A 72,089-nucleotide genomic window follows, 5' to 3' on the forward strand; every position below is an offset into this window, starting at 1 on the left:
TAAAAACGAGATTCTCTAATAGAATGGAATGGAGGATCTATGGGACCACACATGCTGTTAGTAGCTTAACTAAGATTTACTGAGCAATGAAAAACTACTCAAGTTTCTGTGACTTAAGATGTATAAATTATCCCATAAATGGTTATCTTCTTTTGCAGACATTGGGATTTGGATGGGCTGGCATATTTCGAAGGTATTTGGTAGAGCCATCTACAATGTGGTGGCCTGCAAATCTGGTCCAAGTCTCTCTATTCAGGCATGCTCTTTTTTACCATGTTAGGAGCTCAAGGCTTAAGCTCGGTTGCATTTGCGATCATTTTCTGTAATGAAGTTTCTGTTGCTGGCTCTTGTTGCCTCTTTCTGTACCAAAGGATTTCTTTAACATCACCCTCCTGTTGTAGTAGATAGATTATAGCACTTGCTTTCCAAATTGGGCAGTGCAATCAATTTGTTTTCTAGCAGATCATCAGAAAGGGCTTCTAATTCCTCCTTTGTTTTAGTCTCTTGTGCTTTCTTACTATTATGCCATTGAAAACTGTTAAGAAATCTTTTTATGCCATTTATTGGATGTTTTTTTTTAAATCACGGATTCTGTTGCAGAACACTTCATGAGGAGGAAGAGAAACAAAAAGGAGGCGTAACGCGTATCCAGTTCTTTCTAATAGCTTTAACATGCAGCTTTGCTTATTACCTGCTTCCTGGGTATCTTTTCCCCTTGCTGACATCTTTTTCATGGCTGTGCTGGATGTTTCCTCGATCTGTTATTGCACAGCAGGTTGGTTCAGGCCTTCATGGGCTAGGTCTGGGTGCTGTTGGATTTGATTGGTCAACTATCTGTTCATATCTGGGAAGTCCACTGGCCACACCCTGGTTTGCCGTAGCCAATGTGGCCGTTGGCTTTGTGCTCATAATGTATGTGATTACACCACTGACATATTGGTTTGGTGTTTATGATGCTAGAATCTTCCCCATATTTTCCAATGACCTGTTCACATCTACAGGACAGATTTACAATGTTTCTGCCATAGTGGATTCCAACTTTCGTTTGGACGAACAGGCCTATGAGAAGTATGGCCAGTTACATCTTAGTACATTTTTTGTTTTTTATTATGGCGTAGCCTTCGCAGCATTGGCCGGCACGGTCATGCATGCAGTCATCTTCTATGGAAAGTAATAATTTCTCTCTTCCCTCCACTCTAATATAATTCAGACATCATTGTTTTAGGTTAAAAATCACAGTCTTAACGTTTCATAATTTGTAATAGCAGAGACATATGGAATCTCAGGACGCATACCTTCAAAGACAGGAAAATGGATGTGCACTCTAGGCTCATGAGAAAATACAGAGCAATACCAGAGTGGTTGTTTTTCACAATTCTTGCCTTGACTTTAACAGTCACCATTACAGTCTGTGAATGGTTTAAGGATCAACTTCAATTGCGGTGGTGGGGAGTGCTCCTTTCACGTGGCCTTGCCATATTCTTCACTCTACCAATTGGCATTATAAAGGCTACTACTGATAAGGTATCAAAGACTCGCATTTTGAAAAAGAGATCAGTGATCGTGCCTCAAATTCTTGCATAAATGTACTTTTTCTTACTTTTTCCTTTGGTCAATGCAGAGCCTGGGCTTGCATGTCACTTCTGAATACATTTTTGGCTACATCTTCCCAGGCAGACCGGTGGCCAATATCTGCTTCAAGTTTTTGAGTTGTATCACCATCAGTCAAGCCCTAAATTTTCTGCAAGACTTCAAACTTGGTCAGTACATGAAGATTCCTCCACGCTCCATGTTCATGGCCCAAGTAAAGCTCTTGGCATCCCAAGCAACTTCTGTGATTCAATTAAGTACTCTCGCTGTAATTATTGAGGATTTTCTCCTTCGCATTGCACTCATATATATTTATTTATGCAGATGGTAGGGACAAGTGTTGCTGCACTGGTATCCATGGGAACAACATGGTGGATGATTGACAACGTTCCCAATCTGTGCAACACAGCCGTGTTACCAGATAACAGTCCATGGGTTTGTCCAGCGGACCGAGTGACATATGATACATCTGTGGTTTGGGGATTGATCGGTCCAAGGCGAATTTTTGGAAGCCTTGGCCCATATGGTGCTGTTAACTGGGATTTCCTAATAGGAGGCATAGCCCCAATCTTGGCATGGCTTTTGCAAAAGTTGTGGCCTGAGAAAACTTTGATAAAATATATAAATATTCCTGTGGTTTTTTGGAGCGGCATCACAAATGCCTCCTGCTACTGCAGTGAATTTCACTAGCTGGTTGATTATGGGATTTATTTTCAACTTTGTGATATACAGATATCACAAACAATGGTGGCAGAGACATAACTATCTTCTTTCAGCAGGACTGGATGCAGGTTTGGCATTCATGGCTGTGCTTCTCTATGTTTGTTTGGGCCTAGAGAATGTATCTTTGAAGTGGTGGGGATCAAATTTAGATGGTTGTCCATTAGCTTCCTGCCCAACTGCTAAGAACATATCAGTTGTCCAATCTTTGTTTAACAAAAATAGAATTAAAATTTTTTTTTTTTTTTTGGGAAAGGAAAGAGTGATTTTATCAACAATCTTCTTTGTAGAGTCTATATTTTTTTATAGATGTATCAGCAAAATTACCTGGGGTCAACACTACTGAGTGGCTTCAGGGGGTCCATATGAAATGAAATATAATATATCATTGTTGCTTGGTTTTAGTTGGCGGACCATTTTTTAAAGTTGGAAGTTGTTTGATTTCTTCTTACAATAGTTATATTCCTTTCTCAAAATAATATACAATTTTTTTTTTTTTGGTTTCTTTAATTTTGTACTGTGTTGATTTTTAGATTATTGTTTTTAACTATTTTTTAATAGATTGAACAGTTTTAGTTATATTTTCAATACTGTAATATTCAAGTCTATTTGTAATTTGTCTCATTTTTGATGACCCTTTTAAGAGATAGGTATTGTTTGTCCATCTTTTATACCCATGCATGAACCATGCATTTAGTACATCAATCATAGAGGGGGAAGCGAGAGAGAGAAAATGAACCACTTTCATAGCTTGTCTAGAAGTATAGATGTTTAGCAGTATAATTAAGGGGATTGTTAAAGAATATGTAGGAAATACATAATGGTTCCACTGTGTTGTATTTTGGGAAACAATTTTTTTAATAAATGACTAAGAATCTAACATTTCATAGCAAGAAAAAGTATTTTGAAATTGACATCATTATATCAAAAAAATAGTTCAACAAGGATTGTTTGGGATTATATATTGTCCTATAGAGGTTTAGATATCCAATATATTCAATAAACTCCTTGCTAGTGGCAAATTTAAACAAGTTTTTGATTTGCTTTGAATTTTTCTTAATAATCATTATGAAAATGAGTGAAAGAACAATGAAACATTATTGTTTCATTTTGATTAGATGATAATTTTTTGTTAGATTGGAAGTTAGATAACATTTAGTTTTCATTTAATTTTTATTCTTTTATTATAAATGTTAGTTGCTAATGTGTACCTTAAAAATTGCCACATCCTCCACAATAGGTACTTTTGCAATGGATAATTGTGAGGAAAAAAATAAAATAAGTACGGGTGCCTTAGGACATAGTACTCACATCCATCATTTCATAAATTGATGTTACAAAAGAGTGTGGATATCCATCAAAGTATAATAGATGGAGGGATTTTGTTAAAAGGATGTTGTAGATGTGCATAGAGAGGAGGAGGAAAGAAGATGTAGAGGGGGGTTCAATCCCTCCCCTAGAAGAATGTTACGTTTAGGAAACTTGTATTCCATGAAACCTTTTGTGTACCGATGGAAGGGAATGAGATGTGAGAGCATCACAAACAAGATATTAACATGACCAAGGAGGAAGGATAATAGACCAAAGGCTGAGGAAGGTTTGTAGACTAGTAGCATTTCACTTTTTATAGTTGAGAGGAAGAATTTATTCATCTCTCGACCAATATAAACCTTAATCTAATCCCCATTATGGTGGAAATTGTTAGTTTAAATATGGATGCTTATTTGGGGTTTCCCCCATCAAATGAAGTTGTAATATCTAAGGAGGCTATAATCTTGACTAGATGGTTGAAGACTCATAGACTAGGATGTAGATGACATTGATAGGATTCAAATTTATAGCTGTAAATTATATTTCCTTAAAATATTATATTGATTCAAGGCAAATAGATAACATCTAAAGTTGTATGTAGGCATGATTCTCATTCAAATCTTTACCTAAGCCTTGACCATTTCCAGTTTTATTGTTAGCATTATTCTCTCTTCATGTGTTGGCTAATTGGGGACAAAATTGTGAGACATGGACCAGCTCTGATACCATGTGAAATTTTGCCAAGATCAAGAGGCAATGGAAAGCACAAATAAGAGAGAACAAAATAGATGATAGAAATAAACTGTATTCTATCAAGATGAAAAATATGATCAACTGGATCATTAAGCATTACATACAATGAATATAAGCCTGCTTATATAGGCAAGGCTATATGGATATGTGAGCACACAAATATGACATGTGGCTCAATAAGAAACAAGGGTAGGTAGGAAATAGGTGTGGGTAGGTAGGAGAAACAATATAATAGTCCACATGAGGTGGATCACCCACTGAATGTGGAGTGTAACAACAAGATCAACACCATAAAAGGTGGAAATTCTCCTACACACACTATCCCAATGTGGCACAAACACCCAAGTGTCTCATACCCAAACTACTATGAAATGCATGTACCTAAGTAAACTTAAGTAAGGTGTAATAATATCCAAGATGAATAATTATTTACACCAACAAAAATAAAGTAATAAAAGTGTTATCAACGTACATAGCTATTTTACCATCTTTAGTTTGAGGTTGTCTTAGCTTGTAAAAAAATATTTGAAATTGGATATAGAAATGTTTTGGGTGTTGTTGTTGTTGGCCATACCAAACACCTATTGTCGTTAGTGGGGATGCTCTCATCATGAAAGAGGTGCACTCAACCACTTCATACAATAGTCGTTGTGATCCATAAATGACCTATTGGTTGTGTGCAAGTGTCTTAAATTATATGTTCAAGTAAAAAGGAAGGACCTCACATTCATGTTTGTAAGGAAGAATATTTGTCACTGAGATAATTGGATTTAGAAAGAGTAACACATATTACCAAATGGTTTGTTTCTAACTACTACATGTGACCTATAGTAATGCCTTGCGTTAGTAAGATCTCCTTGGACATGGATTAAATTTTGTTATGATATGACAATTCTTTTACAATGATAACAATTATTCATAATAATGTCAATGATTAATTTTTTGGGTGTAGAGGATAATGCATCAATATTTCTTTTATATGGCTAGATGTGGCATAACAATGTAAATCTTGAGTTTCTTAGTGGTCATAGTACGTTTTGCTAAGATGATATGTTGGGTTGGATGGTACTACCCTATACTAGATGGTGGTATGGATTCATATTAACACACCTTGTAAGTTTATATATTTATACTCTATATCTTTAAAGGGTAACATGCTATTATTAGTTTGGGTTAATTATGTTGTTGATGGTGTTTCTATATCAATGGTAAACTTTTTAGGGTATGGTTAATTAAGGACAATATTATTGAGAAAACACTAGTTGACCATAGTTGTATGAACAACATTTGAAGGAATTTCATTGGAGTTATGAGTAGAGACTTGTTACGATAGCATTTGTCTAAATTTACAATCACTGTATATCATTATTGATCTTCATGATTAAATATTTAATGGAAGGATGAATTTAATATCACATAACTCTCTTCTAATGAGTCTTTTTAATCGGGATACAATCATTTATTGGTAATAAGTAATCAATGTAGCGTAGGAACTGTTATTGAGATGAACTTGCAAGGGGGGTAACATGTCCATTAAATTACAAATTGTAAGGGTGGAGAGGTCTAAAATTTGAGATCATGGTGTCCTTGAAGTTTCATATCATAAATTTGTTGTTGGTTAAAAGTTATTGGCTTTTCACTGCCTATTGTTTGGCTTTATTAATTGATGAAAGAATTAGTCACGATATGGCTATTTCTTGGTGATAAGTAATCAACCTATCCTATGAGTTAATCAAATAAACCTATAAGGGGGATAGTATGTCTATGTTGAATTGCAAATCATAAGGTTGGAGATGTGTAAAATTGATATCTCGATATCCTTGAAGTTGAAATTAATTGGGTTTTTTTACATGCCTATTTCATGTAGGGCCACTCCAACCAACACTCACACATGGCACACCAACAAAGATTCACATAGAAAATGTCAAGAAGGAAAACATACAATTTCTATTCCTTCAATGAAATGGAATAAAATATTAAGAGATTATAAAGCTACATCCACATGGGATTATTTCATTACAAAGAAATTCAACTTTAATAGAAAAACCCGCAAGTCGGTGCCACCATCTACACTACTAAAGCTGTCCTTTGTAGCCTTCACCTTTTTATATAGCACCAATAATTCTTACACCGTTTCCCCCACCTTATTTTGAATGTTTTGGAAAGTTCAAATGCCCTTTTTGGGCACCCATAAGTCCAACCATTCATTTTCCCACCCAAGAAGATATTTTATATGAAATTTGAAATTTGAAATTTGGTAGCACAACTTTTGAGAGCCATAACTTTTGACTTGAACATTCGATTGACATTATTATTATAATAGATTCCCACATTCTTGGTAACATTTGGCTCCTGATATTTTTTATTAACAGATTGATAGAATTAATCATATTTATAATAGAAAGATATCAATTTTGGTTCAAAATAATTTTCATTACTCCCAATAGAAGGTGTTAACGAACAAAGGGAATTATTTCATCATGAGTTTGGCTTATTGGTAGCTAGAAAGGATGATTAAAATTCCTTCATTTTTTATTTATTTTATCATTAAGAGAAGATGGATTCCCTAGTGTAGCTTAAGGACAAGAAAAAATAGATTGCATTAATGGGATAGGTGATATAGATCATAGGTTTAAAAATGCCTTTAAAATAAATTCGATGGTAGTGTTGTATGTGGTAAGAATGGTTTTTGGTAACACTTTTTTTTGTCTTTGAGTCATTGATATATAGTTAGTATAGATTTGTGTCTTCTATGTTCTTGGTGATTCTCCTAGATATTGAGGAACGGAAGGAGGTGATAAGGAAGGTTGGTAAATCATTAAAAAGTGAATGTGGCCCTATGGAATGAAACAAACTTTGGATGCTATAGTTTTTAGGGTTGGGGTTTCATCTTGGGCCTAGTGCCAAATCAATGATCAATCTGTCATACACAGGTTCATGGATGTCGTTTATTATCAAAGTTATTGGGGAAGATGACAATATCCACAAGGTTCATTCCATTTGGTAATTGAGTTCTTGAAAGAAATAACTTGTGTTGATCCTAGGACAAGTGTGGATTAGTCCTTTATATGGGAGATAGGGTGATCGAATGTAGAAGAAGATAAGGGAATCACTAGTAACTAGGAAAGATTAAAAATTTAAAATATTAGAACAAATTTTAATAGTTCTACTAATTGGTGACAACATTTTAAGAAATATTCTAATATTGGCCCTCCCTTGGAGAAGCATATAAATTAACTTGTTTGGACTATAATATATTGGTTTGCATATAAGGAAAGCTTAGATACCATGAAATCTATTGAATAAGCTATCAAGAATAGGCACAAAAATCATCAAAAAATAAAATCCAATTGTTGCATTAATGACAACATAGTAATCTTCATCCTCCATCACTAAAAGTACATTTGAATCCATGCACTTGAGATGAGCCATTTTTGACAAGAAAACATCTTTGGACTAGTTGTGGTGTCAAATATGGTCATCAGTGTCATCGTGGGTCATGTAGAGAGGTAGGTGGCAGAAAATAATACAAAATAAAGTCAAGTTATATAGTTTTGAGGTTATTAGTGATCAAGAATGCCTTATGATGCGACTTTTTAGGGATCAAGGAGCAAGAGTACAATGTACCTCATGCATAAAGAAAACAAATAAAGTTATCTCTATATCACTAAATCTATAAAGATACATAAAAGAAATGTCAATAATCAGGGAGTATTTATACTAAGGAATACAACCTACAAGACATGCAAGGAAGGAAAGGTCCAAACTTGTGAACTCAATAAGTTCCAAATTTGCAATAATCATAATTTGTATTGATGCCAACTTGTCTCTATTTCTTCCCTACACCTTGTTTCCCAAATTATTACATTACACACAAGCGTGACTACAAGAAATAAATCTATCTTGAGAGTACAAGATCTATGAAGACAAAAGGTAAGGTGTACGATAAATTAATATTAATATAGTTTACACGTTCTTGGGACAGTAAAATAATAGAAGAGTCTTAACTTGGTAGCAAATAACTTGTTATACATAATGGGTTTTCATTTACAAATAAATTGTGTTTTGAAGGGGCAATGCACCCCATATCTTTGTTAATTTCTGTCCTATTATGCTTATTTCCTCTATCATATAGAGTAGAAGTTGTTTATTTGTTGGATTTGAGGATTATTTGCATCAGTGACTAGCATGATGTATTATTGAATAATGTTTAGTGGTCTTTGGCCTTCTTTCTAACCTCATTAGAAATTTCCTTCTATCACGGGCAAAATGAGCTTCATGTCTTTAATATCAATGATAATTAATGTAAAATCCTTTCTTGACATTAATGAAAAATATAATGTTTCCAACATTCCCAAGCACTCATAGATAGAACTATATTTTTACATGTCACCTTTGCCACTATCAATGGACCCCTCCTTTATTATGAATGCATTACAAATAATAAGTGGGATTAAACATTACAAAATAATTTCTAATAACACCTTAAGTACCTACAAACACTTTCCAAGGATGTTGAAAACATGTAAAATGACATAAGATTTACAAGATAGATAACTAAATCCTAACAAGTATACTATGGAGGTATGTAGAATCTGAAGAAATTTTCTTGATTGCACCTTGTTTAAGTTTATGCAAAAAAATGAATTCATCTACTCAAATCTCAAATTACAATATTTGATTTTATTGAACGACCTACAAAAAAACTACATACAAGAAATGGTTTTAAAAACCAACCATTGTGATAGCTCTAAAAATTGATTGTATGAAATTCTAAACTTTTGAGCTCAAAACATTGATCTTCAGGTTTTACTTGTATCCTCTGTTAACGATTCAAGGTCTAAGGTTTAGGGTTTATCAAAACTTCTTGTATTTTGTGAAGAAAACCCTAGCAATAATATATTCTGCTGTTACCTTTTTTCTCACTTAAAGCCAAGGGTACCCTTTCCATGAGCAGGGCCATCTTATTCCCTAAAGAAAGATGTTGATTAACCAGTTTGTGAAATAATAATTTCCCTAAGTCAAGCTTATGACATTCTTATTACCAGTCCCCTTTAAAAATATTTTATGCCCGTGCTTGTATTTTACTAAGTCAAAAGGTCCTAAATACTCTGACCGTTTGTTAAAGACAGGATGGATCCAACGGCTAGCGTTTCCCTGTGATCAAAGATGCGAGGAGTTTAGCGACCGCGACATCACGAGATTGTGCCGCGTGTTATCGGCGGAAACTAGCATGGTTAGCGGCATAACCGATCGCAAACATTGTGATACTAGTTCACAAGCGGTAAAGGTCAAGTTACTTAAGTCCCATCAATTTGCACGTACTCAGAATGAACGAAGATGTTTTATCCTGAGATAAAAGGTGCTCAATTTTTAAGTCCTAGAAGAGTTGAATGGCAGTACGCAAAGCGATAAAAATTGAATAGATTGGACGATCCTTGTATTTCCACGATGAGAGTTGCAGGGAGATTATGGACTGCGACATCATGAGATGATGCCATGTGTTCTGGGTTGATCAGAAAGGCTTACAAAGAGGTTGCTGACAAAGTTTGGTCGAAGGATGATATGGCTCTTTTTCAGTCAGGATTTTGTGGGTCCACAGATAAAGATGGAAAGTCAAAGTGCTAAGTTGGCAAGAAATGACCATTAGATTTGCCAAGTTGGATGAGATTTGCGACTGAGTTTCAAATGAGAAGTTTGGAGGGATTTTGGAGGCATCGGTCATAGCTCACGGGAAAAGGCAAAATGAATGGGATTCAGACTTGTCGATTCAAGATTGATTTGATAGTCAAAGATGATAGCTCAGAGATGTGAAAGGATTTGGATAAGCTTCCAGTTCAAGTGTGATGAATCACGAGTTCTCTGATAAATTCAAAGATTTTCTTGTTGATAGAGATCCTAAAGCAAGAGATTGTACACTGAAAAAAGGAACAAGATCAGGATAAAATCACTCGCATCAGATGAACCTTGATAGAAGAATATAGTAGATGTCATATGCATGAATTCTAGTGTCCATAGCTGGCAGAGTAAATTGAGAACACCAAAGTGATGATGTTTCAAGAACAAACATTACTTGATGAAGTGTTGTTCAACTATAAATACAACAAGTTGGTGATCGAATTGGTAGAAGAGTATGAAGCCTTTTCATTTTGTAAATGCAGTTTTTCTATCTGCAGAAGAAATGATGTTTGAGCAAGCTTGTATATGGAGTTGCAATATACTTTGTGATACCGGATGTATTTTTTCTCTCACGTGAGTATGCCAATTGCCATGGGGGATGTAAAAGTAGGGAGGATTGCCAGAGGGGGCGTGAAAGCCTTTTCTTGTGAAGAAAGGCCACGCATGGCATAGCCTCTATGACGACTCTGTCATTGGATGGCAGATGGTTCTGAGAGAGAGCCCACAAAGAAATGAAAAAGGAACATGTCTGGGTAGGGAGTGGCAACAATCCATCCATGTAGCTGCATGGAAGCTGCGGCCCCTCCCCAACATATTATGTTTACCCTCTAACTCCCCCTCCTACTACCTCTAATCTTGGGCATGAAGGTTGAGTTCCTCCTCTAGTTTAATGTGTGACTTTACCTCTTGTCGGGATCCTGTTTCCCTTTCTAAGGAAGGGAAATGCTCTATTGGTAAAAAATGCAACATCTCACACTCCATCTGAAGGTGTCAGGGCGATAATGGCGTGGCTCAAACGGTTTTGCTCCTACCAATTTTTCAGTTAGAGAATGATGATTCACAAGTACCAGTGCATGGACATACGAACATTTTTGGAACAAAATTGTATACAGCCTTTAGGGCTAATTATCAAAGAATAAATCTGTTGTTGACAAGTGTCTCATGGCCTGAAGCTTGTCGCTCCCTTGTTTTTTATAAAAGGGAATTCAAGGCCATTAGTTAGGGTCTGAATTTTTCTGAGAAAGATCTCTGTAAAATATACATTTTCTGCAAGGTTAGGTCCAAAGTAGTTCTAGAGAGTCGTAGGAAATTGCAGGGATTGTAATGTTATTTTGCAGAGCAAAACAAAAAGTAATAGAACAGTTGCAGGTTCCATTTTTCAAGTGGATCATTTTGTATTTGAATTTTTTGGCGGTTATCTGATAAAAGATGGCTTATGATATTAATGCAAATATATTTTCCTAATTTTACTCTCCTGTGTGCAATTTTATCTTCTTTTAAACAAATGGGATCAAAAGTTTCATTTGTTTGTTGCATTGTTATGATGTATGTATTTTCCATTCAATTCTTTAGTCCAAGGGGTTAATTAAAATGCTTGAATGAGATTACAGAGGAAATAAGGCTTGCCATAGGATTCAATAAGCAGTTCAGATGAAGGATTATAAGCAGAGCAATATTGTAAGGCAGTATTGTTTCAGGCTAGACTAGAGATGACATTTTATCAGATTTTTAATAACACTTTTCATAGACTCCATAACCCAAATGAATAAGGCACTGGTATTCACTGGCAAATCTCATTAGGTTTTCAGTTTCCGGTTTTATCTTCTCTATGATCTCTCAGAACGAATTTTATACATTTCAAAACAATCATTTGCTAAGATTTATTTATTTTCTGAAATTTATCTCACCCTTTCTCATACTCCAGCTTAAGGTTGAGGATCACTGAAGGATTTGCCATCCTTGAACATTCTCCCTTTCTATTGAGTCTTATTATGAGATAATCTGCTTTGTTTCAGTAAGTTCCTGGGTATTGTTGTAGAGAGTAGGATATCTTACTGAAGGGATCACCCTCCCTGGTTCTGCAGAGACTAAACTGCAGAAGGACTTTTTGTCCTTGTTATTGTTGGTCCAAGCCTGATAGATATTGATAAGTTGGAGGTGGCTCTCCATAGATATTTGAAGGAAATCAGCTTGGTCTCTACCTTGTAAGCAGTGTAAACCCATCATCCATTTTGGGAACCAACACATTGCTTTTGTAAGAAAACAACATTTATATAATCATATTAGTAGTCCTAAAACTCCTAAGATCATGACATGTTACAAATCTAAAGGCATTCATAATACAAAACATCAACTTAGACAATAAATATTTAATAGTACCCCACAACACAAAATCATATTTGATTTAATGTTTCAAGCATGCAAATCTTTCTTGGATTAAATATTGTACAAGAATATGGAAGAAAAACACATCAATCATGTGCCTAGCCACTTATAGCACCTAAGACTGTTAAACCTTGAAGCCAAAATTTAAAGTAGGTAAGTAGGTTATGCCTTATAAATCTAATTATGCATTTATTCCCACAATTGATAATAGCTCTATCAACTCAATTGAATTTCATTTTGATCCCAACACTATATGTATCTCTTCATCTATTCAATCCTATTGTACCATTAAAACTTTAACTACTCACATACAAGATTCCAATTTATCTCTTGTAAATTAAAAAATCATGACTTTATCATGTTGGTGGATACTAATAGTATTGCAAATATCATCATAATGCCTTAGATGATATTATCTTATACTACAAGAATATTATGATACATATACAAGAGTTTGGAATCCTTAAAAACACATAAGAAATACAACATTACACACTACACTTAAGACCTTAAGGTAGTGCTTATGAGCATTGGACATTAAGTAGAGATATGTACCTCTTCACATATAGTTAGCCATCAGAATTCAGTATTATCATGCCTGAAAACAACTTTCGTTTGTCGTGCCTGGAATCTCATGCCTGTAAACATTGAAAAGATGTTAGACAAAATTTAATTTCTCCCACCGGTTAGTGCAACCGACATACTCCACGACAACAATCGCCAAACTTCGTGAGGCCATAATAATCACCATATATTTCCAAGAATTTATATTTGCAATTATTATTTTGTAAGTTTGAATCGTTCACTTCTTTTACTACTATTGGTTCTTCATTTTTCTTGAAACTTGTGGACACTAAAGCTCAAAGCCTCAAAATCTTTTGAAATTTTATAGAGAAAATAATAATTTGTATGCAGATATGTTTAAGAGTGGATATCATTTTTAGAAGCCCAAAATACATAGGGTTTTCTAAAATATTGAAACTGGCAAGTACTTTTTCTCCACCTTTTTAAGTTTTCCTCTATGATCTTGGTGCAAAAGGAGTTCTAAATTGACAAGGAAAGGGAGAACTGATGGACTCAACATGAAACATATCCACACAGTATTTTCTTGACTGCTCAGCACATTAAATGAAGACCTTTTCGATGTGGTTGTCTATTTTTAAAATCTCAATTATGTGTATATTCATGATTATGTTTATAAATAATTATATTAAAACTGTGTGAGGTGAAAAATGATGACGATAAATTATTGTACAAAATCACAAAAGATCCCAACCACAAGAAAACCTCAGTTCTACAATAAAGCATTCACCATACACTAACGAAGAAACCTAAGAACATGTAAATCAATACATGAAACAATAATAGCATTCACATGGCAAGTAGGGTTTGATCCATTGTCTCCTATCTCTATTAATCTTGTTTGATATATTTGCTCTTAGATTTTGTATGTGCACAAGAGCTTGAAACAAAGAATGGATTGTGGTTGTGAAGTCGCTTGATTGCTTGAAGACTTGATAGATGCATTAGGATTAGGATTAAAATAATAAAATAATCCTTTTATATAGAAGACACTTTAGAAAATTGAGGGATAAGATTAAGAGGTGAAAGGACAAATGGTTGGCTAGGATTAAAGGGTAGGTAGGAAAAACAATAAAATATGAAGGAGGTAGATAGAATAATAAAGAGACAAATGGCATGTGTCATGGAGGGAAAAAAATAATGAATTAATTAATTAAATAAAGATTTATTTAATTAATAGAGGAAGTGGGATCAATTAAATAAATAAAATATTTATTTAATTTAGAAAAAAGATAATTTAAATAAATAAAAACATTTATTTAAATATGGAAGGGCTAAAAAATGATTAATGAATTAATTAAATAAATAAAAATCTATTTAATTAATAGAAGGCTTAGGATAAAATAATTCATTAAATAAAAATATTTATTTAATTAAGATAGGATGATTTTAGATGTTACAAAAATAAATGTAGAAATTTGAGGAAAAGGTTATTAAATTCATCCTACATTATTTATCCATTATTCGTGTTCGTAATTGAACTTATTCTGTAACAATTTTGTAGACAAAATTAAAATTCTAGATCAAATCTTGAAAATTTGACAAAGGCTATTACTTAAATATTAATTAAAGTTCTAATTTTTAATTGGTTGTTTTAAATGTATTATTCCGGAAGAAAATAATAACTAGAGAATCTTAAAGTAGATTTAAAAAATAAATTCTAACACTAGTTAAATGGACTAATAATTTGTATGGTTTAGGTAAAGGCATTTGTCATTTTTAAATATACAATGAGTAATTTGGAAGGCTATTATGTAAATGTTAAATTTTAGTAATAATTCATTGTCTTTTGAAAAACTATAGTCTTAAAAATAAATAATATCTATTTGAAAATAAAAAATAATTTAATATTTATTATTAAAACTAACTAAATAGTTAATTATTCATTTTCGTTTTCCTTGCGATGGGCTTGGTAGAGGAGGAACATGTCAAGTATCTTCCTGGGATCATGTCTTCCTTGGATTATTCTGGTTGTACAATGAAATCTCGGTAGTAATATTTCATTTTAGTTGGAAAATGTAGTCTGATGTTTGGGGTAGTATAAGTGATTAGGGAGTGGTAACTCATATTACAGGAGGAAACTTTGCACAAAGTTTCATTACAATTAACGGGTGGCTTCGTTTCTTTCTATGGACACAACCTTCTCAAGTAATCCAATCTTACGGTTCTTCATTATTTGCACATGGCTTTTTATTCTTAGGTGCTCATTTCATTTGGGCCTTTAGTTTAATGTTCCTATTTAGTGGTTGTGGATATTGACAAGAACTTATTGAATCTATTGTTTGCGCTCATAATAAATTAAAAGTTGCTCCTACTATCTAGCCCGAAGCCTTGAGTATTGTCCAAGGACGTGTTGTAGGAGTAGCTCATTACCTTATGGGTGGAATCGTTACAACATAGGCATTCTTCCTAGCAAGAATTATTGCAGTAGGATAATGGCTAGGAGGATTTGAAAAGCATTATGGCATCAAGATTTCCAAAGTTCAGCAAGGCTTGGCCCAGGACCCAACTACTCATTGTATTTGGTTTGGTATTGCTACTGCACATGAATTTGAGAGTCATTATGATATTACTGAAGAGTGTCTTTATCAAAAGATTTTTGCTTCTCACTTTGGCCAGTTATCTATAATCTTTCTGTGGACCTTTGGTAATTTATTCCACGTAGCTTGGCAAGGAAATTTCGAAGCCTGGGTCTGCGATCCCTTACATGTAAGACCTATTGCTCATGTAATTTGGGATCCTCATTTTGGTCAACCGGCCGTAGAAGCCTTTACCTGAGGAGGTGCCACATTATTTTATAGCTGACACACCATTTCAACTACTGCTTCCAGTCCTTAGCAGTCAACTCGCGAGGATCGTTACAATTCAATAGTCCTTGCGAATCCAAAAAGTCCTTGACATTTTTGTTTGATGAAAGGAGACGATGCTTTGGATTTTAATAAATCCTTTGCATAGGAGCCTCTCATGCTTATTATTTGTTGTCATATCTTGTGAAATACATATGCTTGATATATTTTTGGGGTTTCCTTCTTTTTGATAGAAGGGTTTATATTTCTATTTGGAGTGAATCTTTTTTGAATTGCCTCAATATTTGTACTCAATTGGATATAAAATTGTCCATTTGACTCGATGAGAGTCAAAATACTTATTTTGAGATCGATAAGCGCTAATTTTTCCCTTAAATGAAAAAAATTCATAAAGTAAGGCATTTTCTTCCTAATGAATGGAACGCTCTTGTTTTAGAAAATAGAACCAAATTTTTTGATTTGAATAACCCTTTTTTCAATCTGGATTTTATGTCAGGAGAAGGTTGATTCATTTGATTTTCGAAGTCAGCTCGTAATTTATTATGAATATCTTGATTAAACAAATATTATTCATTCATCTGCTTGATTCACTCATTCATTGTAATTGTCCAATTATTTGGATCTGTGAGATTTGGATCTGTTTTGATCTGCATTGAAAATTGTTCTAATGGATCTTCCATGATTTCCAAAGAAAATTGAATATTCGATGTTGGAATTTGCATGAAGATTACATTAATAAAATTTTATGTTGTCATTGATGTCAATTGACCGGTAATGATTTTGTTGTAACGCTATTTTGTAACCGGTAGGAAGAGCTAGTGAAAGGAAACTGTAATCGGTAGGTAAGTTTGTGGAGTGAATTGGTATTGCTAAGTATTGGAGAGTTGAACCAGTAAACCCAACCTCTTGATTTGATAAACCCTAACCGATTGAGTTTGGTGAATTGGCTATATTGGTTTATGATATGATGATGAGCAGTAATGATTATGACACACATGTATATTGTATGAAGAGAGTTTCAGAGTGTTTCTGGCACGTTGAGGTAACAGCTTTTGTCTTGGGAATGAGAAAGTATATTGCATGTAATGCAAAGCGCGTGATGAGTTACTAAGTTCGATGAAGTGGTGATCAAGAAGCGGCCAAGGCTTTCTTGAATGATGTGTAGAGATTGTTATGTAATCCAACGATCATACTTGAACCAAATTGTTTGTAATCTCTATGAGAATTAGGTTTTTGTTGTGTTACCGACCTAGTTGATTTGTTTATAAGGTCGATGAGTTGTTTAGTTTCAGAGTTGGAAAAGTTTTAGTTGAGTGTGTAGTTGCCGAGTCGGATGAGGTATTTGCAGTTTGAGTAAAGACAGATAGGAGCATGAAAAGGATCTGAACAAGTAAGTGTAGTGCTATTCAAACATATCAACAAACTCCTGTTGTTTTCTAACAATTACAGCAGATTGAAATCCCCTAACCGGGTGAGATCTACCAAGCTTAGTGTTATTCAAATCTTCTAACCAGGTGGTCCATTAGCTTGGATTTCAAATCCTCTACCGAGGTTACTCCTCACAGGGTATTGCTTCTAACAAGGCATTATAGTCAATCCCTTAACCAGGTGGTCCCTAACATGATCTGTTCTTAACAGGACTTTTTGTAAAGCTTTAATAGGCTTGGCTCCTAACAGGGCGGACTTTGGAAGAGTTCAAATAGTTATCTTGTGAGTCTCATCTCACCGTGGTTTTTCCCATTTGGGTTTCCACGTCAAACATATTGTGTCAAGTGGTGTATGTTTTTGTGGTTATGTTTTATTATGGTTAATTTTCTTAACTACTTAATCCACTTTGATAAGTCATGATAACCGACAACAATATGAAATGAAGTTTTACTTATGTCAGTAAAAGTATTTGGATGTTTGTAAGTTTCAAGTTGTTTACTGTTAATCTGTTGTAACAGTCAACCGATTTAACTTGACAATTTAATCTTGACAGGGATATTGCATTTATAGTTCTAAGTTTACTTTGAGAGGCCGATTTTGAGATTGGTGAAGTTATTATCAGTTTTTCTATCTACTGATTCAACCCCCCCTCTCAGTAGTTGACCGGATCCTTGTTCTTTCATCATACCATCATTCAATGTAGGGGTGGTCCGAATCATTATAGGAGACTTGTCATTCGTTTGAATATTTTCTGTCCCAGTATCTGGTCGAATGTTGATCTTTATCTTTACTCTTTCTAAGAAAAGGAGTTCTATCCATTGGCGGATAGGTTTCATCCATTCGATAATAGGATGGATCCTTTCAATAATAGCTTTTGCTCGATCAGATGTAGAATTCAAAATCTATTTTCTGTTCCATACATGGATAAAAAAATAGTTGTTTTGTTACCAGTGTTGGTAGATTGGGGGGGTAGATTCATACCAAGGTCTAAAGCAAAAAAGATATACAATCTTGATTTGAATAGCTTCTTTTATGTAGTCTTTCATCCATTTTTTTTGTAAACAAGTCACTTTGTATGGTTTAGGTAATTCTACTTGTCACTTTAAAATATATAACAATTTAATTGAAAGATTACTAGATATTATACTAACTTATTGTCTCCTTTAAATTTATCACCTAAAAACAAGTAATATCCATTTGAAAATTGAAGTAGTTCTTTAAAAAATAGAATTTTGACACTGATTTTTAAAACTCGTTAAACAATTAATTATTTCACAACAAATGATTTTGTTCAAATAGTAATTATGTAAAACTTAAAGTAGTTTAAAAAAAAAAATCCAATATTAATTAATAATTTGTACTTTTAAATATATAATAATTTATTTCAAAACAACTATGTAAATTAAAAAAAAAAAAAGTTTAACAAATTCTATAGATTTAAATTGGAAATTTTAGATCCAATTTTTGTGTCTTAGTTTTCCCATTGACAAAAAGAGTTAAAACACAAAAATTGTCATCATCTTGGAAAACAAATTTTTTGTGATAAAGTAGATAAAATTATGGCTTAGGTGTATGATTTCTGAGTTAAAATCATTGTCATTCATATAACACATGCCAATTTTTTCAAGTTGTTCACATTACATCTCCCCAACATGCAACCGATCACACAAGTGGAATTCTGCATGGAAATTTTAGATTGTAGAATACACTAAGAATTTAGTGTATTTTAAAAAAAAAATAGAAAATTATATAGGTACGATTGATTATAAGAAACTAATATAATATTTTTACAATCATTTTAAATAAAAATTAAATATAGATTATAGGTTTTTCATTCAAAATTTTTAATTCTCTTTAGTGATTGGATCAATTAATTAAATAATAAAATTGAATGATTGCAATTGTATTCCATGAACTAAAAAAGTAGGCAAACATAATTGTTAGCTTCTTTAACACACTTAATATAATTTTTTTTGTTGGTTGGTAACAATCCAAAATACTACTAGCTCATAAATCATGCTCCTAAAAAATGTCTACCCTAGCAACCCTTACAAATCAAAATCTCTGTTGTTCAAACCAGAGAAGGCAACCCTGAATCATAGAAGAATACATACAGTCCAACCGCCTACAGACACTACATTACATAAGCCATTACAAATAAAGAGGAAAGACAAAAAACCCTTTAAGCTTTATTGCAGTCCTGACAACCACCTTAAACCATGCACTTTTAATTAAGCATAAAAGTCTACTTCACATTTCAAAATTGTAAATTGTGACAAAAACCTCCACCGCCCTGCATTATCTTGTGATTATCACAAGTTCTTTCTCTCTCTAAAATCCTTCAACACACGAGCTCCACCAACATTCCTTGCACATTACCACACCCTGCCCATATTTCTGGTTCAATCTCTCCTCGATATCACTCTTGGCCATGCATGAGTCAAATCATTCTCCTCCCGCTCATGATGGCTGATGATTTCTTTAAGCTCCTCCCAAGCCCCTGCAATTTCCAAAACATAGGCCTCTTTATCAACCTTACCCATCCCCCTGTCAAATCCCCTTCCTTGATTCAAAGAATCCCCGCGGACTTCCATTTACAAGGACAGAAAAGCGTGGAATACTAATGCAACTTTTCACCCAGGATATCCAATCATTTGAAAAACCAAATCTTGACAACACCTGTAGAAGAAAGTCCCTTTTTACCTCGTCATACGCTTTCTTGATATCAACTTTTACCATCATTTTTTCTATTTTTTCCATCCTAATGGAGTGGACAGCCTCATGAGCAAGGATTATGCCTTCATAAATGGATCTCCCAGTGGCGAATCCGCTCTGTTAATTGGAGATCATTGAATCAAGAACCAGTTTGAGCCTATTTGATATGACCTTTGATATTATCTTGTAATTTGTATTACATAAGGATATTGGTTTGAAGTCGTCAAAGGAATTGATTGCCATCTTCTTGGGGATCAAGGCAATGAAAGTATTATTAAAATATTTAAGAATAATCTCCCCTCTTCTTGATTCCTCCAAAACATCCAATATATCCATAGCCAAAAGATTCGATAACTTTTGATTGAAAAGAGATGGAAAACGATCCAGTCCTGGAGATTTATCCACACCTAGACTAAACACCGCGTGCCTCACCTCCTCTAATGAAACAAGATGCATTATCATTTTATTGTGATCTTCCTTTACACAAGGAGGAATAACATCCAGAATAGGATGTGGAGCATCAACTTGTCCCCCCTCACCATTATAGATATGTGAGAAAAACCTCACTGCCTCTGAATTAATTCGATCAATCTCTAAGAGCAAATCACTATTCTCGTTCTTAATAGAGAAAATCTTATTATGGGTCCTCCTGACTTTGACTGAGGTGTGGAAGAATTTTGTATTTCTATCACCATCTTTGAGCCATGCCTCCTTAGATTTCTGCCGCCAAAACAACTCTTCCCTTGCAAGAGTTTCAACATATAACTTTTTTAAGTCCTCCTTTCCATAGGTTGCTTCATCCATGTCCTATAAAATGATCTTCTCATGCAACTCTTTTAACTCACCTTCTAATCTTAACTTTTCACAAAAAATGTTCCTAAAGGACTCTCTATTCCATCTTTTAATTAGTTCCTTTAAAAATTGAAACTTTTTAAAGAATATGAATGCTTTATTACCCATTACCTCTGGAGATTGACACCACCAAATTTCTACAAAGGATATGAAGTTGTTATCTCTCAACCACATTGCCTCAAAATTAAATGAACATCTATCCAGAGCAGATTCATCTTGTATTATGTGACAAATCGAGTAATGATCCAACCCTATTATAGGTAGAATCTCTGCTATACAAGTCCATTATCTTTTAGACTAGTCATCGGCAATGAAAAAATGGTCAAGCCGTTTAACAATATTTAAAAAGCCACTCCTTCTATTGGTCTAGGTGAATTCTCCTGATCTAAAGGGGAGCTTAATCAGACCGTTGTCCAATACAAAGGCACTGAAGTCTTTGTGACTTCGACCATACCACCCTACACACCCCATTTTATCTGATGAGAAAAGAAAAGCATTGAAATCTCAACCAATGATATACAATTTTTCCTCATCCTGTTTCAGTAAAATAGAAAGGTCATTCCATAACTGTTTCTTGAGATTAGAATTATTGGAACCATAAACATTGAAGACAAAGATGCTTGTATGAAGTTGTTTCGAGAAGATTTTCAATAGCTTCCACCATCTATCTTGTTTGACCACTTCAACCACTACCACCAAGTACCTCCGCAAGATAACTAGAACCCCTGAGGCTCCCCAGGCTTCAACTAAATGACATTTCCATCTTGAGAAGTTTCTTGCAAAAGAATGAAAATCCTCCCCTTTTATTTTAGTTTCTTGTAACAAAACTAAATCCGGCCTCGCTTGATCAAGACATCTCTTGATCAAGAGAATCTTTTCAGGGGATATGGTCCTCATTGCTTTCGCAAAAGGGCATAGCCTCTTCCTGATCTTAATTTACCATGACCAACAACATTGCCCACCATTTCTAGCTTAACCCTATTAGATTTAGCTCCCCGCTTTCCCTTCGTTCCAATTTTGACTTTGGTTTGGAGGGGGGGGTGTCTGTTCCAAAGTTCTTTTCTCCCTTACCCTTGCGAAATCTTAAAATCCCATTTCATCCTCCTCCTCTCGAGCAAAAATAGATGCTTCATCCATGTTTGAACTTGTGGAGTTGTCGTGATTGTCCCGCATTCCATCGAACGAAATTTCCATGTTTCTGATAGGAGAAATCTGTATATCCTTGAAAATTAGTTCTTCCTCTCCCATGACATGAACATCATCCTGTGGATTATGATCTAAGCTTCTAAATGTCCGATCCTAATTTATGTCTTGAGTCTGTTTACTTGTGACCATCATTAATGCTAGAATCTGGATTGCTTCTTTAGCAGAACCAATATTAGCCTCCTTATATTCCCTTTCTGAATCTACATGCTCCGGTCTCTTGCTTTCCATATTTACCAGGGTTGCAGGGAAACACACCCTAAACCCTTGGAGACCCGAACCGGATACTGGTTCGCGTATCCCATGTGGGAGTCGCCATTGGAGGCGTTTCCGGTTATAGGAGACGTGGGCGGGAGTCGGCAAGGCGTCTCCAGGCCGAAAATAATAAAAAAAATTAAAAAACGCAAAAAAAAACTAAAAAAAAACCCTAAACGTCGCGCATCATAACACATACGACAACGAAAAAGTCAAAGACAACGCGAACAAATTTTCGTCGGTTTGCAGCGTCGCGCGAACATATTTCCGATTTCCGGATTTCATCGGTTTGCAGCCACGGGTTTCATCGATTTGCAGGCAGGGTTTAGTGTTTACCACAAAAACAACAGGTTTTTTTCATTTTGCCTTCCATTTCGGTGTTAAAACATTTAATTTTTTACCGTTTTTTGTGGGTTTCGTCTGCATTTTTGGCATTTTGCTGGGTTTCGTCGATTTTATATTTTTCACAGTATTGTCTAAAAAATTTCGAATTTTATTTTTCTGGTTTCAGTCTGTGTTTTTGCCATTTTTAAACTTTATATTTTTATTTTATAATATAATATTAATATATTTAATATTTATTATTTATTATTAAATTATTAATATATTATTAATTATATCAATTACATTTATATTTATAATATTAAATTATTAATAATTAAATTATTAAATTATTAATGTATTATAAATTTATAATTTTATATGCTGTGAATGTGAGTGTATTTGTATCTGTATCGAACATTCACAGTTAATATTATTAATTTATTAACTATGAATGTCCAATCTTAATATACTGTGAGTGCAATTTTGTTTTCAATTTTACTGAATGTGAATGTGAGTCGCCATTGGATGCAGTATATTTTATTATTTTATTATTTTTCATTTTTTATTTTCAAGTATATACTGTGAGTGCAATTTTGTTTTCATTTTTTAGTGCAATAATAATATTTTTCATTTTTTATTTTCAAGTATATTAAGTATGAACATTGAGCAGTAAGAAAAAAAATTATAATCATATTATTCTTTTGTTTTAATTTTAAACTTTAATTTTCTATTCAGATTGAGCATTCAAAATGTCGGGTGGAGGAAGACAAGGGTTGTACCCACTATGGAAGTATGTTGATCGTGTTCCGGGGCCGAAAGGATCAGGTGGAACAGCCACTATCAAATGCAAACTTTGTAATTTGGGATGGAAAGGTACCTACACGAGGGTGAAGGCTCATTTCCTCCACTTGCCATGTAATGGTGTTGAAGGTTGTCCAAATGAGTGTGAAAGATATGATGCTGTGAGAGAACCGGAAAGGGCTGATGGGAAAGTTGTTATGCGAAGCTCTCATGCTTCAACAACAGGGGCAGCTACTACAACTTACAGTCATGATATAGAGTCAGAGGTGGATGTGACTTCTAGAGGTTTAGCAATTGAACCGGCTCCCAAAAGACCACACATTGGCAGCGCAAACCCCATTGGAAGATTGTTTGATGTGCAAGGATGAGAAGCAGTTGATGCAGCCATTGGACGATTCTTTTATGCAAATGGAATATCATTCAATGTGGCTCGCTCTCCATTCTATGAAGAGATGGTTCGTGCTATCAATAATGCACCAGCAGGCTATAAACCACCTGGGTATGAGAAGCTTCGCACTACTCTTGTTGATAAAGAAAAAAGTCGATTAGAGGAACAAACTGCACCATTGAAAAGAGTGTGGGCTCAAGAAGGATGTAGTATTGTGATGGATGGGTGGACAGATGCTAGGAATTGTCCACTACTTAATATCATGGTAACATGTAGCAAAGGGCCTTATTTTTTGAAGGCAATAGATTGTTCAGGGCAAGAAAAAAATGCAGAATTTCTTCATAGCCAGCTATGTGATAGCATTGAGGAGGTGGGGGCATCACATGTAGTCCAAGTTGTTACTGATGCTGCCCCTGTTTGTAAAGCAGCAGGCATGTTGGTGCAAAAGAGGTACAGGCAGATATTTTGGACACCATGTTGTGTGCATTCATTAAATAATGCTCTCAAGGATATTGGCAAGTTCTAATGGATTTCAGATCTCATAGAGAAGGGCAGAAAGATACAAATGTTCATATGTAACCATCACCACACACAAGCCATTTATCGTAAATTTGCCAAGGTGGAACTTCTCAAACCTGCTGACACACGTTTTGCTTCTTACTTCATTCTTCTTGACTGCCTTTGTGAAGTCAAAGGAGCTTTGTGTTCCATGGTTGTTAGTGATGCATGGGTAGCTTGGAAACAATCTACATCAGATATTGCAGTTGAGGTGAGAGCTATGGTCCTTGATGAGCATTTTTGGGCTGATGTTAAGTTTGTTGTGGACTTTATTAAGCCCATATGTGAGGTGATCAAATTTGCAGATTCAGATAAGGCATGTTTGGGAGAGGTTTATGAAGCAATAGATTCCATGTGTGAAAGAGTAAAGAAGATAACTGATGCAAAAGATATTTCTCTATATCCTTTGATAGAAGCAAAGTTACATGGAAGGTGGAACAAACTTAACACACCTCTTCATTGTGCTGCCTATGCCCTTAATCCTAAATGGTATGATATAGAAGTGACCAAAAAGAGAGCTCCACATCAGGATAGAGAGGTAATGAAGGGCTTTTGGGCTGCGGTTAAAAAGATTTATGGCCGAGGTGAGGAAGCTTCAGTTATGAGGACTCAATGGAATAAGTTTTCACGTGGGCAAGGTGATTTTGCTTCTGTGGAAGCTATATATGATATGAAAGTAAAGAAAGACCCTATAGAGTGGTGGTGGAATCATGGAAGTGAAGCCCCTGAATTGCAATCATTTGCAATACGATTACTCTCACAAGTGGCTAGCTCTTCATCTTGTGAGAGAAATTGGAGCACTTATGGGTTCATTCATTCACTGAAGAGGAACCGATTAGGATCAAAGAAAGCAGAGAACCTGGTGTACATTCATAGCTCACTTCGTCTTCTCTCTCGTGTAGATCCTGGATACAATGAGGGTCCTTCGGCAAAATGGGATCAAATTTCACCTGATGGAGATGTTGCAGCCATTGTAGATGAAGTGGCTAAAGTAGATGGACTAGCTGATTTACCCCCTGTTATTCTACCATCAGAAGAACCTGAATTCGAGAGTGATGACTATTTGGAGAGCCTCATAGCTGATGACCTTGATATGGATGATCATGGCGAAGAAGAGTAGATTATAAATATAAAATTTCTGATTTTTGCTTTCAGTTTTTGGTTTGCGTATCAGCTTGCTGTTTATCAAGCTATCTTCAATATGTAATCAGTATCACTAATCAGTTTGAAACTATGACACAATGATTGTATGACATTTTGATCCTAAACTTCATAGTTAATAGTTAATACTTAATGTTATTTCTTGTTTTGAAAGTCCAATGTCATTAGATTTTCAGATTTTCTATAAATTATTAAATTATATTAAAAAAAAAAAATTGGCATCTCCAAGTACCCACGTCTCCTATTTTGAAAAAATAGTCGTACAAGTACCAGTACCAGTACCCGACGTCTCCAAGAACCCCCGTACCCATGCAACCTTGATATTTACTGTGTTATTCTTCACTTTTGGGAGCTCATTATCCATAGACTCTCTTTCCATATTCCTGCCATCTTCCAGAATTTTTGGATCTAAGATCTTCTCCCAACCTTGAAGTTGTGACCCATATTTTGACATTTTCTTGACCATGTCAGGATCCATAGTTATATTATTGTCTTCCCCAGTTTCTGAGCTTGACGGGTTGGTGTCACTATTAAAAATTTCATCTATGATAACCTTTTGAACACAACTCCCAGAATCAGTTAAGCCATTGCTATCCCTACTAGCCTTCCCTTTAAAAGATTGTAGCACTTCCCAATCCACCTTGTTCCATTTCTTTTCCTATTGATTACCTTGTGAGATTCTTATAATCTCTTCTACTAAATGGTTTTATTCTGATTGTTTGCCTTTGTCCCCATATTTGTACATCCCACTTGGGTGAGCTGAACCCTTACATTTCAAACATGATTCCATGTCCTCTTCATACATTATCTTATGTTTCTAGACTCGTGATCCTGAATTAATTTCTATAATATCAAGGAGTATGTGTATCATTTGCCAGTTGACACATACTCTTGTAAACATGTTGAAGTTATTTTTGTCAATGGCTTCTTCCGCCATCACAAATTCCCCAAGTCTGTTACCTATTCTCCTCAGGGTTTCCAGATCCTTATATTCTTGAGGAAGATCAAGGAGTTTTAGCTAGATTGGAACTATGCTAGTGGATTCATCTTGTGGGTTGAAATTAGGTTTCCATGGTTTGAATAAAAAACCCTTTCCTTCCATGAGGAAAGATCCACCATCGAGAATTCAGTCTCTATCATGCGTTGATGGACAAATTACAAGATAGAAACCATTTGCTATTGTTTTGAGTTCTATATTCTCACCCCACTACTCATTACACCAAGAGAGGATTTTGGAGAAGGCAGGCCAAGTTCCCCCACTTCATAAATAGAGCCTTGTCTTGAAGGAAAACAGACTCACTCCATTCTATATTGTCGATCTTAAGAGAAACAACCCAACTATATTCAGAGTGAGGGATTACCTCCAGAGCCTTAACAGATTTAGATGACGGTTTAGGGCACAAATTTTTTTCCTGCACCGTTTTGAAATCCACTCTTGGCCCATTCTGTAAAGATCGATAACCTTCAAACCTATTTCCCTATCGCGCCCAAGATCGTCTAAAATCTGGTTTGCCGTTGTTTTTCCGATGATTAGGGTTCACCGGAGCCTTCCATGACCATTCCTTATGATTGTTGCTATTTATGATGTTGCTAGGTTGAATTTTTTTGAGTCTTCTAATCAACGACCATCCATAATCTGCTCCTCCTCTGTAACGAAACCCTTCATACTGCCTGAAACCAGGCCACGAGCGTTTCTCCGCCATTTTCATATGGGATAGGAATTCACACACTTAATATAAATAAAAATATTCATAAATACTTATATTAAAATTCAATACAATTTAAAATATTTAAAAATACTTCTACAATTAAAAATAACATCTTTACAAATAAAGTAAAATCTAATATAAAGAAAACAAACAAACAAACATTTTAAAAACAAAAAAAAACACAAGTGCATATTTCAAAAATAACATGCACACGTGTTTTGCATTAATCAAACAATTGATACAAAAAATAAATAAATATTAGAATATAATAATTTAAAATATACTATTTAAATTGAAATGTTTTTGCAAAAATAATAAATAAATTTAGATTTTTTAAAAATGAAAAATAAAAATTGACACTTATAAATCATTATTTGTGAATTATAAAAATTAAATTGATTTGAACTGAAACATTTAAGATAAATTAATATATAGTTTATTGTTTTAACCATATATATAGTTTTTTTTCTAAATTTATTGTATTTAATAAATATAAAAAATGATAATTTAAAAAAAATAATTTAAAGATCGAAAGGTAATTAAGAAAACCCTCAGAAAAATTTCATATAAAAGTATGTCTTTGCATATATTAAGCTTGACTCATCACATTTCAAAAGTCAAACATATTACTCTTATTTGTTTCAGTATTACACTCAGGCCACAAAGGTGTGCAAAATGTGAATTAGAAGGGATCGACAATTACATTGGGTCACCGTGGAATCAAGATGACCCAAAAAGTATACCAATCATACCTGTATCATTGGGCAATTGAAGGTAGATACCACTCACAATGGCATGACTATTATCATACACAAATATTAAGGTCTCACACTACAAAAACAAAAATAGATATTGGGAAAATAGAAAGACATGGACTAACATTTACAGCTATATCTAGAGTCAAGTCATTAAACGAGCTTAACATTCAACCTACATTCTCTTTTGACCAATACTATAAAATGCAAAACAATCCATAAAGAAAAAAGTGGAATCTCAGCTATAGGAACTATCTCTATAAAACATTTAAAGCTATGCAAATATCACCACTATATCCCTCACGATTTCCCTAGTTATTTATTAATTATCGATTTTTAGTTTTACAAATTTCTCCTTTATAGGAATCTATGAGGCAATATCAAGACTATATGCTACAAAGAACACATCTAACCAACCAACAACAAATACATTTAGTATAATCAATTTCCCAATGTAATTGTGTTCATCCACTGGGAAAAACATTTTGCAACAATGATACTAATATAAATGTAATACTCATAAGTTATATCACTTAACATTAGCTTGCATTACTTATAGATTACACCATGTTACAATAACACTAACTTCATACTAAATTTACTACTTAACAACCCTTTAGAGTTTCTTTTTGGTTTTTTTACCAATTTTATAAGTAACATACAACATAAAGATTAAAATTTAACATTAGTGCTCAAAATATATCAAATTTCTTTCTTTTAGAATTTTCCTTTTTACCTACTTAGGTAAATGATGCACTCCTCAAAAAACATCACACCTACTGTAGGCATTAATTATTTTGGTTTTTACATTGGTGTAGAAGGTAACCAAATTTTTATTTTTATAGGTAGTTTTCAGTAATAATATCCTAACTCAAATATTGGTCTATGCAGAATGCTAACAATCATAGGTGCTCAAAATCAAGATGTATCAGGAGATGATACTTTTGGCTCTTACTAATAAGTCATATCATTGTGGCTAGACAATAATGTTCAATGAACATAGCTTGCTAGAAAACATACTTAGATTTCAATTGATACATGGACATATCAAAGATATACAAAGCAATTAATCAAATTGATCTTACTTTTTTGGTCACACTGTTGCACAAAGATGGTCTTCTATTGCACATATACTGCAAAGTTTTTGGGGACATCAATCACTGTCATTCTGGATGACCATGTTCTTGAATTTTCTACAGAAGGGCTACCTACCAATAGACTTGTTTTCAATTATAGTGAAACATTTGTTTGATCTCTTGGAACAAAAAAAAAGAAAAAGATTTTGGAGGACAAGACAAAAGATGAACAAATATCTACATGATCCTTGAGTTAGCGTTCACAAAAAAATTGTATGTCTTTTTTGCAATTTTACAAGTTGTACATAAAAAATCTCAACGATGAACAATGTATTGTATATAGTCAAATTCTTAAGCTAATCATTCTCATACACTTAAAAAATCTTGAATCATCATTACATTACATTAATTCAAATTGAGTCACTATTAATTCAAATTGAGTTCCATTAATTCAAATTGAGTCATCATTACATTACATTTCCATCCTCAATGATTATTTGACCTTTTGAATCAAATTACCCAAATTATATATCTGACTATCAGCATAACCAGCATAACCATTACACCTAATTGAATACTAATAATAAATATCATAAAGGAAAGACAAATTGATGGAAATAAGATAGAAATATATAAGAAGAAAGACATCATGAAAAAACATTAAAAGACTAGATAGTGGAGGGAAAAGAGGGTTAAAAGAACATAAAAACATGGATGTGCCGTCATATCAATTTTGTTTCTTTATTCCAATATTTTTGGATGTGAAAGTTTTCTTGCATCATGAAAGGGGAGCTTTATGGTATAGTTCATAATGGCCTGATCACTCTAGATCGGACTGCTTTTTTTGGTTATGGGGCGCCATTATCAAGCAGGGTCTTCCCACGAGAAATAATAAGTTACGGATAGTGGGGATTCATTCCCAAATGCTTAGAACGAATCTTAACTGTTCTGTAAGCTGGGTATATGCCTCGTGATGGGATTTCTTTACTGCTTAGATTCCAGGGAAGGAATAATGGTAGGCACGTTAGTTTGTTGAAAACGGATCATCAATCACGCAACTAACGGAAGTTCATTCTGGTTCAGAAATAATGGAGGACGCCTGCGGCTCAGCTTCTTTAGCACCACGTAAGAAGTTAATTTTGTTTGGCATTACAGAAAACAACGACTTGTATAATTTACAGTCGTGTTCGTGCCCATTTATACTTCTAACATGATGAATTGTTACTCTGTTATATTGCAGTGCTTGAACATGATAGAAAAATTTCAGAGAGCAACAGTGAGGCGAATATTGAAACTGAATCAGATAACGATGAAAAAGAAGAACTAAGTGGTTTTTACACTGAGGAGATGGCTAATGAGGAAGATGTATCCCCAATTGAGCAAGTAGCTCTTACAGTCTCCACAACTGATGATCCATCTCTTCCTGTGCTCACTTTCAGGATGTGGCTGTTGGGATTGCTTTCATGTATGGGTATTTCTTTCCTCAATCAGTTTTTCTCCTACAGAATAGAACCTCTTACTATCACCGCAGTATCTGCACAGATTGCTATGCTCCCACTAGGGCGTTTAATGGCTGCGACACTGCCTGAAACTAAGTTTAAGGTCCCTGGCACCAAATGGAAGTTTTGCTTGAATCCAGGACCTTTTAATGTGAAAGAGCATGTCCTAATTACCATCTTTGCTGGTGCTGGAGCCAACCCTGTTAGTGCAATCAAGATTGTCAACATCATAAAGATCTTCTACAAAAGAAACCTGGATCTATATGTAGCCCTATTGTTAGTTCTCGCGTCACAGGTAAAAGTATAGTTTACAATTTTATCCCATGCTCATTAGCTCAATGAATTAGTAACTGTCGATTTCTGTATTGGCACATGTGCTGTTGTGAAATCAAAACCAGGTTACAATTTTATCCCATGCTTATTGGCTCGATGAGTTAATAGAATGGAATGGAGGATCTTTGGGGTCACAAATGTTATAACTAAGATTTACTGAGCAATGCAAAAACTACTCCAATTTTTGTGACATAAGATGTATAAGTTATCCCATAAATGGTTATCTTGTTTAGCAGACATTGGGCTTTGGATGGGCTGGCATATTTCGAAGGTATTTGGTAGAGCCATCTACAATGTGGTGGCCTGCAAATCTGGTCCAAGTCTCTCTATTCAGGCATGATCTTTTTTACCATCTTAGGAGCTAAAGGCTTAAGCTCGGCTGCATTTGTGATCATGTTCTGTAATTAGGTTTCTGTTGCTGGTTCTTGTTTCCTCTTTCTCTGCCAAATGATTTCTTTAACATCACCCTTCTGTTGTAGTAGATAGATTATAGCCCTTGCTTTCCAAATTGGGCAGTGCAATCCTTTTGTTTACTGACAGCTTATCAGAAAGGGCTTCTAATTCCTCCCTTGTTTTTATCTCTTGTGCCTCTTACTATTATGCCATTCAAAACTGTTGAGAAAACTTTTTATGCCAATTATTGGGTTTTTTTTTTTAAATCACGGATTCTGTTGCAGAACACTTCATGAGGAGGAAAAGCAACAAAAAGGAGGCGTAACGCGTATCCAGTTCTTTCTAATAGCTTTAACATGCAGCTTTGCTTATTACCTGCTTCCTGGGTATCTTTTCCCCGTGCTGACATCTTTTTCATGGCTGTGCTGGATGTTCCCTCGATCCGTTATTGCACAGCAGGTTGGTTCAGGCCTTCATGGGCTAGGTCTGGGTACTCTTGGATTGGATTGGTCAACTATCTGTTCATATCTGGGAAGTCCACTGGCAACACCCTGGTTTGCTGTAGCCAATGTGGCCGTTGGCTTTGTGCTCATAATGTATGTCATTACGCCACTGTCATATTGGTTTGGTGTTTATGATGCTAGAGTCTTCCCCATATTTTCTAAGGATCTCTTCACATCTACAGGACAGATTTACAATATTTCTGCTATAGTGGATTCCAACTTTCATTTGGACGAAAAGGCCTATGAGAAGTATGGCCAGTTACATTTTAGCACATTTTTTGTCTTTTATTATGGCGTAGCCTTCGCAGCATTGGCTGCCACGGCCATGCATGCAGTCATCTTCCATGGAAAGTAATAATTTCTCTCTTCCTCCACTCTAATATAATTCAGACATCATTGGTTTAGATTGGAAATCATTGTCTTAACGTTTCATAATTTGTAATAGCAGAGACATATGGAATCTCAGGATGCATACCTTCAAAGACAGGAAAATGGACGTGCACTCTAGGCTCATGAGAAAATACAAAGCAGTACCAGAGTGGTGGTTTTTCATAATTCTTGCCTTGACTTTAACAGTCACCATTACAGTCTGTGAATGGTTTAAGGATCAGCTTCAATTGCGGTGGTGGGGAGTGCTCCTTTCATGTGGCCTTGCCATATTCTTCACTCTACCAATTGGCATTATAAAGGCTACTACTGATAAGGTATTAAAGACTTGCATTTTGAAAAAGAGGACAGATCATGCTACAAATTCTTGCATACATGTACTTTCTCTTACATTTTCCTTGGCTCAATGCAGAGCCTGGGCTTGAATGTCGTTTCCGAATACATTTTTGGCTACATCTCCCCAGGCAGACCAGTGGCCAATATCTGCTTCAAGATGTTGAGTTTTATCACCATCGATCAAGGCCTAACTTTTCTCCAAGACTTCAAACTTGGTCAGTATATGAAGATCCCTCCACGCTCCATGTTCATGGCACAAGTAAAGCTCTTAACATCCTGTTCAAATTCTGTGATTTAGTTAATTATTCTCACTTTAATTATTGAGGATTCTCCTTCACATTGCACTCATATATATTTATTTATGCAGATGGTAGGGACAAGTGTTGCTGCTCTGGTACACATGGGAACAGCATGGTGGATGATTGACAACGTTCCCAATCTGTGCAACACAGCTGCCTTACCAGATAACAGTCCATGGGTTTGTCCAGTGGACCAACTGGTATATGATGCATCTGTGGTTTGGGGATTAATCGGTCCAAGGCGAATTTTCGGAAGCCTTGGCCCATATGGTGCTGTTAACTGGTGTTTCCTAATAGGAGCCATAACCCCAATCCTGGCATGGCTTTTGCAAAAGTTGTGGCCTGAGAAAACTTGGATAAAGTATATCAATATGCCTGCTTATTGGAACGGTATCACACATGCCTCCTGCCACTGCAGTGAATTTCACTAGCTGGTTGATTATAGGATTTATTTTTAGCTTTGTGATATACAGATATCACAAACAATGGTGGCAGAGACACAACTATTTGCTTTCAGCAGGACTGGATGCAGGTTTGGCATGCATGGCTGTGCTTCTCTATGTTTGTTTGGGCCTCGAGAGTGTATCTTTGAAGTGGTGGGGAACAAGTTTAAATGGTTGTCCATTAGCTTCCTGTCCAACTGCTAAGAACATATCAGTTGATGGTTGTCCAATCTTTGTTTAACAAAAATAGAATTTAATGTGTTTTTTTTTGTTTTTTTGGGGGCAAGGAAAGAGTGAATTTATAAAGAGTCTTCTTTCTTTGTACAGTCTAGACCCCAGAATTACCTGGGGTCAACACTAATGAGTGGCTTCAGGGGTCCATATGAAATGACAATATAATATATTTTAAGTTGGAAGTTGTTTGATTTATTCTTACAATTGTTATTTTGCTTTCCCAAAGTAATATTTGAGTTTTTTAATTTTGTAGTGTGTTGATTTTAAGATTATTATTTTTTATTAAATTGGACAGTTTCTATTGATATTTTTAGTTATGTTTTCATTTTAATTCTGTAATATTTCAAGTCTAATTGTAATTTGTCTCATCTTTAGTCATCGTTTTAAGAGATAGGTATTGTCTATTTTATGTACTCATGCATTTATTACATCCATCATAGAGTCCCTTAGGAGGGAGAGAGCCACTTTCATAGCTTGTCTAGATGTATAGATGTCTAGTAGTATAATTGAGAGGATTGTTAAAGAATATGTAGCAAATACATAATGGTTCCATCGAATTGTATTTTGAGAAACAAGTTACTATATAAATGAGTATGAATCTAGTATTTCATAGCAATAATAAGTGTGTTTAAAATTGAACATTATTATATCAAAAAATTAGTTCAACAAGGATTGGTTGGGATTATATATTGTCATACAAAGGTTTATATATCCATTATATTCATTAAACCGTTTGCTAGTGGCCAATTTAAACAAGTTTGGGATTTGCTTTGAGTTTTTCTTAATAATCATTATGAAAATGAATGAAAGAACAATGAAACATTATTGTTTCATTTTGATTAGATGATTTTTTTAAAAAAAAATAAAATTAGAATTTAGATAACATATAGTTTTCATTTAATTTGTTCTTTTATTATAAATGCTAGTTGTTAATGTATACCTTAAAAATTGCCACATTCCCCACAATAGGTACAACCACAATGGACAATTATGAGGAAAAAATAAACAAAATAAATTAAATAAGTATGGGTGCCCTTGCACATGTTATGTACATCCATCATTTCATAAGTTGATGTTAAAATAGAGCGTGGATATCTATCAAAGCATAATAGATGGAGGGATTTTGTTAAAGGGATGGGTTAGGTGCATAGAGAGGAGAGGGAGGAAAGAAGATGCAGAGGGGGGTTCAATCCCTCCTTGGAAGAATGTTACGTTTAGGAAACTTGTATTCCACGACACCTTTTGTGTACCAGTGGAAGGGAATGAGATGTGAGAGCATCAAATACAAGATATTAGCATGACCAAGGAGGAAGGAGACTAGATCAAAAGGCAAGGAAGGTTTGTATACTAGCAACGTGTCACTTTTTATAGTTGAGAGGATAATTTTATTCATCTCTTGGCCAACATATACTTTAATCTAATCCCCATTACAGTGGAAAGTGTTATCTTAAATACCATGGCCTGTTTATCTAGGGTTTCCCACATCAAATGAAGTTGTAATATCTAAGGAGGCTACAATGTTGACTAGATGGGTGGAGACTCATAGACTAGGATGTAGATGAGATTTAGAAGGGTTCAAATTTATATTTGCAAGTTACATTTTCTTAAAAGATTATATTGATTCAAGGAAAATGTATAACATCTAAAGTTTTATGTAGGCACGATTCTCATCCAAATCTTTACCCAAGCCAAGTGGCCATTTTTGATTTTATCGTTAGTATTATTCTCTCTTCATGTGTTGGCCAATTAGGAGAAAAATAAAGTAATAAAAGTGTTGTTAATGTACATGACTATTTTACCATATTTAGTTTGAGGTTGTCTTAGCTTGTAAATATTTATTGAAAATCGACATAGAAATGTTTTGAGTGGAGGTGTTGTTGGCCATACCAAACAAATATTGTTGCTAGTGGGTATGCCCTCATCATGAAAGAACTGCACTCAACCACTTCAAACAATAGTCGTTGTGATCCATATATGATATATTGGTTGTGTGCATGTGTATTAAATTTTATTCTCAAGTAATAAGGAAGGATCTCACATTCATGTTAGTAAGGAAATATATCTATGTAGTTGAGATAATTGGTTAAGAAAGAGGAACATAAAAGTGCCAAATGGTTTGATTTTTACTACTACATGTGACCTATAGTATTGCCGTGTGTTAGTAAGATCTCCTTGGACATGAATTAAGTTTTGTTATGATATTTCAATTCCTTTATAATGATAACAATTATGCCTAATAATGTCAATGATTATTTTTTTGGGTGTAGAGGATAACACATCAATATTTCTTTTATATGGCTAGATGTGCCATAACCATGTAAATATTGAGTTTCATGGTAGCATAACCATGTAAATATTGAGTTTCATAGAGGCATAACTATGTTAGTAAGATGTTGTGTTGGGCTTGATGGTACTACCCTATACTAGATGGTAGTATGGATTCATATTAACACACCTTGTAAATTTATATATTTATACTCTATATCCATGTAGGGTAACATATTTTATTAGTTTGGGTTAAGTATGTTGTTCTAGTCTTTCTACATCAATGGTAAAGAATTTAGGGTATGATTAATTGTGGACAATATTATTAAGATAACACTAGTTGACCATAGTTGTTTGAACTACATTTGAAGAAATTTCATTGGGGTTACAAGTTTAGAAGTTGATGACAACAATAGTAGCCAAGAATCATTTGCAAGCAAAACATTAGGCACACGAAAGAGATCAGGAAAAGATAATATGCTCTGATACCATATAGAAGGTGATGATACAACCACATGAGCCAAGAATCATCTGCAAGAAAAATACCTGTCACACAAAAGAGATCAAGCAAGCATTATATTCTCAATAACAACCCGATAATTATGTTTTATTGTACATATTAATGACTGGAGATACAATTACAATGAATGAATGAATACTTATAAAAGGATGAATGAAACCCTAGATGTAAAACCCTAAAGGCTAGATTAAATCAGCATACACCAAGTGTCACAATCATAATGTATGAGACAACTCAAGCTATTATTAGCCTAATTTAATAAAAGGAAAAAGCACCTAAGTTTAGCTTAAGTGAAAAAGTAATTAAAGAACCTAATTAATAAATAATTAGACAAATCTATTAATTACTCCAACAAACAAGTAGAGACTTGCTACAATTGCATTTTCCTAAATTTAAATTTATTGTATGTAATTATTGATCTTGATGATTAAATATTCAATGGAAGGATGCATCTAATATCATATAACTCACTTCTAGTGAGTTTTATTACTTAGGATATGGTCTTTTCTTGGTGATAAGTAATCATTGTATCCTATGGACTGTTAATGAGATGAACTTGCAAGGGGGGTGGTATGTCTATTGAATTACAAATCATAAGGGTGGATTTATCTAAAATTTGAGATCTTGGTGTCCTTGAAGTTTAATATCATAGATTTGTTGTGGGTTAACTTGTTCAGCTTTCGTTGCCTATTGTTTGGTTTTATTAATTGATGTGGGAATTAATCATGCATGGTCATATCTCGGTGATAAGTAATCAACCTAGCCTATGAGATAATAAAATAAACCTATAAGGGGGATAGTTTGTCTATGTTGAATTACAAATCATAAGGGCAGAGAGGTCTAACATTTGATATCTCAATATCCTTGAAGTTCCTTAGTACAATTTAACTAAGGGTAAAATTAATTGGGTTTTTCATATGTCTATTTGATATAGGGCTACTCCACCCAACATTCACACATGACACAACAATAGAGATTCACATAGAAAATGTCAAGAAGGAAAACAAACAATTTATATTCCTTCAATGAAATGAAACAAACTATTAAGAGATTCTATTGCATCAACCCAATGGGATTATTTCATCACAAAAAAATCAACTTTAACAAAAAAATTTGCAAGTAAGAGATACCATCTACACTATTAGAACCATCCTTCGTAGTCTTCATTCACCTTTGTATTTGGCACTAATAACTCTTACACCATTTTCCCCACCTTATTTTGAATGTTTTGAAAAGTTTAATTGCCCTTTTTGAGTACCCATAAGTCCAACCATTCATTTTCCCACCCAAGAAGATATTTTATTTGAAATTTGAAATCTACAATTTGGTAACACAACTTTTAAGAGCCATAGCTTTTGACTTGAGTATTTGCTTGACATGGACCATAATATTATTATATATAGGTTCAAAATGATTTTAATTACTCCCAATAGAAAGTGTTGATGAAATTTTTTTTTTATTTCTCCGTGAATTTAACTTGTTGACAGCTAAAAAGGATTATTAAAATTCCTTAATTTTTTAAAATTTTCATCATTAAAGAGAAGATGGATTCCCTAGTTTACCTTAAGGACAAGAAAAAGTAGATTGCATTCATGGAAGAGGTGATATAGATCATAGGTTAAAGGAGGCCTTTAAAATAAATTTGATGGTAGTGTTATATGTGGTAAGAATGGTTTTAGGTGACACTTTTATATCTTCAACTCATTGATATAGAGTTAAAATAGATGTTAACTCTATATTCTTGGTGATTCTCCTAGATATCGAGGAACCTAAGGAGGTGATAAGGAATGTTGGTAAATCATTAATCAAGTGAAGGTGGCTCTATGAAATGAAACAAACTTTGGATGCTATAGTTTTTAGGGTTGGGGTTTAATCCTAGATCTAGTGCTAGATCATCAATGATTGAAGAGAATTTGGAAAATAGGAATAGAAAGAGGCTTAGGGAGGTGAAGTTGTAATTATGCAACAAAAGAATGAGAATTAAGGTGATGATCTATTTTGGGTTTAAAAAAAGATATCAATTTGCTGCACGCATTTAAGAAAAAATTAAAAAAATTGGAAATCATTTTCTGGACCATCAATTATGATGTTTAAGTCTCATAAAAGAAAACATAAGAAATCAACAAGGTTGCAAAGAGATAAAAGAGGAAGGCATGGAAGAGTGGGGTTGCCATTATGGCTCGTATGTAACAACTTGTGAAATATAATAAAAATTGAAATAAATAGAACAACACAAGATAACGTGAGAAGGAGACTTTAGAGAGTGAGGTGTCAAATTTGGAGTGTGGCTGCCAACTAAATTTGGAAAGAAGTAACACCTCCTGAAGGCAGTTTTCAATTTGCTTTTGAAATTGGAATTTGGAGGAGTTTTTCTATGCCAAGCGGTGAAGATGAGGCAATTTCTAAAATGCAAAGGTTGTGTACTAAGAAAGGAGGACCTTGAAGGAATTAAGGGATAAACCAAATGGGTAAGGGGTGTGGGTTGTGAGCATGTAATAGGGAGAGGGAGTCAATATACAAAAGTGTAGTGGGACTACATAAGGAGAATTGGGAGCTGCTAGTAAAGGATGAGCAACATACAAAGTAAATAGGGCAGAGGTGAAGAAGAAAGTATAAAGGAAGAGAAAATAAGAAAAGAGGAGAGACTGAGATATGTGAGGCCATGAAGGCCATTCTTGTAATGTGATTATCTAGATGTTTTACTTAAAAAATTTATAGATGTATTTTATTTATGTTGCTTTATGATTTTGTTAGTAGCAGAGAGTCTCTTTTGTTAACAATGTTTGGGTGATAATTTATAAGTGAAGTTTGAGGGTAAGGTTGTTTGTTGCCATGCATCAATCAATCAATTTGCAATACATAGGTTCATGGGTGCCCTTTATTATCAAAGTTGTTGGGGAATATGATAATACCCACAAGGTTCATGCCAAATAATAATTGAGTTCTTGAAAGAAATAACTACCAGTGATCCTATGACAAGTGTGGATTGGTCCTTTCTCCTTTGTGTGAGAGGTAGGGTGATCAAATGTAGAAGAAGATAAGATAATCACTAGTAACTACGAATGCTTAAGAATTCAAAATATTAGAATAATTTCTAATAGTTCCACAAGTTGGTGACAATATTTTAAAAAATATTGATTATGATGTAATATTAACCCTCTCTTGGAGGAGCATTTAAATTAACATGTTTGGACTATTATATATTGGTATCTATATAAGGAAAACTTAGATACCATGAAAACTATTGAATGAGCTATCAAGAATAGGCACAAGAATCATTAAAAACTAAAATTCAATTGTTGCATTAATGACAACATAGTAATCTGCATCCTCCATCACTTAAAGTACATTTGAATCCATGCCATTGAGATGAAATATTTTTGAACAAGAAAATCTCATTGAACTAGTGATGGTGTTAAATATGGTCACTAATACCATCATGGATCATGTAGAGAGGTAGGTGGGAGAAAATAATGCAAAATAAAATCTAAGTTATATAATTTTGAAGTTATCAGTGATCAAGAATGCCTCATGATGCCACTTTTTAAGAATCAAAGAGCAAGAGTACATCATACCTTACGCATAAAGAAAACAAATAAAGTAATCTCTACATCACTAAATCTAAATATATAGATAAAAGAAATGTCCGAGAATCATGAAACATAGATACTAAGAAATACAACCCACAAGACATGCAAAGAAAGAAAGGTCCAAACTTGCAATAATTTGTATTGATGTCGACCTGTCTCTCTTTCCTCCCTACACCATGTTTCTCAAATTATTACATTACACACACAAGCGTGACATTACACACCTTGTTTCTCGAGAGTACAAGAACTATGAAGACCAAAATGTAAGGTGTATGATAAATTAATATTATTTTAGTTTCCACGTTCTTAGGACAGTAAAATAATAGAAGAGTCTTAACTTGGTAGCAAATAACTTGTTATGGTCGTTATGCACAGTGGATTTTCATTTGTAAATGCTTAGAACGAGTCTTGGACCGTTCTGCGAGCTGCGCATATGCGTTATTTTTTATCGTTATATAATATGTGGGAAGGTGCCGTGGGTCTGTTCCTTTACTGCCGAGTATCAGTGTTTTCATAATTGTAAAAACATTCCACAAAACAGACCATCAATCACACATACAGACCTAATTGTGGTTTGATTGTCACAAAGTGTTTGTGTTTTTTCATTGAGAATCACAGAAACAAGGTTCAATCTGGTTCAGAAGTTATGGAGTACTCCTGCGGCTCATCTTCTCTAGCATCACATAAAAAGTTGATTTAATTTGGCATCAAAGAAAACAAAGACAGAGAATTTAAAGTTATGTTTATGTATTTTTTAACTTCTAGTACTAACATGATGAATTGTTACTCTGTTATATTGCCGTTCTTGAACATGACACAAAAAATTCAGATAAAAATGGTGAGACGACTACTGAAACTGAGTCAGATAATGAAGAAACGGAAGACCCAAATGGTTGTTACAATGAGGAGATGGCTAATGAGGAAGATGTCTCCCCAGTTGAGCAAGTAGCTTTTACAGTCCCCACAACTGATGATCCATCTCTTCCTGTGCTCACTTTCAGGATGTGGGTGTTGCGATTGCTTTCATGTATGGGTCTTTCTTTTCTCAATCATTTTTATCCTACAAAATAAGTCGAAGGTCCCTGGTACCAAATGGAAGTTTTGCTTGAATCCAGGACCTTTCAATGTGAAAGAGAATGTTCTTATTACAATCTTTGCTGGTGCTGGAGCCAGCTCTGCCAATGCAATCCATATTGTCAACATCATAAAGATCTTCTACAAAAGGAATCTGGACCTATATGTAGCCCTATTGATAATTCTCATGTCACAGGTAAAAGTGAAAATCATAATTTTATCCAATACTCAATTAGTTAATAGCTGTTGATTTATATAATGGCAGATGTACTGTTGTCAAATCAAAATCAGGTTATAAAATAGAATGGAATGTAGGATCTATGGGATAAAAAATGTTGTTAATTTGTTTGAAGGTTTAAAAATGTTGTTAATTTGTTTGAAGGTTTCTAGATTTAATTTTGTTTATTTTTTTAATCAATGTTTCAGATCATATTTCATGATTCATTTTTTTCCTCTTCTGCTGATGATGGATCATAGAATATGATCTGAAACATTGATTAAAAAAACATAATTAAATATAGAAACTTTCAAGTGATATCACCATAAATAAAGCCCTAACTTTTTTGCAAGACTTCAAACTTGGTCAGTATATGAAGATTCCTCCATGATCCATGTTCACGGCACAAGTGAAGCTCTTAGCATCCCATGCCATTCTTGTGATTTAGTTAATTAATCTCACAGTAATTATTTTGGCTTCTCCTTCATATTTCTCTCATATATCTTTGGTCAATGTTTATGCAGATGGTGGGGATTAGTGTTGGTGCACTGGTATACATGGGAACATCATGGTGAATGATTGACAATGTTCCCAATCTGTGCAACACATTTGTCTTACCAGATAATAGTCCATGGGTTTGTCCAGTGGACCAAGTAATATATGATACATATTGTTGGGATTAAGGTGCCTCAACCTTAGGAGTCTCAAGGAAATTATTTAATTAATTTTAATGGTCTTTTGTTACTGTCTAGTTTTTAATAGATTAATTCTATATTTAATATTTCCCAAGTGCACAACTAATTGTGGGGCCCAATGGAAATTTGATGCAATTGAGGAGAAAGAGAGAGACGCGTGTCATGTGTCACAAGGAAGGAAATTTTGAGAGGAAGCTCTCAAAAGTTTCTTCTTCGCGACAAATGGCTACATAGTTTACTTTTTTTTTTCTTGTACATGATTCGGGGAAGGCAATTTGGTGGGACCAAATCTTTCATGTAGGAAGACTTGGAGAAAATATTAGAAAGTTTCAAATTAGCAAATGGCTTGTTTATCTCATCTTGGATGCTTTGTATTGTGGAATAAATAATATTTGTATTAAATATTATTTATGCAAGAGCTATGCAAAAGGAAGTTTCTATTTACATTCATATATACATTCAATGTGGACACTTTTGGGAAGATATTTGTTTTTGCATTGTAAGCTCTATAAATATAAGAATTGCTAGAGGAGCTGTAGAAGAGAGGAGTTCATTATTACAGGGGTTAGGCTACTGGATTTTCTCTAGGATGGAGAAGGATGTAAATCTCCATGTAAAGGCTTAGAACCTAAAGATTGTATTGTAACTGTATTTTGTTGTTGAATAATACGATGACTGTCTAGTTTTGGAGTGTGGGGTTTTTTACTTGAAAGGGTTTTCCCTATGGTAAATTTGTGTTCTATTCTTCTATCTTTTTCTTCTATTTTATGATTTTGTGTTGTTGAATCTAAATGTATGCACGCTGCTGAAACTGTTGTTTGATTTGACAAGATCTTAAATTGCAATCACTTTCCTCTAAGGGTTAATGTGGGAAATAAATTGTGCCTGATTTCGCTTTATGGCATAGTAGTGTGCATTTGTAATTGATGTTGAATTCACATACTGATCTCTGATGTCTTTTCTAGGATGCTCATTTTCCCTTTTATTTTGTATGAGAGCTATATTCTAGGATTTGCAGGTTGCTTGGATGTGCATTTTGTGAGTTGCATGCTTTCATGTACTTGCATGGACTCACATGTTGCTTGCATGTTAATGCATGTGAAGATCCTTGGTGTTTCGGGTTCTAGGTATTCCTTATGTAAAGATTTCTTGGCTTGGCAAGCTTGAGGGAATATGAAGGAATCAACTAAATATTGATCCTTTGGTTAGTTGAATTTTTGCAGTTGTTTTAGTCTTAGGAGACAACACACATTTTGAAGGGTGGTTAAGATGGAGAAAATGAAGTTGGTCAAGTTGAAATGATGTTGATCTGGAGCTCCTGTTTGGTAGCAAAATAATTCCTAATGCATGGGGTGTTTATGCTTCATGGTTGCATGCAACAAAGTTTTCATATTGGATGCTTGTGAGTGGCTCCTAGGTGATATGGAGAATCTTGGGTTGTTTCAACTATGGAGTGATGTGCTTATGCTAGGTGCTTGGATTTCCTAATATTGGAAGGTGCTACTTTTATTGCCCTAAATGCATGGAAGTTATGGAGTTGATCATTTGATGATCTGGAAGCTTTTGGAATAGCTTGTCTCCCTCGGATGCATGTACTAATGGTGGTTATGGAGTTGGCCTACAAACGGTCCTAGAGTTATTGATATTATTTTTCTTTATATGGATGGTTGTACTTGCATGACTTGAATTCATGTTCCTTGGATCTGAGGGGTTTATAGATTTTCCTTCAAAATCTATGGTGATGCTTAGATCTATGATAGTCCATTGTTCTGGGTTAAGCTGTTTGGTTCTTTTTTAGAATTTAAGTCTTCCATATGTGAAGTGGGTATGGATGTGCATGGGTGTTCTCAAACACAGTGATGTTGTAGGTTTCACACGCTAAAAAAAAACTTGTGGTTTTGTGGAGGTGCAAAGGAGCTATTTTCTAGACCCTGTTTTCTTTGGGGTGTTACTAGATGAGATAGTTGTAGTTGTACATGCATGATTTGTGCATGGTGAGAGGAGATGTGATGCTTTGTCTACATGGGAATGTTGGTACGTGATTAGTCACTCAACATTTTTGTGGTGATGCTTGGTGGATTCCTAGACTCTGGTGCTCAATGTGGACATGATTGTCAAATCGGATATGTGCTTGATTTGATATTTGAGTCATGCTGTCTACATGATTGTTCTATATTTGCATGTTGCAATGATTGGATCTATGGGTTATGCATTTGTGTGGGCTAATCACCTATTTAGTTGTAGAGGGATAACTCAGATGTGAATTATCTATATCCACGAGGTTTGATTCGATGTTTATGTAGACTTGTTAGTTGGCCTTGTTCGTGGTCACTTGTGCATTGGTGTGTTTTCTCTGGGATGAGAGGATGGATGATAAGCGAGTACCTGGATAATTAGTTATGGGGTCTTGTAGCATGGTACATTTCCTTGGTTTGGATATCTTGGTTTCATTTGGTGTGATTAGCTTTACACTTGCATGTGTCTGGACCTGGATGATTTTTAGATTTGGGAGAAGGTGTGTCATGTGCTTGGAGAGATCGGTATCAATTTTAGTGGGAGATTTAGTAGTGACTATGTATTCATCACTTGGTGATGGATGATCTTCTTTAGTGATGTAGATGGTTTGCATAGACTCTTAGATCTTGTTGCTATAGAAGGGTTCTTTAATATTTTGCAAGTACACTATTTGAGGATGTGTAACATTATGCGGCCATGGAGGCCTCTTAGAGTCTTTGGTGTGAGGTGTTGGTTGTTCTTGACAAGTGATGTTGGTTTATAGTATGTCGGTGTTATGTCATGGTATACTCTTGATTGTGCATTACAGTTTGGTATGATAGATTGCTCTTAAGACCATGGTATGCTCACTTGGAGCATGTGATCTCCTAAGAGGGAATGGTAAGATTACAATGTCATGATGGGTTCCTAATTCAGCTCATTGGAGCTTTGATAGTGGTTTGGTAAGTTCTCTTTGTATTGGGTGCATTGGTCATATGCTCAAGAACTTCATGGGAGTGTAGAGATGCATTTGGAGTTTGGCATGTATTGATCATTTTCTGTACTCATGGATATATGGAGACTTAGGTGAGGCTATAATTCTCTTGAAATGAGAGACATGTGCTGAGATGGTTACTCTTGATGATATTTTAGCTGGAAGTCTGAGGAGCCTAAACCTTGATTGGACATGAGTTCAATAGAGACCTATGAGGAGATTTCTCTTGGATGAGTCCAATTGGAGGAGCATTCTCATTCCCCACTCTTGGTCTACTAGGCGGTTTATAACTTGAGAGATATTTCCCATTGTTTCTCTTAGGTGGGTTATGCCTTTCTTTCATATTCATGGATCTTGAGCTAAACTTAGATAGTTCTGGAGGATTCATTGTGAGAGATGGATAACATGAATATCTCCTTGGAATATGTTTTCTTTTATAATGATAATAGGGGATGGTAGTGGGCTAATTTCTTGGAATGGGAAATGGAGTAGTTTGATCTTCTTTGAGAGGCTTACATCCATGTAGATTCATGATGCATATGCTATGTTTGATTCTGGAAAAATAGAAATAATATAGGTATTAAAAACTAGAAAAAAGTTTCCTATTTAGACCATCAATATCAGTCTAATTCTAAACAATTGTTTTCTAAATTTACTTCATTTTTTATTCCCAGTTAGTGTCAACATGTAATGTCCCCTTTTGGGATGATCCTAAATCTTTCTTTAAAATCAAAGGTTCAATTATAAATAAGAAATATAGAATATTAATTATCAATTTCCTTTCCAATATAAACTTTGGTACTAACCCTACAATAATAATAGTCAACATTTGAAAAGCCATTCATCAGAACATTTATTTTTATAATGGGTAGGGATCCAACAACATATAAGTGCATATATCTTAATAATCATCTCAATCTATTTAGGTAAATCATGTAATGGTCCTTTGAACTTTAGAAACCAAAAGCATCTATAGAACTCAATTTCCCATAATCAACCATAATAGGGGTTGGAGAAGAAGCACAATAAGACACCTGGAACAGTCACCACAACTAAGCCCAAGAGTGTGGAGCATCCAACAAAGACAACTTGACACGTTGGCCCCAAGTGGCAGGAACTCTTCTACATCGAACATGAGGTAAGATACTTAAAAGGAGAACTTGTATCAACTCTCCAAACTATGGTTGCACAATAGGGCTCTTGGAATGTTTGCCACAATTAAGCCTAAGGGCATGTAGCTCTATTCTTGGGTGTGAGAAAGTTACAATCACGGGGCAATATTTTCTTGTTGAACACACCTTGTATGTCTTCTTAAAAAATAATACACAAGTGTGGGACATCTATGATAGGAGAGGAATCACTCTATTCTTCATAATTATGAAAGGTAGTGATGATGACCTCTTGTCCTATTTTATGAATAGCATGAAAAGTGGGAGAGCTGTTGTGGGAAATATCAAAATCGAGGTTTCAGAAGAGCTAATTGTCCAAGTGATTGGGTTGAAGTGTGATGGAAAAAAAGTCTCTTGAATAAGTGAAAAAATTCTTATGAGGACTGCATTTCAATGTTTCTAGAGGATGGTGAGGGAATAAAGAGACACTAGAATTGATTTAGCAAAGAAAATCTTTCATTATTGTGAGGATCCATTACCTACCGCATGATAAAGTACTTCAAATTGGAGGGACAATTTGTAACAATCCACAGGTACCATTTTCCCATTCTTAATCACTTAAAGACATAATAAGCTTGTTAGTTATCTATTATTTTTATTTTCTTCCATGGACAAGTGTTCTTTTGAATATTTTTACCCACCTTTATATAAGGGCTTGATTCATGCCATTTACAATTACTACTTGGATAAAACCTCACTCTCAACCCCACTCCACCCTATAATTCTCCTAATTATCATAACCAGAAGCCTCCTCATCCTAGTAGTTCCAAAAGGAAAATTGCTTCTAAAGATGAAAGACACATCTTCCTCCCATGCCATTTCTTTATGCAATGCTCTCCTCTATTCTCCAAAGGTTGTTGAGGCTATAAATAAAAATCCACCTAAAGAAAATTGGAGAACGGCTAGAAGATTCCACTTTTAATGATGAAGAAATAGAGAGTAGTGATGAAACTCATGATGAGCCCCTTAACTTGGTTACTAAAGAATCCCTTTCTCATTCCACTGAGGCTAAGACCCACCTTAATGATGTACTTGAAGGGCTAAACAGTCTTAAGGATTATGGGGATGATGAAGCTAAGGAATAGAATGTTGGCCATGGTACTAAGTTGAGTCCCAAGATTGGCATGTGTTGGCTGCGGAGTTGGAGGATTTGAATGTTAGGGTTGATATCTTAGAGACCCCATAGAACTGCCTTAAATATGAAATAAACAGAGATTGGATTGTGTTCCTCAAGAATGGTATGGAGAACCTAGTAAGAATCAATAAAAACCTAATACAAAAAGCACTTGTCAAGTTGGCGATAGTAGGTAAAAAGATTGAGAGAAAGAGAAAGAAGAAAGATCTAGTGAGGGGGGATGAAACTAAAGCTAAAGGAAACAATAGTTGTGCCTCATCCACTTGGGATACATAGAACTAGAGGAGATGTTAGATGGATGGGGCTACAACTCTTAGTGTCCCCTTTGTTCTTTCTATGTATTGTTCTACTATAAGTTGTTTCTAGGTTATTGTTTCTGAACTTTGGAAGTGAGTTGTTTTATGAACAATTTATCAACTCTTCCTTTGTATGGTTGGTGGGCTTGATCTCCAAACTCTTGTTTTGATTTTTGTTGATGAATTTTTATTTGGATGTCTAATGGATTGGGGCTATTCCTTGCTTAATCTAATAAAAAATAACTAGAAACCATAGAAAATAGAGGAAACCAACATGCGACCACAAGAGAAACTAAGATTCATTTAACAATATTAGGTCTTATATAGCCTACAACTCGTTATTGAGAAACTTTTATTTTTCTTCAAATGACTTCTCATTATGGAAGAGGCTTGAACCAGCCACTACAAGCAAATGAGGATACGAGTAGGGAGTGTCTTCTAAATGGCTTTTCTTTTTTTGAACTAGAGTGGTGAGAACTATGACGAGGCTAAAGACCAGCTTATTGCAACTTTCATTTCTCTTTTCTCTTATGCAACTCCTATTGAAAATATTGAATGATAGTGACTATGTTATTGATAGATACCTTACAATAAACAATTAACTTCTAATTACATTTTTTAGCATATTAAAACATATTGCAAACCAAAAATATTTTTCCAATATATAATACAATAAGTACTTACTACACGTATGCATTCTATATTAAAGTATTAATATAATTTTAACAAGAGTATTATATCTTAAATCAAACTACAAACTTTAACCTGCCTTAAGCCTGTAATTATAATATTTTTCTCCCTTACTAGTCATCAACGAACGATGATAATAACTAACGGTAGCATTGCGGTGCAGACGGAAAATAATACAAAACAAAACAAAAGCTAAAACTTATAATTCTTATGAATAAGAACAAATCAAAATTGAAGGTAAAACGTATATATCTTGTGAAACGTATAATTCTTGTGAACAACAATCGAAGGAAAGACACATGATATAAGGCATCAACCTGCTTTCACGTATTTATCGTTTATTTTGTGGTGTCTCATGCTCTAAATCTTGCAGTCCCATGCATTACTCAGCAACAGAAACTCATACACAGTCCTCCTGATAAATTTAGCGCACAATTCTAAATTGCATATCAAAGAAAGCAGAGGACCCATATGGCCAAGGCAATGGAAGCGCTTTTGGCAGTGGTCTTGTTGCTGTTTTGTGGTGAGTGGCAGCTGGTTCGTGGAGAATTCGATTACAGAGATGCTCTATCTAAGTCTATCCTCTTTCTAGAGGCCCAACGATCCGGTAAACTCCCACAATCTCAGCGAGTAAAGTGGAGAGGAGATTCTGGCCTCACAGATGGGAACTTGCAAAACGTAAGTAGAAGCAGAAATAGATCCTTATTCAATTTGTTTAGAAATAAAAATAGAAGTGGATCATACTATCATTCTACATTGACTCCATACAAAATTTTGTGTGCAACTGAACTGTAGGTTGATTTAGCCGGGGGTTACTACGATGCAGGCGATAATGTGAAATATGGGCTTCCCATGGCATTCACTATCACCACACTCGCTTGGGGCACACTGGATTATGGGAAAGAGTTGAAAGCTGCAGGAGAGATTCAGAATGCAAGGGACGCTATTAGATGGGGAACTGACTACTTTCTCCAGGCTAGTGCAACTCCAAATCAATTATGGGTTCAGGTAAAGAAATCTAAGCTAAAATATTCAGCATTCATTCTTCAAGATTATAAAAAACTAACGAGGTTGATCTTGATGCATAAAATAGGTGGGTGATCCCCAGGCAGACCATAATTGTTGGGAGCGTCCAGAAGATATGGACACTCCTCGAACTCTTTACAAGATTGATAAAGACACCCCTGGATCAGAAATTGCTTCAGAAACGGCCGCAGCCTTGGCTGCCTCCTCCATTGTTTTCAGATTCAGAAACCCTCGTTACTCACACCTTCTCCTCCAACGTTCTCAATCAGTATGTTTGGGTGCTCAAGTAAAATAGAAAACCTAACTGTCAACTAACACAGCAAAATCAACTAGTTTCATCCATCCATTTTGAGGAAATCTTGTGAATCCATCTTCTTTCTAACCGGCCATTTATGTTTCCCTTCAGCTCTTCAGTTTTGCCGATCGATACAAGGGCACCTACGGAGGAGAGTGTCCATTTTATTGCTCTGTTTCAGGCTACAATGTAAGCAGAATTTGGTTTTTTATCTAGAATATGCACTTGTAAGCAGAATTTGGTTTTCTTTAACATATGCACTTGTAAATATGATCTCAGGATGAGCTTCTCTGGGCTGCATCTTGGCTATACAGAGCTACGAAATCCCCATATTATTCGAACTATATTATCCAGCACGACGATCTAAAGGCATATGTTAATGAATTCAACTGGGGCCTCAAATATGCTGGAATTCAAGTGCTTCTAACAGACGTAAGCATAGACTGATTGGTGCAATTTTTCAAATAAAATGTAATATAAACATACTCTAGCTTAAAGCTAACTTATGCACTTCACCAACCAGTTATATTTCCAAGGGGAAGCTCAATTCTCAGCCTATAGAAGTCATGCAGAACGCTTTGTGTGTTCACTTCTTCCAGGCAGTGCCATTCGTTCTGTTAAAACCACCCCAGGTGAGCTCTCTTTTTCTTCACCAGTACCACGAACAATCATTCCTTTTCTAGTCACAGCCATGTAAATCTTTTATTACTCCTTTTCTAATCATAGCCTGCAAAATTCTCTTAGTGATATCTATAATTCAATTCTTTTGTCACAGGAGGTTTGATGTATGTTAGAGATGGCGCCAACACTCAATATGTTACCAGTGCTGCTTTTTTGCTGGCAAGATACAGTGATTTACTGTCAACTAAGAAGCAAACATTGTCATGCGGCAACACTCTCTTTAAACCCAGCGACATTATGGGCTTCGTAAAGCTACAAGTAAGCACACTGCATGTATTTGTATTTGTATTTTGGAGCATACAATATAATGAATCCTAATCATATCCTTTGCACATTGATTATTTATTAGGAAGGAATCCTCTGGGCATTTCATATATGGTAGGATACGGTTCCAAATATCCAAGGCAACCACATCACAGAGGAGCATCTGTACTTTCCATTCATCAACAACCAAGGAAGATCAAATGCGTTGAAGGTTTCATGAACTGGTTTCACAAAGATTCTTCCAATCCAAATACATTAACTGGGGCAATAGTGGGGGGACCAGATAAATATGACCGTTTTGTAGACCTCAGGACCAAATCTAGCATGCTTGAACCTACAACATACATAAATTCTCCTCTCGTGGGTGTTCTTGCAAAATTGTATAGAATGACATGCAAAACTAATAGGGGGTTTTGATTTCCTCGGACATCAAATAATTACGAGAAATCTTTCCATCGATCATTGGAAATGATAAGACTAGAGTAGTTACAATTATGGGAGGCTATATGAGAAAAGGTCCCCAAGAAGAATCATGTCAATTTTCACACAATAAAAATTATTATTTCCAAGTTAGTAGCTTTAATGGTGAACAAGGCTCTAAGTTAAAAATATATAAATCTAAATATGTTAGAAATTAAATCTTTAGGTAAAAATTTATTCTATACATTTTGAGCTAATTAAAATAAATCAACTCAAAAATTAATTAACAGTGTATAGCTCAAAACTTGTTTGTTAGAATTAGATTTGAGGTATTACACAATTTTAATAGGGATGGTGAAAATCTATATACATACAAATCTCTCTTTAAATCATATGGATTAACATTTGCAATGGTCATTAATTAATTATAAAAATATCAAATAAAATAATTTTAAATTGATATCTCTAGGCAGATTTTAAATAGATGTATTCAAGATATCTATACTAGATTACTTTTTAATATTGTTACAAGTATTAATATGAAATTTGTATTATGGTGAGAGGTGCTATATAATTATAGTAGGGGTGGTGATAACTTATGGACATACAAAAATTTCCTTAAACTACATTATCATACGTATGCCAAATTTACATGTTGGATTTTACATTGCCTCTCACACTATTTAGCACAAATTCATAGGTGCTCAATGATGCAATACTTATATACTCTACAACATATTTTCTTCAAATTAATTCATTCCTTGCACTTTTACTTTTAAATACAAGTAATAATAACTCAATGTGACAAAAATTCTCACAATAATTATGTATCTTACACATTTATCTTGGGCCCACATACCTTTGAAAGAAGTGATAAATGAATTAATATAATGCATCATCCACATTATAGCAATCAATGAATTTTTAAAGAGACAAGAAACCATTCATGAAGATGTGTAACTGGTTATGTAGCTTTTGAATGCCACATTATTTTATTTTTCTTTTAAAAAAAAATTAATTTGTATTTTCATTTTATATTTTCTTGCCCTTCGAATTTCCATTCATGCATTTAGTAATATAGTGATTTTAATTCTTATGATTTTGATTTTTTAAAAATAATTGTTTATAATTTTATATTTATAAGTAATTTTTTTATGGACAATTTGTGAAAAGAGGGTCCACTCACATATAAAATGACATATGGAATAGAGATGACAGGTACTTGAAGAATGAGGAGAAAAGAAGAAGAAGAGAAAGGAAGTGCACAAAGATGAAGCTCACTAGAGGTAACATATTAACAAACCATCCCTCCAAAAATGTCAAGAAAAAGTAACTTTGCATAGATGTCAAAGGCCTAAAAGACTTCACTTTTTCCCTTTAATTTTCTCTTGGTAAGGAGTGCATCAAGAGATCTATTCAGAGGACTTTCCAATAGAGCCTTGGGCTTCCATTTTATATTTTTTAACCCCGGATTTCATACTTGGTCACTTGTCAAGTTTACTAATGTTTAATAAAAATATTACTCTTAGTCTAGGTTATATTGGTGATGTTCGAGAAAATAAATTCATCTTAATGAATCAAAGACTAAAAATATCCTACTGATATTAAACATGAAGGATATCCTCATCTTTAGAAAGATGGAAATCATCCAGATGAGAAATTTCAATACTTATAGAGGTTTGATGATTGCCTTGGAAAACCACTAGAGAACACAAGTCCACAACACAAGACAAAATAATTCAATCATAAAAAAAAGCCCAACAACCATAGTAATAAAGGAAGTTTGCAAGAAATGATTAAACAAAATCTCCTGATTTTGTCCAAACAAAGTTGGGATTAGAGATGTCATTTTGTAAACCCCTTTTTGGATTTTAGCAAAACAAATATTTGATATACATTCTATATTGAACCCCATAATTTTTTACCCCACTTAGTTAAATCTAAAACAATTCTCTAAAAGGCCCTTAGAATTTATATATTGTAACCATGAACCATATGAAAAGTTAATTGTAACCATGTATGATAAAGGATCAAAGAAGTTAACCATCATGCATTTTATTGAATATCTTTTTGCACTATTGAGAAATCCCTCTTTCGTTTCCATAAAAAAACACACTTTATTAAGAAGGGCTTAAATGAGCAAAGAATTCATCATAATTAAAATAAAATTTTGAAATTGTAACCAAATTAAGATATTGGTGATTCTCACAATACCAAGATCAAACAAGGGACAACATAGAACCATAAGTAAACTTTATTTTGCATATAACCAATGACTATTATCCGAAACTGTTGGCATTTGGCATTATAACAGACAAGGAGAGATTGTTGGCATTTCAATAAGGATATTGAGAAGGTTGTTGATGATTATGGATATAACTGATTAGGGATGTTTACTGTCTTAATATTATTATTTTGTCATTGATGTCAAGAAATTGATTTTCTAATTCAGTATGATGTTGCTATATCTTGAGAAGTATGATTTGATGAGTATAAAGATGTCGGTAAAAGACACAGAAAGAATATGAGGAATAAGGGGAGAAATAAGTTATTCAATGGGCAACTATTACCGAGTTAGACAATGATGAGATCATGATGATTAGATTGTTTTGATATCCTACATATGTTATTGATTGAAAGGTTAATACTATACTATGTTATCGAGCAAGGAACCTAGTCGATAAACCCTAAGGAACCTAGTCGGTAAACCCTAAAGTTATCGCTGTTGGTTAATGAAGGCAGAATGTCTACCGAGAGAAGTTTAGTATTTACCGAGTTGCAACCGAGTAATATCATAATACATTAAATGATTACATGCATTATTTAATGAAGGAAGCTGATGAGCTGGCTATGATTAAATGATTGGTATGCCATGAATGAAGTTTGTTAAAGAATCTATGGCAAAGGAAAATCGACAGGAAGATCTACAACTTAGATTGAACTGCAATACCCTAGCACAAGTTCCAAGAAATGTATGCAAGTTCTGAGGCAGGGTAAAATGTTTTCAGATCGAAAGATACATTGAACCTGGACAAAGTTTGAAGATCTGATTGCTATGATTGATCATGGGAAATGTGATCAAGGAGATTAAGCAATCAGTGAATTGTTCATAAATAGGGAACTGTTGATAAACAATGTATGCGGGCAAGTGTATGTTACATAGTGATTACCGAGCACAGAAGCTTGGAGATCTATTTTGAATAACAAAGTATAGAGCCCAGCAGATGGACAAGATTAGTTCTATGTCTATATTGTATTGAGCAAATAAGAATCTGCTTTAGCATTTTAGATGTGAAGTTGCAGATAGATTTTTATTACTGTTATTTAGTGAAGTAACAAAAAATCTCTTAACCAAGTGGACTTAACAGTCTTATTTGTAAAACCCTCTAGCAAGGTGACATTCTAATTGAGTGTTTGAAATCCTTTAACAAGGTCACTTCTAACAAGGTGAAGATCCTAATAGATCTGAGGGAAATCCCTTAACCGGGTCACATCCAGCAATGTGTTTTGTAATCTTTAACAGAATTTGCTTTTAACCGAGCATACTCTAGAAGAGTATATTTCTTAGTGAGTCTGAAATCCCATAGTGGTTTTTCCCTATTTGGGTTTCCACGTTAAATCTGGTGTTATGAGTGTTATAATGTTTATATGCTTTTGAGTTTGCATGTTTAGTAGTTTTGGTTATATTACTGAAGTATATGTTACCGAGGTTGAATTTGATGTCATTATGGAAGATTAAGTTTGTATGATTCACCCCCACCTCTCATCTTATTAGCTAGGCATCTGTACTTATCTTTAAGTATCAGAACTATCAATTGGTATCAGAGCTTTGGACTTCGGAAGGAAAAGTTTAAAGGTACTTTAGGAAAAGATCCAAAGATGTATAAGAGGGATGCACCGAAGCTGAACAAGTCAAGTTTCTCTACATGGCAGAAAAGGATGAAGTTGCACCTATCAAGAGTTTGAGAATATGCTGTATATTATCTGGAGAATGATTTCATCACATCGAGCACCTATCCATTGACTATGGAAGAGATAAAAGCAAAGCAAGAACATATCCAAGCAATGATTGAAATAACATCTGCATTGACCGATTCAAAGTTTAATGATCTAGAAGGCTGCAATGATGCAAAGGCAAAGTGGGACAAGCTCATATCTGTGTATGGAGGAGATGAACATGTTCAAAGAGAAAAAGTGGATAGTCTAAGAGGACAACTTGAATCTATGAGGGTGAATGAAGGTGAGAACATAACCCACTACAGTACAAGACTAAAAGAGATTGTCAATCAAATCAAAGGAGCAGGTGGAACAATTGAAGAAAAGGATATAACAAGTAAGTTGTTAAGAACCCTTCTACTGGCTTATGCAATCCGAGTCTCTGCAATCAATGAATTGAGGTCTGTACCTAATATGCCAGTTTCTTTAGATGCTACTATTGGTAATGATAGTTCTGATACTTAATGTAAGTATAGATCCAATAGCCAATAAGATGAGAGGGGGGGGTGAATCATACAAACTTAATCTTCCATAAAAACATCAGATTCAACCTCAGTAACATATACTTCAGTAATATAACCAAAATTGCTAAACATGCAAACTCAAAAGCATATAAACATCTGTTTATGGTGAAAATGGATAACAATAATAACAAAATTGAAAGGCTAAATGAATTCAACCACCAAACCCTAGCCTGACAACAACAAAGATCCACCATAACATATGAAGATTACCTAAGACAATGCAAATCAAATGAAATCACAAAGATTATACCATCACATGTCCAATAGGGTTTTGATCTCCATTCTTCCTATCTCCATTGATCTTGCTTGATATATTTGCTCTCAGATTTTATGTGCACAAGAGCTCAACAAAGAACGGAATGTGGTTGCAAGTAGGATTGTAGTGTAGCCAATTGATCAAGTAGTTAGCTCCTTAGGTCATTAGAATGATTGATTAGGGTTGATAATGAAGGAAGCATCTCCTTATATAGAAGACACTATATGAAATGGAGGGATAAGATTGAGAGGTGTAAAAAGGAGGCCGGCTATGATTAGAGGGTAGGTAGAAGAAATAATAAAATAATGAAAGAGGTAGGTAGTGTAGGAATTAAGAGATGAATGACATGTGTCATGTGTAGAAAAGGCTAATGAATTAATTAATTAAATAAAGATTTATTTAATTAATAGAGGAAATGAGATCAATTAAATAAATAAATATTTATTTAATTTAGGAAAAGGATAATTTAAATAAATAAATGTATTTATTTAAATGAGAAATAAGGTTAGAAGAGGATAAATGAATTAATTAAACAAATAAAGATTTATTTAATTAATAGAAGAATTAGGCTTAGATAGTTAAATAAATAAAATATTTATTTAATTAGACTAGACAATTTTAGGTGTCTACATTTTACCCCTCTTTGAGACAATGCGGCTTGTCGTGTTGTTTCAAAGAAGATAAGATGAACTGATACAGAGTTGCCCCAAGATGGGAATGATATGCCCCCTCGAGCGATTGGATGAAAATGTTTGAAAATATTGCAGACAATCTCTCGATAAGAAAGAATGGCTAGAAAGGATCAACCGGATAAAGTGACAGAGTCACGGGATAAAGAAGACTGACTCGGGAAACAAGGGCTAAGGCAAGGGCTAGGGTACTCTATAAGATAGACCATGAGGAAAAATACATCCTCATTGGCATCCACACATTCACGAGAACAAAGTGCAGAGTGAAAATAGAGCAGTAGCAGTCAGCAGCGATGGCTTTTGTTCATAGATTTGACCGCATTCGCTGATTCCAGAGGCCAGCAGAGGCAGGAGAGAAAGTAAGTACCACAAAACCTCCTCGTACTTTGTTGCATTTATTGTTGTCATTAATGCATGCTAGATAGGGCAATAAATGTGCTTAGAATAGGGTCCAAAAAAATGTGAATTTGCGTCTTCTAGGTCAAATCGGCAGTTCTGTGATGAACATATGCTGTCGAATGGATAAGTTGCTGAGAGGATACACTCAAGCAGGTCCTCTAGGGAAGACTAGAAGAGATCAAGGCAGTTTGTGATGAACAGTGAGTACCAAGAAAGAGTACTTTGTGATGAACAGGGAGTACTAAAAATGAGAGCAGCACTTTGTGATGAATAGGGAGTGCAAATGTGAGGAGCACTTTGTGATGAACAAGGAGTGCAAATGTGAGGAGCACTTTGTGATGAACAGGGAGTGAAAAACACATAGTACTTTGTGATGAACAGGGAGTACCACTAGGATAGAAGCAACACTTTGTGATGAACAGTGAGTGTCACTTGGATAGATAGCAACACTTTGTGATGAACAGGGAGTGTCACTAGGATAGAATGCCATATGCATTTAGATAAAAAGTAGCATTTTGTGATAAACAGTGAATGCCACTATGACTGACACAATTGATTTGCTTGACTGCAGGAGTATTTGCTGATGTGGGAGTCACGGAAGAGATTCCCGTTGACACAGAGATTGCGACCTGAGTTGACAGCCGAGAACCAAGCTACGATTGAGGCTATGGGATTGAGACATATTTTGTATGTGCCTAAGTTTTGGGTGAACATGGGACTGCTGACTACACTGGCGGAGAGGTGGCCCTTCGAGACTTACACTTTTCATTTGCTGATGGGGGAGATGACAGTCACCCTTGAGGATGTATACAGGATTTTGTGGATACTGATCGATGGGGAGCTGATTCCATACGATCAAGATGGAGACAGGGATGCCCTTAGATGAGTGTTCTAGGATCCGAGACTAGAGATGAGGGTGGGACATGTGGCATGGGATACCATGACATGGACAGGATTAGCACTACCAACAGTGTTGGCAGGAGTTATCAATGGGTTCCTCTGTCCGGATAGGGCGACACGAGGGGTGGCTGCAGAGGACACAGGGGCCAGGAGAGATGATCTTGGGGTAGGTCCTTCTAGGGCTTAGACTCCGTCGAGGCCAGCTGGCTCTGAGGGAGGGAGTTCATCGTAGCCGTAGAGGGCTCCCTATGTATCAGTATTGTACCATTTTTGTATGATGATGTAAACACCTGCGGGTGATTGTAGCCATATGATTTTGACATCATTGTATCATGACACTTTATATATACATATATGAGATGATTCATCTTTGCGGCAGTTATATGCATGTGTACCTATGTGATGCGATGTTCTTATGTGATGCTTATGATATGGATGCAAATATGTATATGATGAAATACAATATTTTTTTCTTTTATGTTTTTATATGTGTATGCATGATGCAAATGTGAATGTATGTAATGCAGATGAATATGATAATGCAAATGTAAATTGTGCTAACAGGTGTTGTGTGCGGGATGTGATGCAGTTGTGATATCTATATGTATGTATGAAATGCTTATATGTGGTAACGCAGGTGCAACTACATGAAATGCAAATGTTTTTGGTGTGTCATTATACTCAGTCATGTGATAGCAGGCTATGCGGACTCAAGAAGGACGATGGAAGTCAATCAAGAAAGGGGGATGGAAGACAGAAGATATGAAAGTGAAAGAGCTTCTTGTGCGTTATCATCATTGAGCTTTATTATGGCAAGTAGGTTATGACAATCGAGGCATATGTTTGACCTAGAAAGTCGTTGTACCTATTTGCATGGAGATAAGATAGTCACAAATAAGGAATGCCCCAGTTCACACTAGACTCACAGTGTCCTCATATCCTTGGACAAGTCATAGCATTAGTAAGAGACAATTCACAGATAGTAAATACAAATAGGTGACGATACCCCATCCTCGCCTTTCTAGTCAAAGACATCCTGGAGATAGAATATCTAGTCAGAGACATCCCAGAAAAGCTAAAAGACATGTCACCAAAAAAGTTGAAATCAAAAGAAAACCAAGACTCGACACCAACATCCACTGTAGTCCTCAAATTTAGTGTCTCTTGTCACTTGTATAAGTCTTATTTGATTGTGGTCACAATGTTTACTTTCACAGAAATGATAGATAGCACGAAACCATATGTTGTCTGAGTCTGTTGAAAGATTTGATTTGTTGAAGCCCATTGTTGCTACTGTGTCTCATCTGAAACTGACTGAATCCATGAAACTGATACTTTATTGCAAAGAAGACAAGACCTTATTGTAGACTGGCGATGCAAATGTTGCTTTATTGTGGATTGTGCACGAATAGACTGAAGGAAGCTGGAAGAAATTGTACTCCTCGAAACATGTGATGTTCTTAGTTCCACACCCATCACTAGACATAGGATTTGCCGTAGCCACAGATAGGATCTGATTTATTATGGATGGAAAGGGAGGTTTATTATGAATGACTAACCAATCTTGGGTAGATCAATAACAAGCCATGATGGGAATGGGTAAGTTTATTATGGATGAATTGGTTGTGAGTGTGTGCAAAGTGAAGTGATGAAAGAGAATCCTGAAGGAGGGAGGAGCAATGTCTCTACGCATGGCGCTAGTGACCCAGTTTTCACCATGGTACTTGCCCACGGCGCAATTGAAGTGGTTTTCACCGTTGGACGAAATTATTTCTCTTTACTTTTTTGATTTTTTGATGCTTTTTGTGTCATAAGGCGCCTGTTTGCCAGGTTTTCACCAAGTAACAATTTTTTTTGTTTTATAATTTTTTTTGTATTTTTGAATTTTTTTGATTTTTTTTGTATTTTTGAAATTTTTGATTTTTTTGTATTTTTGAAATTTTTGATTTTTTTGTATTTTTGAATTAGGATATTCCAATGAGCTATGTGTAGAACCTGTGAAGGTGCATGCTATTGATAGGATCCTCCAAAGGTTCACCTTCTGTAGTTGAGAGCTGATATGCCCCAGATCCATATGCTGCTGTAATGATGTAAGGACCAAGCCAATTTGGTTTGAACTTGCCCTTCTTCTCTCTATCTTGCTGATTCTTGGGGTTTTCTCTGAGAACCAAATCACCTACCGCAAATGTGTGAGGCTTCACCTTATCATTGTAACTGCATTGTTCCTTGATTGAATGATGTGTAGCTCGAGTGACTGTCTTCCTTGATAAAGGAATTGAGATAGAATTACTAGTGTGTGGACTACACAATCCCGTATGCGTGTCACCTAAAGAAGTTTGGGCATCCCTGATAACAAAGTCCCTTGAGGAAGCTCCATTAAAGGTCCATGATGTATCGCCAGAAGGGAATGGATGTGTGGAACAAGTAGATGAGTGATGAAGGCTTATGATTGCGAAAAGAAGTGAAAGTAGGATAGCATGATGGAGACTTAGGATCAACAAGTATGATTTTTGATTTGAAATTTTAGAACTTTTTCCTTGAGTTATTTTGATATTAGGGGAGATCAACTCTTTGTCTTCTTGCTTCATAGGATTTTTATCCTTGACTTTGATTTTTGCAGAGTCCAATAGCTTTTGATTTTGATTTTGACTAAAGGACTTTTCTTTATTTTTGACTTTTAAATTTTTCTTTTCAAAGCTTGATTTTTGATCCCCAAGGAGTAAGGGCTTTTGTGATTCTTGTTGATCCAAGTCTGGGAGAGGAGTGGAAATGGAATGAGTGGATGAAATGGTAAGGCTATGTGAGTTTTCAAGAGGGCTGGCGATATGCTCAATAGATTCTTTGCAAGAACCACTCTTAGGACTATTGATATCAAGAGATGCTTGCACCACTAGAGGAGATTTGCATTCAAACTTAGTAGCCACAACACTAGGTGGTTCACACCCAATTCCTTGACATTGTAAATTGTTTGTAGTTTGTTCTTGTCGACTGAATATCTTAGTAGATAGTGGGAGTTGATCAACATGAAAGATATGCTCACCACATCCCATGTCTTTAATCTTGAAATTTTCTTTGATCTCTACTTGTTTTGATGTAGAAGCTTTCAATGATTTTGGATCCACATATGCTGATGAAGGAATAGCTTCTCGATTGACTGGGATTGTTATTTCTGATTTTGACTGTAGATTGCTGCAATATGTGAATGGATTTGGGTCAGCTTTGACGGTCACTTCAACTCCATTGTGAGGAAACTTAATACATCGATGATATGTAGATGGGACTGTGCTCATCTCATGAATCCATGGACGTCCTAACAATATATTGTATGTGAGATCCAGGTCTAGGACTTGACAAACCACATCCTTTGTAACTGGACCAACTTTGAGAGGTAAGGTGATTGTTCCCTTGGATGAACACTCTTCATCATCATATGCCTTGATGGTGATTTGATTTGTAGAATTCATAGCTTTGTCAGAATATCCCAATTGTTTAATAGTGCTCAATGTACAAATGTTTAGACCTGCTCCTCCATCTATCAGGACTCACTTTATTCTATGTTTGTGTATGAAGGCTTCAATGTGTAAAGGTGCATTATGTGGCTGACTTATGGAGGCGTCATCGGCTTCTATGAATGTAAGGGAATGTGGAATAGACAGTTATCCCACCATGGCTTGAAACTGGTCCACGTTCAGATCAGTAGGAACGACAGTGTCTCTCAAGATTTTGTCAAGAATAGCTTTATGAGCGGGGGATATACGTAAGAGTTCAAGGATGGAGATGAGCGCGGGTGTCTTCCCTAACTGTTCTACAAGGTCATACTCAGGTTTGGTTGATGAAGAAGTAGTGTTTTTAGTGGGAGCACCTGGTAAAGTAATTTTACCTAGATGGGTTGTAACATGACATTCAGCGGTAGGTTCAGAAGAAGATCCAACACCTTTCAGGACAATCTTGGGTCTTTGAGTAGGATTCTCAGGAGTTTTGTCCTTGATGATAATAGTAGAGACATAATTGTCCATCGAGATGTGATTGATGGTTGAATCATAGTTGTAAGATGCTCTGGTATAGTTGGTTTGATCATCTGTGACTTTAGCTTTTCCTTTGTTATGCTTTGGGAATGGTTCCTTAAACATCTCATGTTCTTGATTGGATGAGTGCCCCTCAATCTCAATGTCACCTCTATCAATGAGATCTTGCACGATATTCTTTAGTCGATGACAATTTCCTGTCTTATGACCCTTGCTCTTATGAAATTCACAATACTCATCATCATTCCACCAATTTGGTTTAACCTTTGGTTCATATGGAGGAAAATCTGGAACTGTGATTACCTTGTTTGCCACTAGCTTTTTGAAGACTGACTCAAGTGGTTCTCCCAATGGGGTGTACTTCCTTCGTGATTGAGAAGTTGTTTGAGTATTCACTTGATTGTTTGTAGAACTTGATCCCGAAAAGATGAATTTGGGTCTTACTGTATTGGCATCAACAACACCATCATTGACTGTGTTCTTGTTTTTATTCCAAAATCTTGGCTTGTCTTTTCCTTTAAAGTCATCTTTGTTTTCCTTAAATATCTTAATGACTCCTTGCTCAATTAGGACCTTTTCTATTGCTAAGCCTTTTTCAATGACATCCTTGAAGGTGGACAAACAAGCTTTTCTTAGATCATAAACAATGTCTTTGTTAACGTTTTGTGTGAACATCTCTACCATTTGTTTTTGTGGAATTTCATAAGAGCATCTGCTAGCTAGATTCCTCCATCTTTGTAAAAATGATGCAAAAGACTCTCCCTCTTTTTGCTTGGTGTTGCACAAAGTAGTGACTGATATGTCTGTCTCTATATTGTAGGACAAATGTTGAATAAATGCCTCTTCTAAGTCACCCCATGACTTAATACCAGGTGGGAGTTGGGAGAACCATTCCATAGCTTGATCACCTAAGCTTTGTGGGAATAATGTCATCAAATATGTCTCTTCTGCGACCACTTCAATGCAAGCTGTGAAAAACTGTCTTATGTGTGCCTTAGGATCCCCTTTTCCTCTATACTTATCAAATTTAGGCATCACAAAGTGTGTAGGAAATGGAGGCATTGGAATGCTCTTGTCGAATGGATAAGGACATATGTCTCTCATTGTGTATGTTGGCTTTGGTGTATTTATGTCCTCCATTTTCTTTTGTAAGTCCCTGATTTGTTGCTCCAAATTGCTCTTAGGTGGAGATCGACTTCTTGGACCATACCCCATGCTTGAGGCACCAATTGGAGGAGAAGCATGTTGCATATATGGATGATATTGATCATACACATGTTCATATGGAGGGGGTCTATAGTGATGCTGCGTATATGGACCACTTGGTATAGATTCATGTTGAGGAACACCATATCTATTTTGTCCATGTATACCATACTCTACAGGCATGTCATGTTCTAATGTGTTGCCCCCAAATTTGACACGGGGTTTCCTTGTGTCCAAATTTTGAGCATGCCTTTGAATATCCAATTGCTTTGGTGGTTGATCCTTAGCATTGGCATGTGATTGAGCCTATCTTTCTGCATAAGACTTCCATAATGGTCTGCGAAGGTGAGTATCATATGCTTGACCATGTGTATGTGGGACCTCTGGTTTTTGAAACAAAGATGATGGTGATTCAGGCACAAGATGTGGTCCTCTATTTCCTCCACTATTAGGCCTCCTTTGATACATGTTGGAGTGAGTTTGTTGCAAAGGTCGATTTTCCATTATTTGAGACATGTCAAAATCATGAGGTATCTTGGCTCCACTTTGTGCCATCATTTGTAAGAAGTATTGTCTATCCCTTCTCATTATTTCCTCAACCAACCGATTGAAATGGGGATTCATAATGGATTCTTCCACATCTACTGAATGTACTGAAAAGTTGTCCATATTGTCATTGTGTGTATCATTGTTGTTTGTAGTGTCCATGTTCTCAACATTTGGAATGTTTCTATAGGCATCCATGTCAGGTAATGTGTTATGATCAGTATTGAAAAAGACATCATTATCATACTCATAAGAACTCATGTTTGCGGACTCTTGAGCCTCTTTAGTTTCTCTCCTAGATTTTTGAAGACGAGTTTCAACTATGAACTAGGTATTGACCAAGATGTGTGAGACTAGATGAAAATGGAAAAAGTATGGAAGACCAAGAGTTGGATGAAGTGTAAATGAATCCGAGGTGTACTTGCAATGTCCAAAGTGTAAGACCAAGTATGTATGTAGTAGAGTAGGTGTGGCTTCCAAAGAGAGGATAGTTTCTCTTGATGAGGTAAGTTGACCTTGACTCTAAGTAAGACCAAATGAGACCCAAAGGTAAGAAACCTTGATGAGGGACCACTTAGCAAAGTAATGTTGTATGTAGTGTGTTGACAAAGTATGATGAGGACAAGCGAGTGACCTTTTGACTCAAGTTTAGACAAGTGTGAATGTAAAGCAAGATGTAAAGAAATGATGGACTGTGTGAGACCCAAAGACAAGTTGAATGCTAAATGAAACCTGGAGAAATGACCTAGGAAGCTCAAGAATTCCGAAACTGATTGCTCTTGTTTGCTGGACTGTAAAATTTTTTCAATTTGTGAAGTTGTTGGTTGTGACCAAATCTGAATGTTTGATTATTTTTTGTGACAAGAGGACACAATGTTGATGAGGACTCAATGTTTGCAAGTGTTTAGACTGACAATGACTCCAAGAAAAGTGTGTTGTTTGACGTAAAATTGTTTTGCATACACTTGAAGACACAAAAGACACAATGTTTTGCTGTTTGGTCTTGAATGTTTGAATGTTTAAAATAAGTCAAGCACAATTTTTATGGCTGGCCAAGACAATAGTTGTTGATCCCACATGGGGTTTTACCCCCGAGGCTACGCTATTCAGAGCAGATACTTAGATGCTTGACCTCACTGGCTCAACCCTCGGTACTCACTTCTCGGGTCAGCCAAACATCAGTCCCCATGAAAACTCCCCGTGGCAAACTTTGTATCTCTACTAAGAACCGTATGTGTGTGGGCTGCTACCAGAGGTCCGACCTCCTGCCCCAACAACTAGAAGGATTTGGGCTTCTAAAACAAAAAGGTGATAGTAAGGGCATCCGCTTGTGTGGCCATACATGCGACACTTTCAGCTCTGTAAATATAGAAGGCTCCCAGCCGGTAGGGGTTACGCCCTACAAATGATCAAATAAACTTGATCAAACGGGTTTATGGGGAGACATAGTGTCGGTATGAACGAATCAGCACACGTTATCCATAGTTTTCACCATGAATACATTTGTTTATAGTGGTTTGGAAGAGGTGGGTTTTCCTCGCTACCACTTGGGTCGTTCTCTTCTCACTAGTAGTCCTAATGACCACACGGGAAGACAAGCCCTCTAAAGATTAAACAAAAAGAGCCTATTGTTCAAGACACAAAAGACAATGATTCAATTTTAGTGCACCAATGGAAGTGTTTGCTAGTCTATGAAAACAAGGCACACAATAAAATTCAAAACCCTTGCCAAGGACCTACAACAAAAGTTGTTAGTAGTTTGGGTTGTTTCAAATGATCACCCCTTCCTGCAAGCACACAAGTTAGGTAAACTTTAAAACCCAAAAGACTTTGTGAAATAGGGGCCTTCAACCAAGCGATTTTGCGTTCAAGACAAGCTGCACCAATTTCATTAGCTAGATCTGAAAATGTTAGCTCAAAATAAACCAAATCTGAAACCCTAAACGGAAAATCCAAAAATTGAATCAAATAAAAAATCCTTAAATTTGAAAATGCCGAACACAGACGTGGCTACCTTTTTCACAGACGCAGTTCTGTGACCTAGACGTGGTTCTGAGAGACACAGATGTGTCTCCAGAACGCAGATGCGATTTTCGAACACAAACGCGGCTAAAAACTTCACAGACGCGACTTTATGACATAAACGCGATTTTCAAAAACCTGCAAAACAAAATGTTGCCGATAGCACAGACGTGATTTAAGTTGTCGCAGACGCGCCAGAAAATCAAGAACGCGATCCGAATGTACGCAGACGCGGAAATACAAAAAAATGCTGTAAAAAACGTTCGATCTGCAACTTCAAAAACACAAAATCTGCAACAAGGAGGTTAAATGCAAAGGGACAAGAGTCCCACCGGGCGTGCCAAAATGTATATGGTAAAAATGGATAACAATAATAATAAAATTGAAAGGCTAAATGAATTCAACCACCAAACCCTAGCCTAACAACAACAAAGATCCACCATAACATATGAAGATTACCTAAGACAATGCAAATCAAATGAAATCACAAAGATTATACCATCACATGTCCAATAGGGTTTTGTTCTCCATTCTTCCTATCTCCATTGATCTTGCTTGATATATTTGCTCTTAGATTTTATGTGCACAAGAGCTCAACAAAGAACGGAATGTGGTTGCAAGTAGGGTCATAGTGTAGCCAATTGATCAAGTAATTACTCCTTAGGTCATTAGAATGATTGATTAGGGTTGATAATGAAGGAAGCATCTCCTTATATAGAAGACACTATATGAAATGGATGGATAAGATTGAGAGGTGTAAAAAGGAGGTCGGCTATGATTAGAGGGTAGGTAGAAGAAATAATAAAATAATGAAAGAGGTAGGTAGTGTAGGAATTAAGAGATGAATGACGTGTCATGTGTAGAAAAGGCTAATGAATTAATTAAATAAATAAATATTTATTTAATTAATAGAAGGAATGAGATCAATTAAATAAATAAATATTTATTTAATTTAGGAAAAGGATAATTTAAATAAATAAATGTATTTATTTAAATGAGAAATAAGGTTAGAAGAGGATAAATGAATTAATTAAACAAATAAAGATTTATTTAATTAATAGAAGAATTAGGCTTAGATAATTAAATAAATAAAATATTTATTTAATTAGACTGGACAATTTTAGGTGTCTACAACATCATATTACTCATAACACCAGATTTAATGTGGAAAACCAAATAGGGAAAAACTACTATGGGATTTCGGACCACTAAGAAATATACTCTTCTAGAGTATGCTCGGTTAAAAGCAAATCCTGTTAAAGATTACAAACACATTGCTAGATGTGACCTGGTTAAGGGATTTCCCTCAGATCTGTTAAGATCTTCACCTTGTTAGAGGCGACCTTGTTAAAGGATTTCAAGCACTCAATCAGAATGTCACCTTGCTAGAGGGTTTTACAAATAAGATGTTCAGTCCACTCGGTTAAGAGATTTTCTGTCACTTTCACAAAATAACAGTAATAAAAATCTATCTGCAACTTCACATCTAAAATGCTAAAGCAGATTCTTATTTGCTCAATACAATCTAGACATAGAACTAATCTTGTCCATCTGCTGGGCGTTTATACTTTGTTATTCAAATAGGTCTTCAAGCTTCTGTGCTCGGTAATCACTATGTAGCATCCTTGTGCATACATTTGCCCGCATACATTGTTTATCAACAACTTCCTATTTATAAACAATTGGCTAACCACTTAATCTCTTTGATCACATTTCCCATGATCAATCATAGCCATCAGATCTTTAATCTTGTCCAGGTTCAATGTATCCTTTGATCTGAAAAACATTTTACCCTGCCTTGGAACTTGCATACATTTCTTGGAACTTGTGCTAGGGTAATCCAGTTCAATCTACATTGTAGATCTTCATGCTGATTTTCCTTTGCCATAGATTCTTTAACAAACTTCATGCACGACATACCAATCATTTAATCAGTTCCAGCTCATCAGCTTCCTTCATTAAATAATGCATGTAACCATTTAATGTATTCTATTACAATTCGGTTACAACTCAGTAACAACTCGGTAACAAGTCGGTTACAACTCGATGAATACTAAACTTCACTCGGTAGACATTCCACCTTCATTAATTGATAGCGATAACCTTAGGGTTTACCGACTAGGTTCTTTAGGGTTTATCGACTAGGTTCTTTGCTCGGTAACAGAGTATAGTATTAACCTTACAATTTACAACATATGTATGATGTTAAAACAATCTAAACATCATGACCTCATCATTGTCTAACTCAGTAATAGTTGCCCATTGAATACCTTATTCATCCCCTTATTCATCATATTCTTTCTGTGTCTTTTACTGACATCTTTATACTCATCAAATCATACTTCTCAAGATATGGCAACATCATACTGAGTTAGAGAATCAATTTCTTGACATCAATGACAAAATAATAATATTAAGACAGTAAATCATTCTTAATTGGTTATATCCATAATCATCAACAACCTTCTCAATATCCTTTTTGAAATGCCAACAATCTCCCATTGTCTGGTATAATGCCAAATGCCAACAATCTCCCCCTTTGGCATTGATGGCAAAACCAATTGATTTGACCTAATTGATTCAAATTGCTGTGATTTGTTTGTGAGATTTTGAAATGCTCTCTTCCTGTCATTAGAATTCTCCCCCATACATTAGACTTCTCCTTTTTTTCTCCAGTCTTCTCCCCTTTTTTCTTGAATCTTCTTCAGTCTTCTCCCCCTTTGACAACAATGCCAAAAAGTAAAGAACTAAAACATAATTTCTTCCTGTATGAAGTGAATTCTTGCTACAATGTGTCAACTTAGTCTCGATCAGAGCATTTTGTCTTCAATTCTTGTTTCCTATATTGCATCCTGCACACCTTTAGAAAACATCCTAAAGTGTGTAAATCAACATCAACTCGTAAAAGATATTCTATAGAGTCATCGAATTGATGCTTTCACCGAACTCAGTCAGTGAGTAGAAGATAGGGGTAGGACCCCTAGCTTACTTCTGAGATACTCAAAAGTGTCCCTTGGTAGTGGCTTGGTGAAGATATCTGCTATTTATTCCTTTATGCTAACATACTCCAACACCACTTTCTTCTCTTGAGCTTCTTCTCTAAGATAATGATATTTGATAGAGATGTGCTTTCTCTTAGAGTGCATAACAGGATTTTTTGAAATGTTAATGGCACTAGTATTGTCACAGAATATAGTTACTGGCTCGGTAACTTTCTCATTTATACCTTCCAACAGTTGTTTGATCAATGCTATGTTGGTACAATTCAATGCTGCAACAATGTATTCAGCTTCTGCTGTTGACTGTGAAACACATCCTTGTTTCTTGCTAAGCCAACTCACTAGTCTTTCTCTTAAAAAGAAAGCTCCTCCACTTGTGCTTTTCTTGTCATCAATGTTACCTGCCCAATCAACATCAGTATAAACTTTTAAATCAAAATCATTTCTTTTCTGATATACTAAGCCATAATCCTCAGTGCCTTCCAAGTATCTAAAAATTCTTTTGATTGTTGTCATGTGTGTTTCCTTAAGATCTGCAGAGAATCTTGTAACTATACCTACTGCATGTGCTATGTCTGGTCTGCTGTGAACAACATATTGCAACTTTCCAATCATGGATCGGTAAAGTGTCTCATCAATAGATGCAGATTCATCATTCTTTGATAGTTTACAATCGGTAGTCATATGAGTACTTACTGGTTTTGAATCCTCCATTCCAAATTTCTTCAAGATTTCCTTTATGTACTTGGATTGAGTAATGAAAATCTCATTTTTCATTTGCAGTATCTGTAAACCTATAAAATACTTTATCTCACCAATTAATGACATCTCAAATTCTTTGCTCATTTCATTTCCAAAGTTCTTGCATAAAGAGTCATTTCCACAAAATATAATATCATCAACAAATATGGCTAAGATCAGTATTCCATTTTCATCATTCTTCATATACATATTGTTGTTCTCACTTGTCCTTATAAAACCAATCTTAATCAAATAAGAGTGCAATCTTTCATACCATGCTCTAGGTGCTTGTTTCAGATCATATAATGCTTTGTTCAATTTACATACCTAATCTTTACTCTTGTCTTCAACAAATCCTTCAGGTTGTTCAATAAAAACTTCTTCTTCTAATATTCCATTTAGAAATGCAGATTTTACATCCATTTGATATACCTTGAAGTTTTTGAAAGCAGCACATGCCAACAATGTTCTTACTCCTTCAAGTCTAGCTACAGGTGCAAAATTTTCACTATAATCAATTCCTTCTTCTTGAGCATAACCTTTGCATACTAGTCTTGCTTTATTTCGAATGACCTCACGTTTTTCATTTACCTTGTTTCTGAAAATCCACTTTGTACCGATTACATTTTTGTCCTTCGGTCTTGGGATTAGTGTCCATGTGACATTCTTCTTGATTTGATCAATCTCTTCTGTCATAGCATTTATCCAATCTTCACTATTAAATGCCTCTTTCACTATTCTCGGTTCAAATTTAGATATCAGACATGTGTTCTGTCTCAGTTTGTTCCTCGTCATCATTGGATCATCCTTATCTCCTATAATCTGACTTGGTACATGATGTCTTTTGACATACTTGGCTAATACAGGCTCGATAGGCTCTGTATGATCTTCTTCATCACCCGGTAACTAGATATTCTCTTCATTTTCTTCAACAGTTTTCTCGGTAGGACTTGTCGGTTGAACACAGACAAATTCATCATAATCTTCTGGTTCTTTGGAATTTCCTTCATCATTTCTTTCTGTAAATTAATCAATTTTCACATTTGCACTTTCTACTATTTTGTTAGATGATTTGATCAGACATTTAAATGCTTTGCTTCTAGAAGAATAACCTAGAAATGTTCCTTCTTCACTTTTATGATCAAACTTGTCATTTCTATCATCTTTGTGTACATAGCATCTACTTCCAAAGATTTTAAAATAACTTACATTAGGTTTCTTGTCATACCAGATTTCACATGGTGTCTTCAAAGTACCTTTCTTCAGTTGAACTCGGTTGAGGGTGTAAACTGCAGTGCTTATTACTTCTCTCCAAAATGTTTGTAGCACTTTCTTTTCAATCATCAGGGTACTGGCACAATCCACAATAGATCTGTTTCTTCTCTTAGCTATTCCGTTTTGCTGTGGAGTTCTCGGTGCAGAGACTTGTCTTTTTATACCATGATCATTGCAGAATAAGTTGAACTCATCAGATGTGAACTCTCCTCCTCTATCTGATGTAAGACATTTCAGTTGTCTTTCGGTTTCATTTTTAACTCTTGCCGTGTACCATTTAAACATTTGAAAGGCTTCTGATTTTTCTTTTAGAAACATTACCGACATCATCCTTGAGTAATCATCCACAAATAATATAAAGTATTTATCACCATAATAACTTTGAACTTTCATAGGACCACAAAGATCAGTGTGCACAAGATCTAAAATTCCCTTAGAAGTGTAAGACTTACTTGTAAAGCTTGATCTTGTCATCTTACCCATCTGGCATCCTCGACACATAGCATTCTCAGGTTTCTTCATCAAAATGTTAATGGCACTAGTATTGTCATAGAATATAGTTACTGGTATGGTAACTTTCTCATTTATACCTTCCAACAGTTGTTTGATCCATGCTATGTTGGTACAATTCAATGCTGCAACAATGTATTCAGCTTCTGCTGTTGACTGTGAAACACATCCTTGTTTCTTGCTAAGCCAACTCACTAGTCTTTCTCCTAAAAAGAAAGCTCCTCCACTTGTGCTTTTCCTATCATCAATGTTGCCTGCCCAATCAGCATTAGTATAAACTTTTAAATCAAAATTATTTCTTTTCTGATATACTAAGCCATAATCCTCAGTGCCTTTCAAGTATCTAATTTTTTTTTTGATTGTTGTCATGTGTGTTTCCTTAGGATCTGCAGAGAATGTTGCAACTATACCTACTGCATGTGCTATGTCTGGTCTGCTGTGAACAACATATTGCAACTTTCCAATCATGGATCGGTAAAGTGTCTCATCAACAGATGCAGATTCATCATTATTTGATAGTTTACAGTTGGTAGTCATAGGAGTACTTACTGGTTTTGAATCCTCCATTCCAAATTTCTTCAAGATTTCCTTTATGTACTTGGATTGAGTAATGAAAATCTCATTTTTCATTTGCAGTATCTGTAAACCTATAAAATACTTTATCTCACCAATTAATGACATCTCAAATTCTTTGCTCGTTTCATTTCCAAAGTTCTTACATAGAGAGTCATTCCTACAAAATATAATATCATCAACAAATATGGCTGAGATCAGTATTCTATTATCATCATTCTTCATGTAAATATTGTTGTTTTCACTTGTTCTTATAAAACCAATCTTGATTAAATAAGAGTGCAATCTATCATACCATGCTCTTGGTGCTTGTTTCAGACCATATAAAGATTTATTCAATTTACATACCTGATCTTTATTATTGTCTTCAGCAAATCCTTCAGGTTGTTCAATAAAAACTTCTTCTTCTAATATACCATTCAGAAATGCAGATTTGACATCCATTTGATATACCTTGAAATTCTTGTAAGTAGCATATGCCAACAATGTTTTTACTCCTTCAAGGCTTGCTACAGGTGCAAAAGTTTCACCATAATCAGTTCCTTCTTCTTGGGCATAACCTTTGCAAACTAGTCTTGCTTTATTTTGAATGACCTCTCCTTTTTCATTCGGCTTATTTCTGA

The 72,089-nt window shown here is 35.1% G+C and overlaps 2 protein-coding genes and 2 pseudogenes across 2 annotated transcripts; all 4 read left to right on the forward strand.

Annotated features, from left to right (window-relative positions):
• The window catches only part of LOC131028472 (oligopeptide transporter 7-like), a 3,066-nt pseudogene extending 1,059 nt beyond the window's left edge, over nucleotides 1-2,007 (forward strand).
• A 21,850-nt stretch (nucleotides 2,008-23,857) lies between these two features.
• Nucleotides 23,858-25,471, forward strand: LOC131078326 (uncharacterized). Its single transcript, XM_059220422.1, has 2 exons — nucleotides 23,858-24,224; nucleotides 24,330-25,471. The coding sequence occupies exons 1-2, from the start codon at nucleotides 23,858-23,860 to the stop codon at nucleotides 25,469-25,471; spliced, it is 1,509 nt and encodes a 502-aa protein (XP_059076405.1).
• A 4,669-nt stretch (nucleotides 25,472-30,140) lies between these two features.
• Nucleotides 30,141-33,531, forward strand: LOC131028483 (oligopeptide transporter 7-like; annotated as a pseudogene).
• Nucleotides 33,532-48,590: 15,059 nt separating this feature from the next.
• On the forward strand, nucleotides 48,591-50,802 carry LOC131028482 (endoglucanase 16-like). Its single transcript, XM_057958767.1, has 8 exons — nucleotides 48,591-48,797; nucleotides 48,915-49,127; nucleotides 49,213-49,413; nucleotides 49,552-49,629; nucleotides 49,720-49,872; nucleotides 49,964-50,072; nucleotides 50,216-50,379; nucleotides 50,455-50,802. Exons 1-8 carry the CDS (start codon nucleotides 48,591-48,593, stop codon nucleotides 50,800-50,802), a joined length of 1,473 nt encoding a protein of 490 aa, XP_057814750.1.
• The last annotated feature ends 21,287 nt before the right edge of the window (nucleotides 50,803-72,089 follow it).

The sequence above is a fragment of the Cryptomeria japonica genome, chromosome 5, assembly GCF_030272615.1.
Source record: "Cryptomeria japonica chromosome 5, Sugi_1.0, whole genome shotgun sequence".
Taxonomy (NCBI): Eukaryota; Viridiplantae; Streptophyta; class Pinopsida; order Cupressales; family Cupressaceae; genus Cryptomeria; species Cryptomeria japonica.

What these genes read in the sequence shown, in the direction of transcription:
- LOC131078326 (XM_059220422.1), top strand. Translation starts at nt 23,858, where the DNA reads ATGGTTCGTGCTATCAATAATGCACCAGCAGGCTATAAACCACCTGGG. An exon ending in CCCTGTTTGTAAAGCAGCAG is followed by an intron (nt 24,225 to 24,329) that starts GCATGTTGGTGC and finishes AATGGATTTCAG; the next exon opens with ATCTCATAGAGAAGGGCAGA.
- LOC131028482 (XM_057958767.1), top strand. Translation starts at nt 48,591, where the DNA reads ATGGCCAAGGCAATGGAAGCGCTTTTGGCAGTGGTCTTGTTGCTGTTT. An exon ending in CAAATCAATTATGGGTTCAG is followed by an intron (nt 49,128 to 49,212) that starts GTAAAGAAATCT and finishes TGCATAAAATAG; the next exon opens with GTGGGTGATCCCCAGGCAGA. An exon ending in GCTCTGTTTCAGGCTACAAT is followed by an intron (nt 49,630 to 49,719) that starts GTAAGCAGAATT and finishes ATATGATCTCAG; the next exon opens with GATGAGCTTCTCTGGGCTGC.